At 51.9% G+C, this 70,020-nt stretch overlaps 2 protein-coding genes across 3 annotated transcripts; both read left to right on the top strand.

Moving 5' to 3' along the window:
* Positions 1-9,551: 9,551 nt before the first annotated feature.
* On the top strand, positions 9,552-18,875 carry CBX6 (chromobox 6). 2 transcript variants are annotated; one of them, XM_081590158.1, is made up of 5 exons: positions 9,552-9,664; positions 9,844-9,887; positions 10,051-10,116; positions 10,260-10,326; positions 14,772-18,875. In XM_081590158.1, exons 1-5 carry the CDS (start codon positions 9,596-9,598, stop codon positions 15,768-15,770), a joined length of 1,245 nt encoding a protein of 414 aa, XP_081446284.1. In that variant the 5' UTR covers positions 9,552-9,595; the 3' UTR covers positions 15,771-18,875. The 2 variants fall into 2 exon arrangements, with proteins under 2 accessions (XP_081446284.1, XP_081446285.1); XM_081590159.1 differs by having other exon boundaries at positions 14,826-17,775.
* A 19,309-nt stretch (positions 18,876-38,184) lies between these two features.
* Positions 38,185-59,983, top strand: NPTXR (neuronal pentraxin receptor). Its single transcript, XM_081590157.1, has 5 exons — positions 38,185-38,947; positions 51,408-51,633; positions 52,560-52,807; positions 55,205-55,384; positions 55,736-59,983. The coding sequence occupies exons 1-5, from the start codon at positions 38,375-38,377 to the stop codon at positions 55,958-55,960; spliced, it is 1,452 nt and encodes a 483-aa protein (XP_081446283.1). The 5' UTR covers positions 38,185-38,374; the 3' UTR covers positions 55,961-59,983.
* The last annotated feature ends 10,037 nt before the right edge of the window (positions 59,984-70,020 follow it).

Below are 70,020 nucleotides of genomic sequence, written 5' to 3'. Positions count from 1 at the left end.
ACTAAGGTTGTGGTTCACAGTGTCCCCCAGAGGGATGTCGCACCTCTGAGAGATGGTGGCATGCAGACCTAACCCAAGGTGCCCCAGGCCTCCTGCTCCCTCCAGGGCTCAGAACAGGAAGATCAGGTACAAATTCTCTTTGGCAAAGTCCGCATGGGCAACCTCCCCCACCCAGATGAAAGCCCACGCCCGACAGCAGGATTGCCCAGGTGGAAGAGCTGACCTTACAAATTGGGGTATGCACACAATACTAGAACGGTCTCTCAGCCCTGGAGGAACGATGAGGAAATTGGCTGGTGACAAACGTCAGGGACAGCCTCCCCCAGCTGGGGATCTCCAACAGCATGACTGCTTCTAAAGGGTATAATCACTTGGACACATTCTTTTGTCTTCTGGCTGTGGTTTACCTGCTCACGTGAGAAATTACGCCCCTGGGAAATCCCTCCCAGGGATGGCTGGGAGGCCCAGGTGTGTCCCCAAGCTCTGGAAATCCCCTTTCCCTCCCACCTTATCTCAGCTGCAGAGCTGGGTACAGTAGCTTTCTCTGCCAGGCATGCAAGTTAGAGGCAGAGCTCAATGAATCCATCAGAGGAATTCTTTCTAATTTAACCCCAAGAAGTTTATCTTTTAAAATAGGCCCCAGAACTGCTGTGTCACAGTAAGGTTTTGGTCTTTTTTCTTTAAAGATTGGTGTGTGTGTGTGTGTGGACAGTTTTTAAAGTCTTTATTGAATTTGTTACAATATTGCATATTTTAAGTTTTGCTTTTTTGGCCATGAGACATGTGGGATCTTAGTACCCCAACCAGGGATCGAACCCACATCCCCTGCATTGGAAGGCAAAGTCTTAAGCACTGGACTGCCAGAGAAGTCCCCGATTTTAGTTTTTATTAGCACCCACCCTGGAGACCCCAGGGCTTCCCTGGTGGCTCAGAATTAAGAATCTGCCTGCAATGCAGGATTCGATCTCTGGGTTGGGAAGATGTTCCCTGGAAAAGGACATGTCAACCCACTCCAGTATTCTTGCCTGGAGAATCCCATGGACAGAGGAGCCTAGTGAACTACAGTCCATTGGGTCGCAAAGAGTCGGACATGACTGAGCGACTAACACATTCTTTTACTTTCGAGATCCCCAGGGAAGAAAGGAGGAGGAAAGGCAAAGGTGATGGAACACAGTGAGTTCTTCTCCGACCAGGTTAGCCAGCTCTAGGGTGACACTGGCTCCCACTGGGAGCAGAAATGGGGATGAAGCCAGGATGGTAGGGATTGTAGGCGGCCAGCAGCCAGCCTCTTCTGGGTCTCGCGCTGGCCCACTGCTGGGGGGCGGGGCGGGGGCAGGGTGTGGGAAGGGCAAGCGACTTGGCAGAGCTCTCAGGATGAAACCCAAAGAAGCTCTCGCCTCTTGCTTCTCTTTCTCCCAGGTGCATCTTCCCAGCACCACCTGTCAGGTTGCCCTCACCCTTCCTTGTAGTGAAAAAGGACTTGGAGAAATGAACATCCCCTCCCAAACAACTGAACAGTATTTGAAAAAAGAAAAAAGTTTCCCAGCAAAACAGGAAGAGCAGGAAGAGGGCAAGTTTGCACAGAGCTGGCTCCATTCTGCTGGGAGAGGAAAGGGAACTGCTGGGAACTTTGCATTTCTTCCCATCTGTTTTGCATTCGCTAGAAGAAGGAGGGTTCACCAGGGCCAGGGGGCCCACAGGAGCGGGAATCGTCCATGGATTCTATCTGTCATGGCTCAGGAGTCAGCATCACCCTATCGTAGCATGGACCACCTCTCCCCCATTCAGTCCTGCTGATCTTGCTGGGGACCACCAGCAATCAACAAGCCAGACAGCTGTTGAAGAGAGAAACAAATCCTTCTACTTTGGGGTGTCTTTGCAGAGAAGCTTAAGGAACCAGCAGACCAGGGGAATAGCCTTCTCACCCTTGCTCATCTCTCTGTTAGAGGGTGCCCAAGCTTGGAGAATCTTGGCACAGCTCTCCCTTTTTAACCACAGCCTACTGCCTCCCTGGGCTTCCCTGGTGGCTCAGATGGTAAACAATCTGCCTGCAATACAGGAGACCCCGGTTTGATCCCTGGGTCGGGAAGATCCCCTGGAGAAGGCAATGACACCCCACTCCAGTATTCATGCCTGGAGAATCCCATGGACAGAGGAGCCTAGCAGGCTCCTTGCAGTCCATGGGATTGCAAAGAGCTGGACATGACCGAGCGACTAACACACACTCTGCCTCCCTGGACTTACATCCAGGAGGCTGGACTGGGGTTGATTGGAGAAGCAGTCACTGCTCAGTGCTCAGAACCTCTCCAACCACCCAAGGCTTTGCCTCTACATCAGCCTCAACCTCGCTGTGCCATGACCCATCTCCTCTCGCCATGAGCTCTCTCCTGGAGTTTCCTTACAGATATGAGAACAATGCCCAAGCTCTCCTTGGTGGCCTGTAAGACTCTGCACATGGGGCCTCTGCCTTCCTGGAAGACCTCAGTCTCCACTTCAGGCTCACAGACTTCCTTCAGTCCCTCAGATACACCAAGCATGTCCTTGCCTCAAGCCCTTTGCACTTGCTCTTCCTTCTGCTTGGAAAACTCTTCTCCCAGGTCTATGTAGCTGCCTCCTTTTCCTTGTGCAGGGCTCATCTCAGATTCAGCCCCTCAAAAGGTGTGCCCTAACCACCCCAGCTGAGCACCCCATCCACCTAGCCTGTTCTTCCCTACCACATGGTCTTAGTCTTACATTGTTGTTGTTGTTGTTCAGTCACTCAGTTGTATACGACTCTTTGCAACCCCATGGACTACAGCACACCAGGCTTCCTTGTCCTTCACTATCTCCTGGAGTTTGCTCAAACTCATGTCCATCGAGTTGGTGATGCCATCCAACCAGCTCATCCTCTGTCATCCCCTTCTCCTCCTACTTTCAATCTTTCCCAGCATCAGAGTCTTTTCCAATGAGTTGGCTCTCCACATCAGGTGGCCAAAGTATTAGAGCTGCAGCTTCAGCATCAGTCCTTCCGATGAATATTTAGGGTTGATTTCCTATAGGATTGACTGATTTGATATCCTTGCTGTCCAAGGGACTCTCAAAAATCTCCAGCACCACAGTTTGAAAGCATCAATTCTTTGATGCTCACCCTTCTTTATGGTCCAGCTCTCACATCTGTACATGAGTACTAGAAAAACCATAGCTTTGACTATACAGACCTTTGTCAGCAAAGTGATCTCTGCTTTTTAATATGCTGTCTAGATTTGTCATAGCTTTTCTCCCAAGGAGCAAATGTCTATTAATTTCATGGCAGCAGTCACCATCTGCAGTGATTTTGGAGCCCAAGAAAATAAAGTCTGTCACTGTATCCATTGTTTCCCCATCTATTTGCCATGAAGTGATGGGACTAGATGCCATGATCTTAGTTTTTTGAATGTTGAATTTTAAAACAACTTTTTCACTCTCCTCTTTAACCTTCATCAAGAGGCTCTTTAATTCCTCTTCTGCTTTCTGCCATTAGGGTGGTGTTATCTGCATTTATTAATATTTCTCCCTGCAATCTGGATTCCAGCTTGTGCTTCAGTCAGCCTGGCACTTCGCATGCCTGAAAATCATGCCCTTGTCTGGTGTGTTCCATGTCTGCAGCTGCCTTCATAACAATCTTCTGGAGGGTGGGGATCTATCTGTCTTTTCTCTGTCGAACCTCCAGCACCTAGAATAGTGCTGGGTACATGGGTGGCGCTCAGGAATGTTAGTTGGTTGGCTGCCCAGTGTCAGGGAAGTGAGGGGTATATGCAATTTGGCCCTCGGGGAGGTCATGCTTTATAGGAAGTGATAGCAACTGACCAAACACAACTCTTCTGTGCTCTGAGAACTCTGCAGACACTCAAATGGGGCCAAGGACATCTAGCCAGTTCTACCTGGGGGAACAGAGACAGTTTCATACAGGAGGATAAATCAGGACTGTGTTTTGAAAGATATGTAGGTGCTTCCCAGATGAACTGAAGATAAGAAAGCGTGAAAAAGCAGGGACCATTCAGAAGACAGCAGGTGGTTTGATGAGACTGAAGGAGGGGGTTGTACAGGGTGAGGGCTGGGAGTGAAAACCCTCGGGAGGGGCCCCTTTGCCACGAGAAAGAGCTCTCGTCTCGTTGCCTTCTAGAGACAGCGATGAGCCACTGACAGGGGTTTCTCCCTGTTGATACTTTGGCTTCTTCCAGTTTGAAAAGTCTTAAAGGGAGGGATGACTGGGTCAGAGCTGCTTTTCCAAAAGATCCCTCTGCCAAAATTGGCGTTCCCTGTATCCCTTGCCCAATTATGACTGTATTCAGGCATATTTCCAAAAGTCTCTACCGCTCTCTTTCTAAAAATAGTTAGCCTTTCTCTGGGGGCACATAATTTCACAGCACAATATTTCAGAAGGCAATATACATGCTTCCATTCTTTGAGACTCGTATTGACACCTGACTGCAGATCTTCAGCTTCTTTGTCCATAGTTTTGTTAAGTCAAATTACATCACATGATGGATCTCATCTGGTACCGGGAGGAGACGAGGGGCATCCAATGAATGCAGAGCTTAACGTGTTATTCATCTCAGCTTCAGCATCTTCCATGTTCAGGTTAGTTCAGTTCAGTTCAGTCACTCAGTCATGTCCGACTCTCTGCAACCCCATGAACCGCAGCACACCAGGCCTCCCTGTCCATCACCAACTCCCAGAGTTTACTCAAACTCATGTCCATTGAGTCGGTGATGCCATCTAACCATCTCATCCTCTGTCATCCCCTTCTCCTCCTGCCTTCAATCTTTCCCAACATCAGGGTCTTTACAAATGTTTGGATAGAGACCCAGTATTCTCAACGGTGAAATAGAATAATAGTATCCACCTCATAGGATTATTTTGAAGAGTAAATTAGTTAATATCATATGTAAAGCACTTGGAAGAGTCCTTGAAACATGATGAATGCTATACAAAGTGTTTGGTGTCCTCTTTGACCAATACAGTTTTAGTTTCTAGAACTGAGTTTCAGAGGAAGAAAGGCTTGTAAGTATACACATTGTGTGTGTGTGTGTGTGTGTGTGTGTTTCTTTCTCTAGTTATGAGCCAGACTGTAGCATATACATACATACACCTCCACTGTCACACACCTATTATGTGCCCAACAGAGTTCCAGGTGCCATATTTGTGTTATCTCATCATCCTCACAATAAAACTACAGGATGTGCTTACTTATCGCTCGGTGTGTGTTCTCAGTCGCTCAGTGGTGTCCAACTCTTTGTGATCCCATGGACTGTAGCCCACCAGGCTCCTCTGTCCATGGGATTTTCCAGGCAAGAATACTGGAGTGGGTTGCCATTTCCTCCTCCAGGAGATCTTTCTGACCCAGGGATCAAACCCATGTCTCCTGTGTCACCTGCATTGCAGGTGGCTTCTTTACCACTGAGCCACCTGGGAAGCCCTACAAGATAGGCATGAAGAAAACTGAAGCTCAGAGAAGTTGACAGCTAAAACTTGGCACAGATCACATCCCATCTGTTTACACCTTCATCCCTCCATGCACCTCAGTTCCTAGAGGGTAGAAATCCCACCTCTTCCATCTTTGCATTCCCTGAGTCCAACTGGGGAGGGAAGGGGACACCCAGAGAGTGTTTGCTGGGTCTGAATTCACACATATGTTATAGGGTCAAACTTACTCTTGAAAATCCCTTCAATGGCCCTCTCATGTGCCCAAGAAATATTTATTGAACACCTGGAGGTGTCAGACTAGTGGAAGAGGTGGGAGGGACTTTCTCTCACAGAAGCTCCTTCTCCACTGACCTGAGATGACTTTCTCATTCTTCACGAGCAGGCAACGCCTCTTCATCTTTCAGGTCCCACATTAAATGTTCCCACCTCTGAGAAGACTTCCCAGCCTCCATTCCTCCAGGCAGTGGGATACTCCCTTATCTAGCAGGATGTTTCATTTTATAGGTCATCCTGCCTGGGCTACGGGATGCCCAAATAGCTGGTAAACGTTATCACTCACTTGTCTGCACTAGATTCAGTACACCAAGTAAAGAAGTCCACTCTTACCGATGTAGAAGGGCACCATGGTATCCACTGTTGTTGTTGTTCAGTAACTCAGTCATGTCTGACTCTGTGCAACCCCCTGCATGAACTGCAGCACGCCAGGCTCCCCTGTCCTTCACTATCTCCCGGAGTTTGCTCAAACTCACGTCCATTGAGTCCATGATGCCATCCAACCATCTCATCCTCTGTCGTCCCCTTCTCCTCCTGCCCTCAATCTTTCCCAGCATCAGGGTCTTTTCCAATGAATTGGCTCTTCACATCAAGTGGCCAAAATATTGGAGCTTCAGTTCCCACTTCAAATAAATATTCAGGGTTGATTACCTTTAGGATTGACTGATTTGATCTCCTTGCAATCCAAGGGACTCTCAAGAGTCTTCTCCAACACAACAGTTCAAAAGCATCAATTCTTCAGCGCTCAGCCTTTTTTATGTTCCAACTCTCACATCTGTACATGACTACTGGAAAAAGCACAGCTTTGATTATATGAACCTTTGTTGGCAAAGTGATAACATTATCAATGGAGGACCCAAATAGAACAAAAAGATGGAGGAATGGCAAATTCCCTTTCTTTTTGAGCCAGGACATCGATCTTCTCCTGCCCTCAGACATTAGAGTTCCTAATTCTCAGGCCCTTAGACTCGGGGACTTATCCCAGCAGCCCCCTGGTTCTCAGGCCTCTCACTACTGGCTTTTCTGGTTCTCCTGTTTGCAGACAGCAGACTTCTTGCGTTTCCATAATCATAAAGCCAATTCCTATAAGAAATTTCCTCTTATGTATCTCTGAGTGAGTGTGAAGTCGCTCAGTCGTGTCCGACTCTTTGCAACCCCATGGACTGTAGCCTACCATGCTCCTCCATCCATGGGATTTTCCAGGCAAGAGTACTGGAGTGGGTTGCCATTTCCTTCTCCAGAGGATCTCCCCAACCCAGGGATTGAACCCGGATCTCCCACATTGTAGGCAGACGCTTTACCTTCTGAGCCACCGGGGAGGTCCTCTTATGTATCTCTATATACATGCTATTGGTTCTGTTTCTCTGGTGAGCCTTGACTAATATATCTAGACTCCCAGGGCATCTTAAACATACCTTTTGTAGTAAGTTGAATAAGGCCCCACCCACCAAATATGTCCACATTCTAATCTCCAGAACCTATAAACATGATACATTATATACTTTACATAATATGTAACTCTTTGGTGAAAAGACTCAGCAGATACAATTAAGGTAAGATATGTCAAGATGGGAAGATTGTCCTCCATTATTTGGGTGGGCCCAATGTCATCACAAAGGTCCTTCTTAGAAGGAGGTGGTCAGTCAGTCAAGGTAAGGCAAAAGTAAATATTAGAGTGAGCCAAGGAATGCCAGCAGCTTCTAGAAGCTGGAAGAAGCAAGGAATGGATTCTCTCCCTAGAGCCCAAAGACACCGATCTGGGCCTTCTGACCTCCAGAACTATAAGATAAAATATTTGTGTTATTTCAAACCACTGGCCTGTGGTAATGTTACAGCAGCCATAAGAAATGAATACATCTTTATTCTAGCACTGGTCACATTGCGTAGCAGATGCCTTTCTCACCTCAGAGCTCCTCAAGCCTGGGCACCTTTGTTTTTGACAGTTGAACACAAAGCCTTAAAAAGAACTCACAAGAGCTGCTGAAAGAACCAACAAATGGGTTAATGCTTACCGGCTTCACCCAGCTGTCTGTGTTCTGCAGCCTGAGAACACACACATTCATATCCACACAGCTCACCTGTCCAACCACCTCCACCACCCCCAGGAGGGCAATTCTGTACTTGCACAGAAGCCCACTTTGGGCTGGACAGCAAATAGCTATTTCTCAAGAGTATGTGGACTTTAAGAGGGGAGGGATTTCCCCCAAGGTAATAACTGGACAAATTAGCAGGCTGGTAAGGATGAGAAACAGAAATTTTGATGTGGTTGACTTGAAACCACAAGAATTGGGGTTGCACCACAGGACATGTAAAAATCTTCTTTTCCAACAAATACATAATGAGAGCAAGAGACAGCCTTGATCAGAACCACATCCCCAGCCCTCTCCACCTCGGTCTCGGTGCCACCACAAACGATTGGGAAATTTGTATTCAATGACACCAAAAAGGGTCCACTTTGTATCATTAAGGGAGAAAAGTGGATTCCAGTTAGTGTGAACAATCTGGTCCCATTCTGCTGAAAAGAAAGTATTTAAATACACATCTATACTACATATATATAATGTACAAAGGAGCATAGGTTCGTGTGTTTATTAGGCATAGGACAGAGGCTGGAAGAAGATCCGTGAAGAGGTTAACGGTTTGATGGAGATTATATACAGTTGCTTTTTTTTTCTTTCTTACTTTCAAAAAAAATTGCAAAGAACAGGGCTGTTTGTGTTCTTTTTTAAAAATAAAGTTTAAATAATTCAAAATAAAAGAAATGGCGCGGTATGTGTGGCAGGGCTACTTTGTGCCCCTTCCAGGACAGCCGAAGTCTCCCATTCCCTCCCCAGATAGGAAGCTGGGCTGTGGTCTCCCCGTTAGCAATGGCGGAACCATTAGAGGAACTGTAGGCGGCAGGAGGGTGACGCGGCCAGGGGGCCTGGGAATCAGAAAACAGACAGACCTGACCGCGAGGGCGGCTTTTGCCGAATGACCCAAGGATGACCCGCTTCGGGCCCAATCTGGTATGTGGGAAGCTTGGAGTCACCCCGCGGCCTCTCCTCCCTGGACCGCCCCCTCACCCAACCACCGCCACATCTTGCTCGCTGCGTCTTCACCCGACCTCCCTGCCGGTGAAGGCAGGTGCCCGCCCAAGACCCCGGCCGAAAACAAACAGTTGATCACTCCGACCTTCCTCGGCCCCATTCACCGCCTCCCCCCACCCTTTCCTGCGGTGGCGTTTTTGTTTTAATTCATCTGAACTGGTTACAAAACCACACTCCCACGAATATATAAATAATGGATAAGGGGTGGTGGGGGAGCAGTGTTTTAAAGAAATTCCCGCAGGGCCTGGCAAGGCAACAGCAAATGCATTTCTGCTGTATCATATTTAACTGTTTGCAAACTTCTGCTGGGAGGTTGAGCAGCGGCTGTAGAAATTCCACCGCCCTTCCCCGCCCAGGGCCCAGGCGTGACTTGTAAGGGAGGGTTAAGAGGGAGAGGTAGTCAGCGGGTCGGGGACCAGGAAGATGGAAGGGAGAATGAGAAAGTGTAAGATTGCACTGTCCGCAACCCGGCTTCCCGCAGGCCAAGCATCTCCTTCCCGGGCTGCGGGGCCGCGGCTCCCAGAGACAGGATAGGCCCCTTTAAGAGCCAGCGCGCGCCCCGGCCCCGCGTGCGCTCACTTTCCCTAGCAACCGCCCCAGGGGAGGAGGAGGTCCTGGCAACGGCGCACCAGCCCGGAGGGTCACGTGACGGCCCGCAGCTGGAACGCGAGCGCGCGCCCTGCCGCGCGCCCGCCCGCCGAGCCTGAGCGCTGCGGCGCGTGCGCGAGCGGTGCAGCACCGGCCGCGGGAGCAGGGAGTATTATGGGCTGTGGGTGCCGCTGAGCAAGATGGAGCTGTCTGCAGTGGGCGAGCGGGTCTTCGCGGCCGAATCTATCATCAAACGGCGGATCCGAAAGGTGAGCCGCCTCCCAGGGCGGGACGCGTCGCCCCGCAGCCGAGGCCCGAGTCCGTGGGCCAGCCAGGAGAAGCAGTCCCGCTAACCCGGGCTCTCTCGCCCACCCCCGCGCCGTCGCCTCCTCGCGTCCCCGCATCTTCCCCACCCCCACTCTCCCCTTTTTTTCCTTCTCTTTTTCAGGGACGCATCGAGTACCTGGTGAAATGGAAGGGGTGGGCCATCAAGTGAGTGTCACGGGATCCAGGAGCGAGGGGGGAAGGGAGGCAGCGGACATCGGGGCCTTTTTTTCTTTTTTTTTACCTTGGGGGGGTGCGCACATTTGCTCCCTCGCATGTACCTCTGCCTCTCTGGTTTTGTTTTTTATTTTATGCATGTGTAACTCGGCAGGTACAGCACTTGGGAGCCCGAAGAGAACATCCTGGACTCGCGGCTCATTGCAGCCTTCGAACAGAAGTGAGTTTGGGAAGCTGGCAGGGGCGGCGGGGCCGAGGCTCGGCTGGGGCGCCGCGCGGGGAAGCGGGAGGGCCGGGGAGGGCAGCGCGGAGTGGGGCCCAGGAAGGGGCTCGTTTTTAACCTCGGGTGTTTTTCGACCGCAGGGAGCGGGAGCGTGAGCTGTATGGGCCCAAGAAGAGGGGACCCAAACCCAAAACTTTCCTCCTGAAGGTAATCTGGCCCAGCCCCAACAGCCCCCTCTCGGGCCCCTAGCCCGGGCGCAACACGGGGCCTGCAGGGGAGGGACAGATCCGCGGCCGCCCAAGCGGGCGGGCCTTTCGAGAGGAGGCCCCAGCTGGGCAGGGGGTGGTTTGTGAGCCCCCGACGAGCCCCTGGCAGGCGGCCCTGGCCAGCTCGAGCTTCTCTGCAAGAGGGGCCTGGGAATGGGGACGAGGAGGGAGGATGATCCTTGCTCACAAAACCGGGGTCTGGGGAGGCCAGCAGGAAGAGGGTGGATGAGGCAGGTGGGGGCGGTCCACCTGCGGGGGTGGCAGGGAGGTGGCCTCTGCACGTGAGAGCCCTGCTCTCCCCCAGCCTTGAGCTGGTGGGGCGCTACCTGGAATTCACGTCCAGGGCAGGAGTGAATGTGATCTCCCTCATGGTGTGGAACAGGGAGAGGCTTTTGGGGTGGGCGGCTGCCTCCCTGTCTCCAGCTTGCCTTTCTCAAGATTTGTTCTGCATGCCTTCCCTTCCGACTGGAGGATCGAACTTAAATTTGACCTTAAGTCACTTCACTTTGGGTTTTATCACTCAGGCTGGGCCACTGGTTCTCAGTTATCCCCACTTCTGGCTGTGTCTGGAGGTTCTAATGAGGATGGAGGGGGAGAGAGTAAAAGCATGGCACATTGGACTTGGCAAGGCAGGGAGACCTAGCTCCAGAGGAAGCCATCTTAGAGGCTTTTGGTGTTTATTTTTTTTTAATGAGAAAGAACAGAATCTGGGAAAGGGAAGTCGAGATGACCCAAGGCGGCAGGCAAGGCTGCAGGCCGTCTCCGTGGGCAAGCACAGTCTCCTCACCAGTGCTAAGGTTTTCTCAAGGCTCCGTCTCACCCCGACAACCTGTGACTTTGTGGCACTTGGCATGGGCCGGGCAGACGGGACTCTGCAGAAAAAAAGGCTGTGCAGAATGGCAGGGACTCAGAATCTCCAATCTGTCCGAAAGGCTCAAAGCCCAGTTGGTGGACTCTCCAGCCCCCACCTCCGTCAAAAGGACTGTACGTGTGTATAAAGTTTGCCTCAGACTTAAAGCAGAAGTGAAAGAAATAATGGTTTCCAGAATTACATCCTTCTGTGACCCTTGTCTCCAAATTACACACATCTTAGGAGATCCCTGGAGCAATCTTAACCCTTGATGTGTCTCGGAAGGGATGGAGCAGAGCAGCTGGAGGCCCGTGGGCTGTGTGACAGCCTCTCACAGTGCAGCTGGAGTGCCCTCTAGCGGGGAAGCGAGCAATGGCCATGAGCATTGATTCAGAATGCTTTTCTTTTTTTAATAGCTGTAGCTCTGGCTGCGGGCCTCATAGTGATGAGTCCCCCCACATGGATTATCTCCTTTCAATTGCTCAAAACCCCCCTACGAAGTAGGGAATGGTATCCCTCTTTTGAAGATGAGAAAATCAAGGCCCAAGGAAGGGAGGTGATTTTACCTGAGCTCCCATCACCCAGATTCCTGGCTTCATCATATCTCCTTCTCTTAACCCTGTCCCTCAGGGAGAACACATCAGGTTAGGGAAAAGGATGGACACACACGGGAAACTCTGAAGGCTGCAGAGTTGGTGGGGCAGGGGATGGAGAGGCAGATGAGAGGATCTTGATTTGGAGATGAGATGAAATAGATACTCAGGGAGCATGAGAGAGAGATTTGCAAGGGGTGATGGAGATCAGCTTGGTCTGAACCCAAGAGGCAGTGTGTATAGTAAACAAAGCACACTCAGGTAGCACTCACTTTCTGCAGGGAACTACTCTGAAGAGAACAGGAGCCCATGAGGTAGGTTGCATTATCCCCATTTTATACATAGAAAAACTTGAGACCAGAGAGGTTAAATAACTTGCTTGTGATCACAGAGAGGGAGTGGTAGAGTCCAGGGCTTTATCTTCCATGTTATCTAGATGTAGTACATGCCAAGCCCTCGGAGCTGTGCCTGTCACCCAGTCAGAGTGCAATAAATGCACTGGCTGTGGTTACCATTTTTAATTCACAAGCAGACCCAGGTCTCACCTTCAAAGAATTCTCAACCTGGGGAGGGGAGAGGAGGAGGACGGTAAACTAACCCCCTTTGAAAAAACATTTAGAAATTACAAAGGAGGAAGTTTTTTTGTAGAAAGGTTGGAAGCCATACATTAGAAAAGGGTTACTCTCAAAAGCACTACCCCTTGGATAAATAAGTCTAGCATTTCTTGAGTGCTTGATGTGTACCAGGAGTTGTGCTAAGCAGATAACATATACTATCTCATGGCCACAGGAGTCCCACCAAGCCAGGGTTTCATCCTAGATCTGATGTTTGCCTTGCCTACACTCTTTTCCAGTCCCCAGGGACCATGAGTCACTGCTGGACTCCGGCAGAACTCTAAATACAGAGGTCCCGGAGCCCTGGCAGTGTGCAGAGGGAATAAACGCTAACCCTCGGGGTATTGGAAAGAGTGGGGAATCCCCTAAGCTCCCTCGGGGGTGAAGCTGCAAAAAGCCCTTTTTGTCATGCCAAGGAAGGCTGGCTTTCCCCTGCCTTTGTCTGGGAAGGGGTATGAGGGAACCAGCCCCTGGCTCCACTGGTTCTGAGCTAGAGGAGCTGGCAGCCCTGGCACAGGGAGGTCGGGGGCCACATCTGCTGCCACCTAGTGGCTGGAGGGATTGTTAACTAAGCCACCTCCGGAGGAGACTTGAGACAGAACTTGGAGGACATGTGCCTCTCCCACGTTCTAAATGACATCCTTACTTATTCAGCATCAAAGTCCACAGATAACCTCTTCTGGGGCTTGTGGTCAAATACACTCTAGTCTTGTCTACCAGGCTACCTCGGGGGTACTGGTTAAGCATCCAGCACCGTGGGGATGGGAGGTGGAGAGACCTCCAACCCCAGATCGCACTCTTAGGGAGCCCAGAGACTGACCCGTGGGAATATGCCCTTCCTCAGCCACCCCAGCTCCCCTGGCTGGAGACAGTCACTGCCTAACGATCTCCCCCACCAGGAGCCAGGGTATCTACGGAACCCAGACTGGTCATCCATCTTTACCCACTATCCAGCCATTGCTTTCGGTTCCCTGGCCACTCGACACTCTCATCCCTGGACTCCCTCTGTCTCCACCATTGGTCTTAGCAGTACCCCTTGAGCAGGCCACCTGGGCCTCCACAGCCGCTTGAGGCATAGCTCAGGAAAGTCAAGGGTGTTTTTTGGGTTTTTTTCCTACTGACGCATCATCCTCCAAGATGGGGACCTAATCTGTACTTCTCTGGAGCCTGTACTTCCTTGCATTGAATCACCCTGTACCCTAATTATCTGTTACCTATCTTTTCCTTGAAGTGCTACCCCCTGGACATAGAAGCTGTGTATGGTCGCAGCTGTAGCCCCAGGCAGCTGGCAGGTGACTCATTAGCACTTGCTTAGTGAGGGAAGGACTGGCCCGGGAGGATGGCTTACCTAACCTTGTGAGTCTTGCCCTGGACCTGGGGTCTCTGAGGGCCCTGCCACACACATCCCGCACCTTCCCTGAGGTAGCAGGTGAGCTGCTGCAGAGTCCTGGGGCTTTACACATTTCACACCGGGGACTGTGTGCAGCTGGGCTCAGGAGCCTGGGACAGTAAGTATCGCTTGCTCCCCACAGACTTCTGTCCAGCCATCCTGCCCCCGGGCCATTTTGGCACAGAGACTATGGCGAGGTCCATCCCACCTCTTAGCCCATCCCCACCAAACCAATGCCAAGGAGGTTTTAGGTGCTTGCTTTAAAATCTGTTGGCACCAGTTTGCTCAGAACCAGGCCCTGAGCCAGACCCTGGGCAGACAGATGAATCAGACCCAGGAGGGGAAGTGCCAGGGGCTGGGAGCGAAGAGGAGGGGCCAAAGGTCTGCCCTCAGAGTTGAGGAGGCAAGACTGAGCTGGAGGTGCAGCTTGTTCAGAGGCAGAGAAAGAGCTCAGGGCATCTATAGATGGGTCCATTAGGCTGGGGTATGGAGTGGAGCAGGGAGGGATCATCTTCTGCCTTAGGTCACCAAGAATTAGTCCATGGAGGAGTGCCAGGCTGGGCTGGGATCTTCCCAGGGCAGAAGTGGTCCAGGGCTTCTTTCCATGCAACATCCTGGCAGTTCCACTTCTGTGTATCAGCAAGGACAGCCAGTAACTAGTCTGTCCCCCGGGCCCACAGCCGAGCTGGGAAAGTCAAGCCTTGCAAATTGGGCCTGGATGAGAGTGTGCCTTACCCCCTCAGCCTTCTGCACTTTGCGTCACCTTTCTGAACCTGTTTCTTTTTATCGCTCAGGCAGGGGTAGGAGCACTGACTGATTTTCTTAAGTGCCCTCAGAATGGTTTCTTGAGCCAGTACTCGTGGGTGGCCGAGGCAGGGGGTGTCCAGAGGTCAGCGGGCAGCCTGAGCCCTCAGCCACTTGCCTCCCTCTGTCCCGCAGGCACGGGCCCAGGCCGAGGCCCTCCGCATCAGCGACGTGCATTTCTCCGTCAAGCCGAGCGCCAGCGCCTCCTCGCCCAAGCTGCATTCCAGCGCTGCGGTGCACCGGCTCAAGAAGGACATCCGCCGTTGCCACCGCATGTCCCGCCGCCCTCTGCCCCGCCCAGACCCCCAGGGGGGCAGCCCCGGCCTGCGCCCGCCCATCTCCCCCTTCTCCGAGACCGTGCGAATCATCAATCGCAAGGTCAAGCCGCGGGAGCCCAAGCGGAACCGCATTATCCTGAACCTGAAGGTGATCGACAAGGGCCCGGGCGCAGGCGGCGCCGGGCAGGGGGCCGGGGCCCTGGCCCGCCCCAAAGTCCCGTCCCGGAATCGCGTCATCGGCAAGAGCAAGAAGTTCAGCGAGAGCATCCTGCGCACGCAGGTCCGCCACATGAAGTTTGGCACGTTCGCGCTATACAACAAGCCCCCGCCCGGCCCTCTGCAGCCCCCGCCTGCCGGCAAGACCGACATCACCGCCTCCCCCGGCCAGGGGCTGCTCCTGGCGCCCCCCAGTGCCCCCTACGACGCCCGCAGCTCCAGCTCCTCCGGCTGCCCCTCGCCCGGCCCGCACTCCTCCGAGCCGGAGGACGCGCCCCCCAAGCTGCTCCCGGAGACCACGAGCCCATCGGCCCCCGACTGGCGGGAGCCCGAGGTGCTTGACCTGTCCCTCCCGCCCGAGGCAGCGGCCACCAGCAAGCGGGCGCCTCCCGAGGTCCCTGCAGCTGCCAGCCAGGCCCTTCCCGCCGCCCTTGAGCCGGCCGGCGCCGCCTCCGAGCCCGAGGCGGGGGACTGGCGCCCTGAGATGTCACCCTGCTCCAACGTGGTCGTCACCGACGTCACCAGCAACCTCCTCACGGTCACTATCAAGGAATTCTGCAACCCAGAGGATTTCGAGAAGGTGGCTGCTGGGGTAGCAGGCGCCGCAGCGGGGGGTGGCAGCAGCGGGGCGAGCAAGTAAGGGGGGCTCCACCAAGGAGGGAGGGGCTGGGGGGCGCCCTCCTGCCCAAAGTCATACTCTTGCTCCCGCACCCCGCACCCCCCGCCCTCAGACAACCCCGCCTGTGCTTCGCTTGTTTCAAAAGGCTCGGTGTTGACCCTGGGATGGGGCTGGGTAGTTGGAGACCCCCTGAAGCCCAGTGGGAGGGGCAGGCCTGGAACGGGGTGGCGATGGGGCTGGGGTGGGGGCGAGAGCACCGGGAAGTCCTCCCTCTTGTCTCTTGGCTCCCTCCTTGCCCACGCACAGTGGGGCCTGCTGGGTGGCTCTTGGGGAGCCCCAGAACCTGAGGTTCAGCTGCCCTCCCCACATCCCGCCCTGTCTCTCCCCAGCTTGCTTCCAGCTCTCGCGCACAGCATCTGATTTCTCGGTGCTAACCCCGGCAGCTGCGGGGCCCCTTAGGGGACCCCCCATCCCAGCATGGGCACCGTCCCTTTCCTTCCTCCAGATAACCCGGGAAGGAGGGGCAGGGATGAGGAAGCCAGGACAGAGGTGGAGATGAAGGCGGCCGTGGCCCCTCTCCCCTTCCCTCCTCCTCTGCGAGGGCGGCAGGAGTTGGGCCCACGTTTGGACCACCCAAGCGGGCCCCCGTGGGCCCCACCCACCCATCTCTTTCCTAATTTCTCTCTTGAAGGTGGGCGGGGCTGGCATGAACCTCGCCTGCCATAGCCTCCTGGCATCTAAAGGTCCCTCAGTTTTCAACCAAAGGTGCTACAAGAACCTGCGGCGCGGACTTCCGGCTGCGCATGCGCCTGCCGCCCCAGGCGTGTATCCGTATCTGCGTGGGGCCCCGGACCCTCCCTGGCCATCAGCCGGGCCTGGGACCTGATACAGGTCTGAGGTGTTTGCTGCGGAGGCCGAGCTTCCCGGCACGCGTGTGCAGGGGCGGGGCGCGCGACCCCCGCCCTTCTCCTTTGGGGTGGTCGGACCTGGCATGATGGGGACTGAGGCCGAGGGGAGACAGACCCCTATCCCAAGCTGCTGCTTCCTCCTGGCTGTTTGCGGGGAGAATGAAGCCTGGACATGGTTCTTAGGGTCTCCGGCTTCTCCCCCCTCTCTCCCCGCCCCCTCTCTCTTGCTTGTGACGCCCAGGCTTTGTCACAGTCCAGCCTTCTCCAAGCAGGAGGAGGCCCCCACTGCTGTAGGCAGCTTCGTTTTCTGCTGCGGCCTGGAAACATGAGTTGTCCCTGCCAGTGGCAGAGACCAAAACCCGGGTTTTAGGCCGGGCGCTGGGAGGGCAGGCTGGCCAAAGCGGGGGATGGAAGAGGGGGCCCGGTGTCCTTCAGGAGAGCGGGCATGTGCAGGACCCGGGGTCTGGGGCACAGGGAACGCAACCCCGCTGCCCAGCCCTGGGGCACTGTCTGGGCTGTTTGGCACGAGTGGGAGTCCTTACTGGTGGCTCGAGGTGACTTCCTGGTGTGTCACCTTGGAACCCGTGATGTCAGGAGGACACAGAAAGGGAATTCCGGGTGGGTAACAAACGCCTTGGTCCTAAGCATGGGGAGGACTCTGTCTTCCGACTCTCCCTGCCAGAGACTGTGGCAGGGTCCTCTGACCCTCCCCGAAACATATTGATAGAATGGGGGCGGTCACAGGGTTTGGGGGTCTGGAGCTCCTTACCCCTCCCCATCCCGCCTTTTTGTTGGCTCCGTGGCCGTCCAAGTGCCAATTGGCTTCGCCCCAAATAAGGGCTGGTATTTCTCCTCTGTCCTTAGAGGGGATTCCCCCCCCCCCGCGCGCACCGACCCCCCCACTCCAGGTGCGTGTCCACCTGGGTGCCAGTTACAGGTGTTTCCAGAGACCATAGAAATGTGTTTTCCTGAGAGTCCGTGTCATTCGTGACCTTTTTTGTAAAGAAGTTGTGTTTTCAGAGGTGATTTTATGACAGGAAAGTGAAAGAATTAGTTTTGCAAAAAACAGAAAAAAAAACAAAAAAAAAAATAAAAGGGGGGGAGAAAAAAGAACTAGAAAAAAATATTGTGGGATTCCTATGGGGTTGGGGAGGGTGGGGAGAAAGATATTTAAAGAAAAACTAGTAACGCAGCGATTGCACAGCTGAGGCGGCAATGTTAGGAACGTGGACAGAGGCCCAGGCTCAGCAGGGAGGGGGCCCCCACCCCGGGCACGGGCACGGCGACAGCCCCGCTTCCTTGGCCCGAGGCACGGTAAGCCCTCCCTCCTGTGCTCGACCCAGGCTCCACTCTTGTCCCCTGTTCAGAGGAAAGGATGACCCCTGTTCCCAAAGGAACTTGCCAGAAACTACAGGGGCCAAGCAGGTAGAGCTGAGATTGGGGGAGGTAGGGGTCAGCAGGGGTCCCACTGTCGCTGGGACCCAGCTTTGGTGACTCTCCAGAAAGGCTGGTGAGTGGTTACAGTTGGGTTCCTTGCCCTCCCTCCATTCCTTTACCAGCCTGTTGGTCCATCTGATCCCTCCACCGCCACCCCATGGGGGCATCTCCCTCCCCATCGCCCCAATGACCATGACACCCCCAAGCTTCCCTGGCCAGGTAGAGGTTGCTGCAGGCGTCAGGAAGACAGGAGCTGTGGACTCTGGGAGAGCCTTCAGTGGTGATCATGGTGGGTTGGGGGTAACCCTAGGGAGAGGGTGTGCCCGCCCTGACTCCACAGGCGAGTCACTGTCCTTGACCCCCAGCTATGCAGCCCTGCCCCAGCAGAGGCACGCATGCACACAGCTGGCTCCCAGGCGGTCAACTCCCCTGGGGGCCCAAGTGGGCACCAGGTCAAGAGCAAGCAGAGCCCTCCTTACCTCTCTCCCAGGGTGGCTCTGAGCCGGGCCCCGCAGCCCCCCACCACACTTGCACAGATCAGCCTCCCATGGGTCCTTCCTCCCCTGCTGCTGCTTTTCCGTTTGCCTAATTACCAAGCAGAAGTTGCAGTTGGTTGGCTTTATTTTTTGTATGTGAAAGACCCCTCAAGACCCGATCTTCTTCCTTGTTCAATATTGGTTGGGGTCATCTCCCCTTAATGCCACCCTTTCTTCACCCCCATGTCATAGGAAACAGATGAGGTCTGGTGTCTGGTTTGAGGTGGGAACTTGGAACCCATCCCTGTCTCATTCCCCTCCCAGATACTCTGTCCGTCTGTGAAATGGGTGTATTGGGCAGCATGGCCTTTTCACCTGCTGGTGTCCAGGCAGCTGCTGAGGATTAGGTGGTGGTGGAGGTTGCTGGCACTGGGGCCTCTACTCTGCCACAGCTGCTTTTCATTCTCACCCTGCAAAGGGGTCAGAATCAAAATGGGCTCCAGCAGAGCCCAGTGAGGCAGGCAGAGTGGGAGGGGTCACCCCACTTCCAAGGCCAGGAAACTGGGCCTCTGAGAGGCAAAGCTGCTTCATTGGAGTGAAGAACCCAGCTGCTCTGGCCTTTCGGGGACAACCTTTGAAAGGGGGGGACCTGGGCCCTGGAGCTACCACAAAGCCAGGGGCTTCCCCTGAGCCAGGCAGTCCTGAGTGAGAGGTCAGCCCAAAGGAGGAAGCTGTTGGCTCGGGGAGCTGGGCCACCATCAGTCTTTCTAGCCTCTGGGTGGACTCAAGTGGACACACTGCCTTTTGTGTCTTTGGGGGTTTTGTTGGTGGTTGTTGGTTTTGTGTTTTGGGAGGTTTTTTTCTTTTCTTTTTTTTTTTTTTGCACTTGGCCCATGCCGGACAGTGGGACCCGCTTGGTCAGTTCCACTTTCAGGCTCCCATGCACTAGCCCAAGGCAGCCTCTTGGGGGCTTGTATGGTTTAAGGAATCACTTTTGAAAAAAAAAAAAAGGAAAGTGTTTAAAGGTTTTTGTTTTTTTTTTCTGTCTGCATCTCCTCTCAGATTGAGAAAGCCCAGAATTAGGGGCTACCACTCCAGGAGAGAGGGAGGGTGTCCCCAGCCTGGCCCTGTCTTATTGATAATTGCCAAGACACCAAGATAGGGGGGACAGGCTGGGTGGAGACTGAGGTACCCACCTCCCAGGCCTGTGGGGTCACCCCATCCTGCCTTGAAGGAGTCAGCACCCCACTCCATCAGTGGGTGAGTGTCTATTTTATGCAGAGCTTCAGCTAGGCAAAGGGGGACTGGTGGTCTAATGAGGGACCCCTTGCAACAGGCCACAGTAGAAGGAACCAAGTGTTCTGGGGCCTCCCCCCTAATATTGGGCAGAGTAGAGATGGAGACTTTATGTTGGTTTTAATTTAAAAACACAAAAGCCTAAAGAAATGTATCTTATAATTTTTTTTAATTTTTGAAAAGCTCATTTAATGAATTGTGCACGAATGAATTCTATATATATAAAATATACATATATAGCTCTATATTTGGGGAGGGGCGCTGTCTCTTTTTTCTCTCATTTTAAAAATGAAGTGTTGTTGCCTTTGTCTGTGGTTCAACCATCCAGCTCCCAGCTGGCTAAACTTTGCCTCCAGTGGTTCAAGACAGGAAACTAGTAGGGTGAGCGGGAGAGCGGAGACGTGGGGAGTGGGGTGCCACCCCAGCGTGGGGCTGGGCCCCCAGGCCACCTGCTCCTCTGCCAGAGGTCGCGGGTGGAGAAACGCCTTGTGTTGGGTGTGGGTTTCGGTTCTGTTCTGGAATCGGTTGTTTCTGGGCCGGGGAGGGGGGTCTGTGCTGGTTACTCTCGTCTTGTATGTTTTGTTCTGCTGCTCTTCAATATCGTATCAATGCCAGGAAGGGGGCGCAAAAAGCCTCTTTGGCCCCCCCAAATAAATTGTCACATTCCGAAGCTAAGGTCTAGCCCCTGGTCTGTCTCATTTTTTCTGGCTGGGACTGTGATCTGGAAAGCTCAGGCCATGCTTCCCCCATTGCAGCGAGGAGAGGGGGGCCCTGGCCCTCAGCAGTGGTGGGCCAGTGCTCCAGCCCATTTCCAAGCTCCCCCTCTCCTACCTCGCCTCCACCGCGTAAGTAAGCTAAACTTGAAAGGAGTCCCCCCTACACAGGTAAACCGGCGTGTGTGCCACTTCTTGGAACTTGGAGACTGCCTGGTCGGTGGGCATGTGGGAGGGGTGAGGGTCCCACCACTGCCCAATCCCCAGTTGGAGTCACAGCACCTGCAGAGAGGGGGTCCCCTGGGGGCTGGATCCCTAGCCAGCAGGTCACCAGAGCCTGGGAGGGAGCAGGCTATACCCTTGCCAGCGGTGGTGGTTGTTCAGTCACTAAGTTGTACCCGAGTCTGTGACTCCATGGACTGCAGCACGCCAGGCTTCCCTGTCCTTCACCATCTCCCAGAGCTTGCCCAGACTCGTGTATTTCCCTTGCCAGTAATAGCCCGTGTTAACAAGAAGCTACTTCAGTTCAGAGAAACCTGTTTCCTGGGTGCTTGTGCTCCTCCTCTAATGAGAAGACTGAGGAGCGTGTCGGACGCCCACAGGGGTCCAAAAGCATCAACCCCCTGCAGACGCCAGAGCCCTCCTCACGGGTCTGCTGTGAGCGGCACCTCCGTCCATCCATAGCCACTCATTTGTCAGGCCTGAAACAGGTGTCACCTTCCAGCCCCCCCCTTCCCCACCGCCCCCACCCTCTTGTTGTGTAAGCCCCCAAGGCAGGCCTCTCCAAAGTGTCCCCACCCTGCGCCCCGACCCCACCTGTCCTGACCCCAGCTCCTCTGACAAAACCTCCATGATGTGCTGTGCACCTCACCTCAGGGGGCTGGCAGCCCTGCTGAGAGTCTTCGGGAAGCCCACTGCCCTCAGGATCATGTCCCAAGTGCCCCCACCTCCGCCATACACACACACACACGAGTGTCCCCCCCGACACACTCTCTCTCCCCCCAGGGAGAGCGCCCTGCCTGAGCCCCCATCCCTGCTCTGGCCTGAGGTCTTGGCCCTCCCCGTCCCTCAAGGCGTCCCTCAAGGCGGGCTGGGTCTTCATCCCCAGCCTCACCTCCCAAGAGTCACTGCTGACACCTGGAGACCCTTGTCCGCCTTTTCCTCTAACTGTCACCAAGCTCGGTCCTCCTCCCTGTTAACGCTGTCAGCGAGGCTTGAGAGTGGCTGAACGGTTGGCGTGGGCCCCCAGTGCCACTTGTCCAGCTGGCCGAGGTCCAACAGGAGCGTGTTTCTGTCCGAGAATGGTCTAGAAACGGAAGTCGGGCAGGGGGGTGGGAAGGTGGGGGTGGGGGAGTGGGACCCCGTGTCGAGTCAGGGCTGGCCTCCGGGACCCACTCCCACTTCGTCATCTCGCCCAGTTCAGGGTTCCGTTCTCCAAAAACCCCCATTCGGTACTTAAACAGCAATAACCTGAGTAGTCAGCACACTGGCGGCCTGTCAGGCCTCTGTGAGCTCTCTCCCCTCCCCCCTCGCGCCCTGCCCACCCTCCCCAGTGGTGATGAGCCAGTGTCACAGAGGAGGGCCAAGGGGTGGAAGAAATTCCTTGGCCCCCTGGTGGCACAGCTTCCCTCACCCCCACCCGTTTCTCTCTGGGATTGACGCCATGGGGGCTGCCCTTGTGAGGGGCGAGCATCTCATCACGAGCATCGTGTTCAGGGCTTAGCATCTCGACTGCCCCTTGTCACGAGTCCTGGGTGCCCTCTCCCAGCAGCTACCTCCGCCTATTAGCTGTGGATAAATGAGTGTGACCTCGGCAGCTTCTTAAGGAGGATGGGAGGGTTTGGGCAAGACCACACAGCTGGGCTCAGGGAGCCCAGCGTACCCCACCTGAGGTGAGTCGGCACCCTGGCGTCCCGCCGAGCTGGCGCTGGTTCACCAGGCGGTGCCTAACCAGCCCCCTCCCCTCACCTCACCCTATTCCTGGACGTCACCGGGAGTGAAGGTCAGCCGCGCGGTGAAGCTTAGGAGCCAGGTAAGGCGGAAGGGTTGAGATGCAGTGAGAATGACAATTTTGCAAATTTATTGGCGTTTCATAGAAGCTGAAAGTGTGCTGCTTTTTCTGTCCTTGTTACCCTGTACCTGAGGTGAAGTGGGGTCAGAGTGGCAGCCTCTAAATGCCAAGCCCTGCCTCAAGCCGGAGCCCAAGCCTGTGTGCCCGTCTGCACCCTCTCTGTTCAGGCCGCTGCCCTCTGAGGGCTCACACTTAAAAAGGCCTCCACTGGGAGAGGCCGAGCAGGGACAGCTCACTCATCGGGCGGGGCCCGGAAGGGAGCAGAAGTGAGCGGGGGTCCTGGCCTCTGGGCATCCATGCGCTCTGAGCCTCTGAGAGTCAGAGGAGGGACAGAGGCCAGGACTTGAAATCACTTCATGAGCTCTAATGACGCCTGGACGTGGCCCAGGCAGTGGGGTAGGGGGTGACAGGAAGTGGGCACAGAGATTTAGAATATTGAGGATTTGGTGATAGGCTTTGAGTGTGGGCTTCCCTGGTGGCTCAGATGGTAAAACGTCTGCCTACAATTTGGGAGACCCGGGTTTGATCCCTGGGTTGGGAAGATCCCCTGGAGAAGGAAATGGCAACCCACTCCAGTACTCTTGTGTGGAAAATCCTATGGAGGAGCCTGGTAGGCAACAGTCCATGGGGTTGCAAACAGTCAGACACGACTTCACTTTCACTTTCACTTTGCTGTGAGAGGGACCTTCTGAAAACTTCCTGGATAGCAGGTAAAGGAGTGGGTGTTGTCATCCTAGGCTGGGGGGCCAGCAGAGGAGTCAGCCTGGGAGGGAGGTGGGTGTAGTTCGAGACTCCTTGGATGTGAATCAGGCAGAGGAGCCAGGAGGAATTTTCACCCAGAGATTTGAGACGTGGAGTGAGTTCCTTCTCAGGCTTCCCCAGTGGCTCCAGCAGGATAAAAATCTGCCTGCAATGCAGGAAATGCAGGTTCAATTCCTGACTCAGGTTCGGGAAGATCCCCTGAAGGAGGAAGTGGCAAATCACTCCAGTACTCTTGCCTGGGAATTCTCATGGACAGAAGAGCAGTGGACTACAGTCCATGGTGCCACAAAGAGTTGGACACAACTTAGGAACTGAGCATGTACACCTGCCTCCCAGGTGCTGCTGGAGAAATTGGTCCCTTTGCTGAAGAGCTTTAGCCCCCAGGTGCTGCTCAGCTCTGAGATGACTGATCACCAGACATCCTGGAAGGACCACTGGGGACTTAGGTGCTTAACTGCTGAAGCCGTTGGGATATACAGCCCCTGCCTTCCACCCCTACCCTCCCAATTTTACGCCTTTCATCTGAGTGAGGTTGTGAAGTCGGTGGCTGGGGGGTGATGAACCCCATCAGGTGAGGAGGTGGAGCAAGGGACTTCCCAGGGTCACTCAGGAGCAGAAGAATGGAAGCCGGGTCTGATGGATGGAAGCTTTTGAAGAGCCGGCTGCTGCACAGTACTAGAGACACTAAAGAAAATAGAACATTCTTTTAAATACCCAACTGAGCTTCCAAGAGAGTAAAGAAATCCCCAGGGGCTAAAAACAAACAAAGAGGAAGCCAAAATCGGGGTGACAAGCAGTTGCCAATCCTTCAGGGGGGTCTGTGGGTGGCTTGGGGACAAGGGTGGGCAGGTTGTTGACCTTTGCTGATCTTGGTAACTGAGGAGCTTGGATTTTACATCTATGTTGGGATGGGAGACAAGGCCTTGGGCCCCTGCCGAGAGAGTTTGGGAACTAAGACACCTGAGTAAAGCTGGACCCATATCCTCAGTGAAAGAGCAAACGGAAAAGAAATAATCCTTTTGCAAAACAGCAGAAGAAGTTGTCAAAGAAGTTGGCTCATTCTTGGCTCTGTTGGAAAAATAAAAATTGAGTCTCTCTCGAGAAATTCTAACTCTAGGAGTTCCCTCACACAAAATTTGAGGTTTGAATTTGCATTGCCCACACGGTCCCAGAACTCCTAAGTCTGGAAATTAATATAAAAAGCAAACACGGGGTGGTTTACACCCACAGAGCAGGTGGCAATAGCAAAGGCAAGCCTCTCTGGAGAGACATTCCCACAGTGAAGGCCACGTGGGCTACTCACAGATAAAACCCTTGCTAACACGAGCTCTCAATCCCAAATTACAAAACATACAAAGAAGCAAGCCACAAACCGCAGAACAACAAACAGCCTATTTAGAATCCTGCATCTGATGTGTTATTTTCAAGCACACACCAAAGGTTTCCAAAAATGATCGTGAATATCCTGTAGTAGGACATGAAGCCAGTCCCAATAAATTTCAAGAAATTGGTATTACAGATCATGTTTAATTTAAAAATCAATAGCAAAAACTTAACTATTAATTAAAGACAAAGCCTCATGTATTTAGACAGTAGCCCAGATCTCTCATTCCTGTGCATTTTTCTCCCCAAACTTCTGAAGTCTCTTTAGAACAATGAGATTCCAGGATGGATGTGAAAGTGTTGGTCAGATGGCAGGTACACAGGAGGGTCACAGCCAGTCTGAGTTGAAGCTGGATGTGGGAACAGGTCCCCCTCTGATCTCTAGATGGGATGTGATCATTAGAGCCAAAGACCAAAGTCCTCTCTGTCTTTTCCAAAAAATGGGCTCAGCAGGTGACAAAGACATGAGCCTGCATTTAAAAGACAGCCATCAGCCATCAGCCTTTATGAGCCAGAGGGTCTGGGAAACATTCTTGCAGAGCCAGGGTGGGCTGCTAGGACTGGTACAGAGCAGGTGGCAGGGGTTCTCAGAGCTGTGTCATGAAGACGAGCCCCCCTGCCGATGAGCCCCATGCTCTTTTGGGGTGGATTTGGAGGTCCCTAGGGGTTCTCTGTTAAGGCTTGGATACTCCCATCTGCGAGCAAGGAAATAGGACACACTTTGGAAGAGGCGCATGTGGCCTCTGTCCCCCACGGGGACTCATTATAGTGATCGTCATCTCACTGGCTCCCTGGGCCATCCGTGCGGGTGCTCACAGCTCAGTTTCCACCCAGTGGCATCCTAATGGAGGCTTGCTGTTCTCACTATCCCTGGCTCCCTGCCATGCTCATCTGCCTGCCTGCCTTTGACAACTCAGGCACTGTAAAGAGACCCTTGTCCAGGTTCAGGTGGCCAGGTCACTCCCCTCTCAAGGCCTTGATGTTCCTCAGCAGTGAAAGAGGCCAGGACTCCTTGCTTGGCATGGTTCCTTGGGAGGACTGAATGGGATGAGTGTGAAAATCTTTTGTTCATGCACCACATGGGTAAGAAGGGACACAGATCTTCCTGACCTGTGTGGCCAGGGTTGACCACTCCTCTGACTTCCCATCCCGGCGTTCCAGCCTCCCGTTCACCAATTCTTGATGCCTTCCTCCCATGGAACAGCTTGTCAGTGGTGGAAGGACAGGGGAGGAGTCTGAACTCTGCCAGCTGTGTGATCTCAGGCTGGCCAGTCACCCTCTCTGAGCCCCTGTAACCTCTTCTGTAAAGTGGAGGGGAGAGCTTCCTCTCATTATCTTTTCCAACTGAGAATGACTCTAAGGGTAGCTAACAAGTACAGAGTGGACTTTTCAAGTACTGACTCATTAAATCCTCAGCTTCCAGAGAGCACAATGCGTACAACACCCAGATGAGGGAGGAACTGAGGGCTCAGAAAGGCAAAGTAACTTGCTCAAAAATTCCTACGTGGTAGAGCTGGGGTGTGAACCCATGCAGTCATATTACCCACCAGGCCAGCATCCTCCCTGCATAGCCCAGTGGGTGAGGGCTCAGTCACTGGGGCTGGACTGCTTGTCTGAGTGGGACCCTGGGCACATTGCTTTTCTCTTCCGTGCCTCTGTCTCCCCATCTATAAAATGGGGGGGTGGTGGTGAGAGTAATCCTCCCTTCTGCCTGGGACTGCAGGGAACTCTGCTGAGGGCTCCAGGGGCCAGGCTCTGAGCTGCACACTTGGGTTTCAGTCCAGCTTTAACCCTCCCACGGTGCAGCCAAGGCAGCTGGAGAGAGAGGTTGAGTCACTCGCTCCAAATGGTACAAACTTGTGAAGCTGGACTTCAAATCCCGAAGCCCCAGCTTCAAAGTCCGTGCTATTAACTACCCTGCTCCACCTCCTATGAGGCCCTCAGACTCCACATTCAAAACCAAATTCCAGACTGCAAATTGGCAGCCCCCCACAGTCTGCCTGACTCACCACCCTCCTTGATGGGGGCCTGAACCCTGCACCTCCTCTTTGACTCATCCCTTCCCAGCTAGTCCTCAACATCGTGACTAATTGACCCCTGAATGGAAAAAACCATTCCAATCCCTCCCTTCCTCCTCAGTTCTGCTGCCCAGCTCAGTCCAAACCCCAAAGGTGAGGATGATGGATACCAAGGATGCCCATTCTAGTGTGTAGACTTGCAATGGAGCTGGACAAAAATGTTCTTGGTCCCTCAGCTCGCCCAGGCTGCAGGGCTATGAAGCCACATGGAGGTGGGGTTTAGAGACACTTGGGAAAAAGAGTTGTCTTTAGAGACAGTTGACATCACTCACCAACTTCAAGCCAGGTGAGGGGGCTTCAGAGAGTGGGAGAGCACAGTGGCAGGTGTCCACTGGGTTTTAGGAGGTGCGTGACTGGGGACAAAGGTGAGAGGCTGGCTAGTCCCCTGTTTCCGCGAGGCAGGCAGAGACTGAACTGCTTTGGGGATGGTCTGCACCCCCAGCACTTGGGGGCCAGGATGCAAGCATGTTTCCTGGGGTCCATGCTTGGAACTTTGCAGGAAGGTGGCTGGTTTTAGAATCTAATCCCAGGAGGATTGGGGGTGGGGAGAAACAAGGAAGTGATACATGATCTTATCAGAAGACTTCATGTTGGGTGGGTGGACCTCAATGACAGGTGCTGAAGAGGGGTTTTTCGAGCCAGGGAATGCTGTGCCCAGGTAGAAACTGTAGGTGGGACATTCCTAGTGATGGGGGGGGGTGAATCTCTGAAGAACCCGCAAAAGTGCCCCTAATGAGAAAGCACCAGCTCCCAGGCACTCATCTGACCCACCTGAAAACACTGATCTCCTGAGAACATCTGAACCAGACAAACCAGACTTACCTAGTTACCTCTCTCTCCTCCCTGCCCCAATCTCTCACCCTGGAGAAACCAGAAGCAACTAGTGGAGGAAAGGGCAAGGGGAGAGGAGACCAAATTGGGGTCTTAGAGGAGAATCCCACGGTGTCTGCCATTATATAGGCCTTTGAGTTTAAGGCAGACTTGAGCTGGGAGAGAGGAGAAGTTTTGATTAGAGTTTAGAGCTTTGCCATTAGACTCAACTATTTCAATATCTAAAAGTAGGATAAAGCCCCAAAGTGACCGAACAAGCTATGAGATATGCCTGAGACCTCATCCAGAAGTAGGGAAGTTTGGGTCAACAGAACAGGTTAACAGGGCAGCCAGTGAGAGTAAAATTCTTTCTGCTTGCTTCCCTCCAAGCACAGCTCATTCTGTGTGTCCCTCACTGCCTCAGCCTCCTAACAGGCCCTTTTACTTTCTTCTCCTGTTCCTACCCTGGGCTTCCCAGATGGCTCAGTGGTAAAGGATCTGCCTGCCAATGTAGGAGATGTGGGTTCAATCCCCGGATTGGGAAGATCCCCTGGAGAAGGAAATGGCCACCCACTCCAGTATTCTTGCCTGGGAAATTCCATGGACAGAGGTGCCCAGCAGACTACAGTCCATGGGGTAGCAAAAAAGTCAGACATAACTCCACGGCTAAACAATACAATACAATACAATCCTACCATACCCTGACCCCATCCCAGTCTACCAGGCCTTCCCTGCTCATCCAGGGAGACCGTCTATCCTTAGTGATCATGAGCTTGGATGTCTGAGTTAGGATCCTAGCTCCTTGACTTGAGAGCTGTGTGACCTGAAATAAGTTGTTTAACCTCTCTGTGTTTAGTATCTCTGTCTGCAACAGGGGGATCATGATAGTTGCACGCCTGTTCCACCGAGGCTTTGTGAGGTTTTTAGTGATTACTTACTAAGCCCTTAGGAACATTGTAAGAAGGATCTCAGTGTTACAGATCAACATTGTTCTCAAATGCTTCCTCCTTGCTGTGCAATCTTGGCAAAGTCCCTTTTCTCCCTATTTCTCAGTTTCTGAAAAATAAACCGTGTGTGGGTACAACTTGTGTGTGGCTGCGGCTAGTGCTGATGGCAGACAAACTTCAGTGAGGAGAGAGATCCAAGCCTGGACCCACCCCACGGTGGGCCGAGAAGAGAGCTAGCAGGCTCTGCAGGCAGGATCAGGGAGGGGTCCAGCCTGTAGGACTGCCCATCTACCCTGGTCTCATGCCTTCTGCCTTCTTCTAGCCTCTGGGAGAGTCTCCCCAACCTGCCCAGCTCTTCCCCTAGGGATCACCTTGGGACCCTGGGCTAGATCAGGAAACAGATGGTATTTGAGGAGTAGCAGCCAGGCACCCTTGGCTCCTCGCTGGATACAAGTGAACAGCCATCCAAGTGAGATCCCACGTACACATCACCTTGGTCTTGTGCCCCATCACACACCTCTGTCTGGCCCTGCAGTGTCCACCTGCCCCTGCCCCTCCTTCATCAGCAGGCCTTTTGTCTTTCACCATCTCTGTAGGCAGCACAGGACTGCTCCTACCCATTTTACAGACTAAAGAAAGAATGCTCCCTAAAACTCAGCTTTCCTGCCTCCATGTGCTATATCTACAGAGTTGGGGATCATCAGAAAAGTGCCCTTTTGGGACTGCGCTGGCAGTCCAGTGATTAAGATCTCACAGTTCAATGCAGGGGCAAGGGTTTGATCCCTGGTCAGGGAAGCTAAGATCCCACCCATAGGCCATGTGGTGCCACCAAAAAAAAGGAAAACAGCCTTTTCTAGAGGAGCTAGAGTAACAGCCACCAGCCCTGAGGTTCCATTGTGCTTGGACAGAAATACACCCTGAACACAGGCAGGGAGCCAGTGACCCAGATACGAAGCAGACATGGTACCAGACCTCAAGAAGTTCTTGAACTTGGGAATGCAAGTTACAGGTGAATGCAATGAAAACTGACGCTGGGACTGCTGGTGAGGGCAGGAGGGGTGCTGCAGTGGCTGATGGATTTAGGTGGGCTCCTGGGCTCTGCCTGGGAACTGACTGGAGAAGAGGGTAGAAGGGGGTGGGACTAAGCCAAGGGCGGAAGGAAGCTCCCAGGACATACTGCTTCCTCACTGGGTGGGGCTGATCAACCCAGTGAGAACATGCGACATGGTTAAACTCCCAGATGGACACCCACTGACCAGGGGACCCTGGGGAAATGAATGAATGAATCCCTCTGATTTCAACTTTCTTATTGTTAAATGGGGATGGTTACAGTATGGAGCTCCAAAGTTGCCACCAGTGAGGATCAGGCAGAGTAAAAAGTGCAGGGGTGGAGGAACTGGGGGCATTTGGGATGCTGATGAAACAGTGAGAGCCCCGGCCCTTACGGCCTCAGAGGACGCAGCCTTATTAGGCAGCCACTCCTTCTGGTCCTTCTTGGCTGGACCTGGACTCAAGCTCACATGCTCCAGCCAACTCCTAGGCCCCCCACAAGGAGGACACCCGTTTCCTCCTTGATTCTCAGCTCCTCCCAAGCTGAGAACAGATGTCCTCACTTCATGCTTGAGCCTGAGAGGTAGGTTGGCTCCTTTTCCCGCTTCCAAGGAAGTAAACACCCTGGGTGGAAATCTCTGGGCTTCCCCAGAGAGGAAAGCTCCCTCTTCCCTGGCTGCTGCCCCTCCTCTCTGGTCTGGCTCCTCATCCCGGCATATGATGCTCAGACCTAAGCTTTTTGGGCCCTACCTGAGCCCTCCTTCCCTCTGGAAGGCCCCAGGCTGGGGTGTGTTGATGGAACACATACATGAACCTCAGTCTGAAGGATTCCCCAATGCTGCTCAGAAAGAGAGTGAGAGGGGAAAGAAGAAAGGACAGAGCAACTATGGAGGAAGGCATGGTAGGCTCCTGGGGAGTCAAGGAAAAGAAGTAAAATGGGAAATTAACATTTACTGAGCATCTGATGGCATCACTGACTCAATGCACATGGGTTTGGGTGGACTCCGGGAGCTGGTGATGTACAGGGAGGCTTGGCGTGCTGCGGTTCATGGGGTTGCAAAGAGTTGGACACGACTGAGCGACTGAACTGAACTGAACTGAACTGAATATATGCTAGGAGTAAATAAGGAAGAGGGTAGCATGTGTTGGAGGGGCTTCCCAGGTGGCTCAGTGGTAAAGAATCCACCTGCCAAGGCAGGAGATATGGGTTTGATCTTTGATCTGGGGAGATCCTCTGGAGAAGGAAATGGCAATCCACTCCAGTATTCTTGCCTGGGAAATCCCATGGCAGAGGAGCCTGGCGGACTACAGTCCATGGGGTTCCAAAGAGTCAGATGCAACTGAGTAGGCATGCAGCAGGTATCAGGCATGTACTGAGTGCCAGGCATACTGAGTGCCCTGGCAACACAAAGCAGCATGGTAAGAACCGATCCCTGCCTCTGAGTCTGTGGGAGGTTTCACATGCAACATTTCATCTGGTCTTCTAATTCTCATTATAATCCTATGAGGTAAGTACCACAGCCGCATTTTATAGATAAGGAGGCTGAGGCAGCTCTGGTCCAGGGACAGCCTATCCATGGATGGAGACTAGACCTTTGGGATGGGGATGTCCAGAATGGGCGCAGGCAGCTCTCTTTGACCCCAGTCCCCGCCTCCCCACCCTCTGGGGAAGGAAGTTCTTTGGTTCACGAGCACAGCCCAGGTGATGTTGTCTCCAGCCCCCGTGAATCTGAGTATCCACAGGGGCTGGCCCTGGAGACCCAGAGATGAGGATGACACAGCTGGTTCCCGCCTTCGAGGAGTTCACACTCTTTCCATAGACAGGTAAATGGGGAGAGGCTGTAGTGGAGGGAAGCCCGGGGGCTGAGGAAGGCAGGAAGAGAGAGAGAGTCGCGTGTTATCCAGTGTCCATTAGGTACCAGCACTGAGGGAGTGTAGTTTAGGGACAGTTCGGTTGACCAGCCGGCCGGATCTGCCCAGGCCTGAGACATCTCCTGGGACATAGGACCTGCTGTGCTGCAACTGGGTGAAGCAGGTCACCTTAAGCCCCAGTTTCAAAGTCTGGTTTTGCCACAGGCCTGTAACAGAAACTAGTTGCCTGACTAGCGCCCACTCCCCCGTTCTTTTAGAAATGACTTTCTTATAGTCTGAAGTTCTCCCTCCACAATCCTACCTCCTCCCTCCCCGCCTGCAGATATGTGTGCACAGACTTTACTAGGCTGGGGGAGGAAAGAATATTCTCCAGCCCCTCCTCACCGCCGTTTACTCAGCAAGAGGTACTAACAGAAGGCAGAGGGAATTTAGACTGGGTGGCAGAGGTAGGAGGCAGTGAATTCTTCTTGGGGCCCTGAGACCAACTGTGATGGGGGCTGTGGTTCATCCTACTAATCCCTACTTCTAAATGTACCCTCAGGAAGAGGGGCCCAGGGGACCTCAGAGGGCCTGCTCCCGGGCTGTGTATGGAGAAGTGAATGTTCATGGAGCAAGGGGTGGGACGTGGCAACCTTGGAGGGCACCTTTAGGTGCAGCTTTTGTTGGTTGGTTGTTTAGAGCAGTTTTCAGTTCACAGTATATTGAACAGAAGGTATAGAAGTTTCCCATACCTGCCCCCCGCCCCTATGTATGCATAGCCTCCCCCACTATCCACATCCTACACCAGAGTGGGACACTTTTTATGACTGATGAACCTACACTGCTATGTCCTAACACCCAGTGGCCATAGTTTACATTAGGGTTCCCTCTTGGTGGTGTACATTCTGTGGGTTTCGATAAATGATACCATTACAGTATCATAGAGAGTAGTTTCACTGCCCTAAAAATCCTCTGTGCTCCTCCTAGTCATCCTCCCCTCCCCCATAACCCCTGGCAACCCCTGATCTTTTCACCATCTCCATAGTTTTGCCTCTTCCAAAACGTCATACGGTGGAGTCATACAGTATGCCACCTTGTCAGGCTGACTTCTTTCACTTAGTAATATGCATTTTGGATACCTCCTTGTTTTCTCATGGTTTGACAGCTCCTGTCTTTTTATTGCTGAATAATATTCCATTGTCTGGATATATCTGTTCAGTTATTCATTCACTTACTGAAGGGCATCTTGGGTGCTTCCAAGTCTTGGCAATCATGAACGGAGCTGATGTAAACATCCCCATGCAGGTTTCTGTGTGGACATCACCGTAGCTTTTGAGCCGAAGCCACCCTCTTGTGGGGAAGTACTCAGTTAATGACTGGGCATGAAAAGGGTACTGGGGAATGGGCATTTCTGCCCAATGCCAGACTTCCCTGATGGGCACTGTTGGCCCCAGAGTGTATGCGTGCTCAGTCATGTCCGACTCTTGTGACCCCATGGACTGTAGCCTGCCAGGCTCCTCTGTCCATGGGATTCTCCAGGCAAGAATGCTGGAGTGGGTTGCCATTTCCTCCTCCAGGGGATCATCCCCACCCAGGGATCAAACCATTGTCTCCTGCACTGGCAGGTGGATTCCTTTACTGTTGAGCCACCGGGGAAGCCCACTGGCTCCAGAACACCCTGTTAAGATGGCCAAGGCTTTGTCAGATCTGCATGGGGGTCTGAGGTTCAACCTGCCCAATTCTTCTTTCTTCTCTTTATCTTTCACAGGACTTAGTCACCTATCAACCACTTGCATATCTAATGCTATCTCTGTGTCTGCTTCCTGAAGGACCCAACTAAGAGACTCTACCTCTAAAATCAATCCAGGATCCATCCAATTTTCTCCATCATCATGACCTCCAAACCACTCAGTCCTCTCACCTGGATGGTTGCATGGCCCCTACCTGGTCTCCGTGTTTCCTCTCCCGTCCCTTAATGAACCAGCCCCCACACAACTACCACTGATCTTTTACAAACACAAACCGCATGGTGTTACTTCCTTGCTTAAAGCCCACCAATGGAGCTTAAAATCAAACCCATTCCCTCCCCTTGGCCTGTAAAGGCCCACATGACCTTGACCTGCCTTCCCCTCCAGTTTCCTGTCTCCCCAAGTGTTCACTCTGCTCCAGCCCCATTGGCCTTCTTTCTGTTCCTGGAATCTATCAAACTCATTTCTGCCTCAGGGCCTTTGCACTAGCTGTTCCCTCTGCCTAGAACACTCAGTCCTTCCCCAAGTTTCTCCATGGCTGGTTTCTCAGGTCATTCAAGTCTCAGCTAAATGCAGGCCTTTTCTGACAACCTTATAAGTAATGCCCATCTCCAACACCCCTCCCACACTCCTCACACACCTCCTATAACTTTCTATCATGTTACTTTAAAAATTTCCTTAGAGTTCTCATTACTATTATAAATTAACTTGCTTATTTAATTATTCATTTATTTACTGCTTGCCTCCCCACTAGAATATAAAACTGTAATTTTGTCCTGTTTCCAGCTCTCCCTGGTGCCTGGCACTATGCCTGATCCAAGTTCAGTTCAGTTCAGTCTCTCAGTAATGTTCAGCTCTTTGCGACCCCATGGACTGAAGCACACCAGGCTTCCCTATCCATCACCAACTCCCAGAACTTGCTCAAATTCATGCCCATTGAGTTGGTGATGCCATCCAACCATCTCATCCTCTGTCATCCCCTTCTCTTCCTGTCTTCAATCTTTCCCAGCATCAAAGTCTTTTCAAATGAGTCAGTTCTTCGTATCAGGTGGCCAAAGTACTGGAGTTTCAACTTCAGCATCAGTCCTTCCAATAAATATTCAGGACTGATTTCCTTTAGGATGGACTGATTGGATCTCCTTGCAGACCAAGGGACTCTCAAGAGTCTTCTCTAACACCACAGTTGAAGAGCATCATAAGGGTAGTGTCATCTGCATATCAGAGGTTATTGATATTTCTCCCAGCAATCTTGATTCCAGCTTGAGCTTCATCCAGCTTGGCATTTAGCATGATGTACTCTGCATATAAATTAAATAAGCAAGGTGACAATACACAGCCTTGACATACTCCTTTCCTAGTATGGAACCAGTCCTTTGTTCCATGTCCAGTTCTAACTGTTGCTTCTTGACCTGAATACAGATTTCTCACGAGGCAGGTAAGGTGGCCTCTTATTTCCATTTTTTGAAGAATTTTCCAGTTTGTTGTGATCCACACAGTCAAAGGCTTTGGTGTAGTCAATAAAGCAGAAGTAGATGTTTTCCTGGAACTCTCTTGCTTTTTTGATGATCCAACAGATGTTGGCAATTTGATCTCTTGTTCCTCTGCCTTTTCTAAATCCAGCTTGAACATCTGGAAGTTCTCAGTTCACGAACTGTTAGAGCCTCGCTTGGAGAATTCCGAGCATTACTTTGCTAGAGTGTGGGATGAGTGCAATTGTGCGATAGTTTGAACATTCTTTGGCACTACCTTTCTTTGGGATTGGAATGAAAACTGACCTTTTCCAGTCCTGTGGCCACTGCTGAGTTTTCCAAATTTGCTGGCGTACTGAGTGCAGCACTTTAACAGCATTCCAAAGTCAGTCTCAAAACATATATTTTGCATGAATGACTATATTTGTCCATTTAGGGCAGAATTCCCTTTCCATAAGGATGGAATGAAAGTGAAGGAATTTTAAAAAAAAGAAAGTGAAGGAATAAAGAACCTCATAGATGTGAGCTTTAGAGGGAAAATGTGAGGACTGTTGCAGTCTTATGAAAGTTCCCCTGAGAATCCTATTCTGGCCATCTCTTGAGGAATTCTGTGTTGGGATCAGGGGGGCCTCTCCCCAGAGCTCCGGAGAGATGGGTTTCAAGTCCTCTCTGTCCTAACTTCTCCTCTCTGCCTCCAGCAGCAGCCAGTGCTATCTGTGGGGGGAACTAGTACTGCAAACATTCATCAAGAGACTGCCCTGGGTGTGGCCTCACGCTGGGTGCTGCGGATAGAGGTGAATCAAGGAAGAAGGAGGGGTGTCATTCCAGGCAGGGGACAGCATGAGCAAAGAGAGAGACAGGAGACAGTCTGGTGTGTGGGGAAAGTTAGGCACAGTTTAATGCTGCTCCAAGCAGTGAAGATGGGAAATGAGGCTGGGAGGGTGAGCCCTGCCAAGTCTTGTAAACCAAGAAAAGCTAACATAATAAGGCCCAACATTTATTAAGGCTTTCCATGTACTACTACTATTCTCCCATGTTACAGATTGTAGACCTAAGGCACAGAGAGGGTGGTGTCAGGTGCTGTCAAAGACCTGGTACTTTACGCTCTTTGCAAACTAGGTCACACAACTGGTAACAGGTAGAGGCAGGTTTGAACTAGGCCTTCTGGCTTCAGAATCCCTGCCCTTAACCACTAGGTACTAGTGCCTCTTAAGGAATTTGTACTTTATTCCATAAAGGGATGGGATGCATGCATGCTCAGTCACTTGAGTTGTGTCCGACTCTACAACCCCATAGACTATAGCCCTCCAGGCTCCCCTGCCCTAGGGATTCTCCAGGTAAAAATACTAGAGTGAGTTGCCATTGCCTTCCTTCTCCAGGGGATCTTCTTGACCCAGGGATCGAGCCTGCATCTCCTGCATTGCAGGCAGATTCTTTTACCGCTGAGCCACCAGGGAAGCCCCAAAGGGATGGCAACGGGGAGCCACTAATAGATTTGTAAGCAGGAGAGTGACATGTTCATATCATAGGTTTAAAAAGCCATTCTAGGGGATAAACATCACTTTGAGCAAAATTCAACTCCAGCCTCTGGACCCACGTATCCAATTATCTCACCACTCACAGAACAGCTCACATAAAGGGGGCACCATTTGGTGCCCAAGCCACAGAGGCCTGCTGCTCTGGGCAGTAGGCCCCTCTCTTGGCCTTCTCTGCCCTTCCAAGATAGAATGTGAGTGCTTCTGTCTTCACAGAACACATGTAGGTGTACCAGGAGTCCCAACGCCTCACGTGCCTGCAGGGCTTCGTGGCCCCCTACTGCCTGCCTGCCTTCACCTTCAGAGAGCCTGGCCCACCTCTCTGTTGGGAAGATGCTTCCTCCAAGCTGTGCTGCTTGGCAGGTTTCCAGGTCACTGCTCCAATGAGTATTAACTCACATCCATGCACATACAGCTCTGGGGGTTCCTTGTGTACAGAGCTGGCATTTGATTTGCACCTACTTTACAAGTCAGGTAACCCTCGACTCCCAGAGATCAGGTAAGCAGGGCAGGCATGGGCATGATCCTGAGGCTGGGGGTGGGGTGGAGTGTGTGGAACATGTGCCCAGGGACCACTGGGCAGGATCTCAGCAGCCACAGAGGGTCTCCCAGGGCTGTTGATCCTGAGAAATGTTCTGGTCTCTCCCCACCACTTTGCCAAGACCACACTGCATCCCTGGTGGTCCAGAGCCCCACTGTGAGCCTTCTCTTCAAGTCAAGAATGCAGGCTTGGCAGGGAGACAGGCCTGGGTGCAGCCTTGGCTCAAGACTGAACTGGGTGTGGCCTTGGCCAGTCCTCCCATGAACCACAGCCCCTCTCCTCTAACCCAGCCTTCTGAACACTCTCCCAGTCCTGGAAACCCATGCTGGCCAGGAAATGCCTCATGGAAAATTGGAGATGGAGCTGGATTCTGAAGGATGGTAGAAATTTTAAAAACATTTTTCATTGTGAATTAATATGCAACAAAATGTATATAGACATTTTCAACAGGAGAAAGTAAAAGTTTCCTGCATCACCCCGGCACCACAGCCTGCTCCCATGCCCCCTTGTTTTTTCCAGTGCCCAGTCTACCCGCCCACTGGGCTTTTGCCATGCTAGTGTAGACTGCAGTGGGAGAGGGGTCTTCTCAGCGACCCTTGATGTTCTGTGCTCCTGAAGATTCAGAGGGGGGAACTTTTGCTACCTTCTGAGATCACAGGAAAAAAAAAATTTTTTTTTTTGTATGGGGCGAAGGAGAGTCACTTCTGCTCTTTCAAGGGGTTGGGGTGGGAAAGGACGGTTGGGTGGCCATAGTATAACTAGAAGTTGGGTCAAAACCTCCAGTCCCCTCCCCCCAACACTGGCCTCTTTCCTTGCTCTCCCCAGGCCCACCCCAGCTCCATTGCATGGTCTGGGTCCACTTAGATGTACCTGTGCTCAAATACTGCTCCAGCGCATACGAGCCGCGTGACCTTGGACAGCGACCTGACCCCTGTGGGTCTCATTCTCATTTGTACTGGGAACGTGTCCATGGTGTGATTGTAATTGTGATCAAGCCCCTGGCTCCCTCAGCACCGAGCCCGACGTGGAGAAAAGCTCCCTGCAAGCTAGCAGACAGCCTGGTGGGTTCGGGGAGGGGTCCAGAGAGCCGTGGTGGGGTGGGGCGGGGGTCGCCCAGGAGTCCCGCCGCCCGGCCACCGGGTCGCCGCTCTCTGCGAGGCGACGGCGGCGGGCTGAGGCTCCCGGCGCCGCCCCCGCCCCTCGTCGCATCCCGGGCGGCGCCCCCACTCTGCGCCCGGCACGGAACGGGTGCGGGGCTGGGCCAGGGCCGGCCCGGGGGAGCCGGCGGGGCGGGGCCGCCGCGCCCCGCTCCCCCTCCCCGCCTCCCGCCGCCTTCTCCTTCTCGCGCCGCCGGGGCTCAGAACGGCGGCAGCAGCGGCCGCGGCCACAGCTCCAGCTCCGGCTCCAGCTCCTCCCGCTCCCGGGCCCCGCTCGGCCCCGCGCGCCCGGGCCCCGCGCCCCGACCCCGCCGCCGCGCCTGCTAGGGGGCCTCGGGCGCCCCCGCCGCCCGCCTCACGCTGAAGTTCCTGGCTGTGCTGCTGGCCGCGGGCATGCTGGCGTTCCTCGGTGCCGTCATCTGCATCATCGCCAGCGTGCCCCTGGCGGCCAGCCCCGCGCGGGCGCTGCCCGGCGGCGCCGACAACGCCTCGGCCGCCGCCGCGTCCCCGGGCCCGCAGCGCAGCCTGAGTGCGCTGCACGGCGCGGGCGGCTCGGCTGGGCCCCCCGCGCTGCCCGGGGCGCCGGCGGCCAGCGCGCACCCGCTGCCGCCCGTGCCCCTCTTCAGCCGCTTCCTGTGCACGCCGCTGGCGGCCGCCTGCCCGTCGGGGGCCGAGCCGGGGGACGCGGCGCCCGGCGAGCGTGAGGAGCTGCTGCTGCTGCAGAGCACGGCGGAGCAGCTGCGCCAGACGGCGCTGCAGCAGGAGGCGCGCATCCGCGCCGACCAGGACACCATCCGCGAGCTCACCGGCAAGCTGGGCCGCTGCGAGAGCGGCCTGCCGCGCGGCCTCCAGGAAGCCGGGCCCCGCCGCGACACCATGGCCGACGGGCCCTGGGACTCGCCTGCGCTCATCCTCGAGCTGGAGGATGCGGTGCGCGCCCTCCGGGACCGCATTGACCGCATCGAGGTGAGCGCCGCGCCGCGCGCCGTCGGGGACCCGGCCTGGGGTGGGAGGGCCGCTCGCGGGAGTCGAGGGCATCCCCGGGTCCCGAGGCCACCGTCGGCTCAGGGACCCTGGGGTCGGGGGGCGCCCTCGAGTCTCTGAGTCTTGGGTTTCCGTCTGTGCAAAGGGAATGGTTGGTTCTTCCTCCCAGGGGAGAAGGGAGGAGTCAGGGAGGGCACACAGGCCGGAAACTCACACTGACTGCGGCTCCTGGAGCACGCGGGAAAAGCTCGCTCCCGATCCTTCATCCTCCAGGCACCTCTGTAAGCCTCAGTTTCTGAGTCTGTAAAATGGGTATAACGGTGCCCACTTGTAGTGTGGAATGATTAAAATGTAGATACGTGAAAATGCTTGGCACGTACCAGGACCTCTTTAAATGTCCGTTTCATTTTCTTCAGACATCCCCAAAGCAGCACCAGCCACACACTCAGTCCCCTGTGGTCAGGAGATAGGAGCAGGGAACAGTGTCTCATAAGCCAAACCCGGGTGCTCCTCACCTTCTGCATTCCTACCTCCCCCAGCTGGGATTGGACCATGAACATGGACAGCAGGAGCCCGGATGGCGATAGCCCAGCCAAGATGCCTGGAAGCCGGCAGCTCTGGGGTGGGGGCTGAGTGGAGAATAGGTCCCACCTGGGTTCTCCCCCTCCAGTCACCTTTTTCAGGTGTTCCAGTCTCAGGCTCGGAGTCAGACACGAGGGGTCCAACAGGGGCAGTCCGCTCTTGACTATCCTGTGATCCTGGACCAGCCATTTCTCCTTTGAAGCTGCCAGACCCCTGCCTCCCTGTGAGAACCTGTTTGGAGCCACCTGGAGGGGGAGCTGGACAAATTAGTCAGGACAGACATCCAGGAGACCCTGACCACTCCCAACATCCATGACTTCCAGGCTGCAGGGAAGGGGGCTCACAGCAGAACGGAATCCATGGAAGGAGGGGGCAGAATGAGGCCCAAGCACCGGCTGCCCCCTTTATTACCTCCCCCTAAACCGAATGCAGCTGGGGAAGCGGGGAGAGTGGCTGGAAGAAAGGAAAGGCAGGGACTCTTCCCTCTCCATGGCTCTCTCAGTTAAATCCCAGGCGGAGCAGCATAGGAGATGCTGGTGTGGAAGCCTGGCCTTACCCATGGCCCAGTGGCCCTTCAGAAAGTCTGTGTTGGTGTCTGCACCCATCCCACAGGCTGTCAGAGCACAGCCAGGTAGCTATCACAGCCAACCCCAAATCTGGGGTTCAGAGACCTCCTCACAGAGGAGACCTCCTTTAACAGACCCCTAACAGAGGTCTCAATTTGAGTGATTGCTGTTTTTATCATTAAGTTCTAATATTACTAATTTTTTTTAAGTAGCCAAAATTTAAAATGAGAACAAATCCTCCATTTAAGAAATAGAGTTTATTAATGTAAAAAAAAATCTGGTCTTCAATCAATTTCCTTTGCCTGCCCTAGCCCCTGCCCCCACACCCAGATGGCTCCCGTGGTTCCTCCCACGTCTGGGGCTGGCAGGGCTGGTCTTGCCCTGGACCTGTTCCCCCAGCATCTGTGCATTTGGCAGGGTGGGCTCCTCTCCAGTTAGCCCACTGAGGTTGGGGGGATCCTAGTGGCTGGGATTCAGCACCAGGTCAGTCTCCTGGTTGGAAGAAGTCCTGCTTCCCTGTACACACTCCTGCTTTCTGAGTGCAGGGGATGTGGAGGGGCTGTCTGCCCACCAGGACTGCCTTCTGAGCCTGGCAGCAGCCAGAGCCAGTCTCTCTGGGGTGTTTGACAGTGGCTGGGACTTGGAGCCCAACAGACTCGGGATCAGACTACTGGGCTCAGCTCATTTACCTTTCAGCCACTGACTAGCTTCCCTCTTCCCTTCTCATCCAAAAACCTCAAAAGGATGCCCTTTGGGGTCTACTTTCTCACCACTAGTCTCTCTCCCACCTTGATGCGCTGGAAGTACTCATGGTGTTGAGTTGATAAATTGAACAGGAACATTTCAGTGTTTCTCTTGCTGACATCTGATATCTGACCCCATAGGTCATTCCCTCCTACAAATCTCCATGCCCCGGGCTTCTAGGCACCTCTCACCTGCCCCTCCTCCCTCCCTACTTCTCTGTCCCCTCTTGGATCCTCCTTCTTTAACATGTGCACCCCTCCTGGCCCTCCTCTCGCTCTCCCTGGCAGAACTCAACCACACCCTGAAGCTTCCAACACCATTCCACCATAGGGCCCCCAAACCAACTTCGTCCCCAGCTCAGGTTTCTCTCCAAGCTTCAGACCAATAGATCCAACTGCTTCTTGAACACACCACCCCGCCCCGGGCATCCCACCAGCCCCCTACCTTCATCATGTCCCAACCTGAACTGAGGTCCTCTGCCAGCCTGCTTCTCAGATGTGCCCTGAGAAGCCATGCTTGGCTCCTTTCTCTCCCTCCCGCTCCCCGTCAGCCTCATTTCTCTGTGGATGCTTGCAGCAGCCCCCTTGCTGGTCTCCCACCTGATCAGGCACATTCCTCCATCCATCCTCCTCCAAGCCACCCCAGGGATCTTCCTTAAGCCCACCATTGGGCTCCCCTGTGATAGCTGACTCCAGTCTGCTCCCAGGCTGCCATTTCATTTCCAACGTGTTTCCCAGTTCCTCCTTCTGCCTAGATTACCCCCAGCTTATCTATACTCATCATTTAAGTCTGCTCTGAGGACACCTCCTCCCAGAGGTCCTCCCTGATTACACTCTGTCCCTTTGCTGTCCCCACCCCTGCACATCTCAGCACACTCCTGCTCCTCCCCACCTCTCTGGATCACTCCCTTCCCCACCCCACTGGACTGACTACTGAAAGGGAGGAAAGCTCTCTCTGGCCCACCCTCTCCCTGCAGACCTCAAGTTGGAGTCACATTTGAGGGCTTAGGAGAAATCGTTCGTCTTATGTTTTTTCTTTGTTGTTGTTAACTGAAAAAATGTCAAAAGATTTGAGGGGGGGATTATATTTAGTTCCACCATTTTATTTGTTTTTGAAGCCCTCCCCGTTTTGGTCCTTTATCAGAATGTGGACATTGTTCCCGAGTTGCTGGGGTTGCTGGTAATTACCATTTTAATGATGGCTATAAGATCCTGGATCCTTCTCAGCCTCCTCCATCCATCAATCCTTTGGCTGTCTCCTGTTGCTGGAGATGTAGGTTGTTTCTAATTATTTTTTCTTCTGGATGCTCATTGCAGGATTGATTTCATGCAGATAGTTGTTTTTGTTTTTTTCTTTTTAAGTCTATTGAGTTATTTCTTTAGGCTGGATTCCCAAGAGTGTTATTACTCGGTCAGATGATACTGACTTTTATAGCTGTGGCCAAAAACCACTTTCCAAAAGGACCATTTATGTGGCAACCAGCCATGTATGCATGTTGCAGTGTTCTGTTTTTGCACTAATTTATGTGTAAAACGAAATTTCTAAATTGAATAAGTAGCAATTGACATACTGCTGCTGCTACTAAGTCGCTTCAGTCGTATCCGACTCTGTGTGACCCCATAGACGGCAGCCCACCAGGCTCCCCCATCCCTGGGATTCTGCAGGCAAGAACACTGGAGTGGGTTGCCATTTCCTTCTCCAATGCATGAAAGTGAAAAGGGAAAGTGAAGTCGCTCAGTCATGTTTGACTCTTCGCGACCCCATGGACCGAAGCCTGCCAGGCTCCTCCGTCCATGGGATTTTCCAGGCAAGAGTACTGGAGTGGGGTGCCATTGCCTTCTCCATCTTTGACATAAACCACATTCTTAATCCTATGTGGCAAGCTAGTGGCCTCTCCTCATCTTGGGGTGGAAGTGATGAAAAGGAACACCTTGATGATAGTCACAGCGGTTCCTGGACTATTATAACAGTTACAGCTCACATTTACTGAGAGCTCACCATGTGCCAGGTGCTGTGCATTATCTCATTTAATCCTGATAAAATTTCCATGAGGGAGGTACGATTCTATCCCCCTTTAACAAATGAAAAAACCAAGGTTCAGAGAGAACCTGGCCCAAGGGGACACAGCATTGGAGCCTGGATATGACTCTGTCAGTGTCTGGCTCCAGAGTCCTTGTTCTTCATCATTAACTCTAGGTCCATCTGAGGGGTCAGGCCTCAACTTCCTTCAAGAGAGTGAGGAAGACAGGTGAGGGAAGTGCCTCTTGTGTAGTAGCCTGGACCATTTCTGAATCAGAGCATCTGGAGCAAGAGTGATGAGGACCAGTCCTCAAAAGTTTGTCTGCTGGCTGGCAAGATAATCAGGAGGCTGAAAGCAATAAATAATAACAAGTAACATGTATTAGGCACTTAGTGCATATAAGCTTATTCAGTCTTCAGCCCTATGAAGCAGCCTGTACACATTCCCATCTTACAGATGAAGAGATGGAGGCTCATAGACTCTGGAGAAACCAGGGCCAGCTAAATCACCACCTGCCCTCCCTACCCCCAGCTTCTGTTTCCCCTCCATTAAAAAGATACAGTGGGTAGATGCTCCCTAACCACCTTGCAGCTCTAAATATTCTCTGAAATGGGAAGACTGTATGTCTTAAAGTTGAGTTCTTCTTGCTTGTGACTTTAATTATTTTTTCTCTCTGGGCCTCAGTCTTCTCATCTGTAAAATGGGTAGAAGGAGGGGCTGGGTGTGGTTCAGGCCCTTTGGGCTCCAGATTCTGAATTCTTGGGCAGATGTTTCCTGATTAGGAATTGTCATCTGTGCCCTGGAGGCCTCTCCTCCCTGGCAGCACTCCCCCTGGGAAAGGAGACCCCTCCTGCCTATTCCAAGCCTGGCAGGAGCCACTTGGGCAGAAGACAGGGAGGGGCTTACGTGTGACCCTTTTTTTTTTTAATGTGTATCTTACATTCAAGATATTTAAGAGCTCACCTATCATACTTTAAAAAGACACAAATCTTTTTAATGTATTTATTTTTAATCGGGGGATAATTGCTTTACAATATTGTGTTGGTCTCTGCTATACATCAACATGAATCAGCCGTGGGTATACATATGTCCTCTCCCTCTTGAACCTCCCTCCCACCTTCCACCCCATCCCACCCCTCTAGGTTGCCACAGAGCACCAGTTTGAGCCCCCTGAGTCATACAGTAAATCCCCACTGGCTATCCATTTTACATATGGTAATGTATATATTTCCATGCTACTCGCTCAGTTCATCCCACCTTCTCCTTCCCCCACAGTGTCCACAAGTCAATTTTCTATGTCTGTGAAAAAGACGCAGATCTTAAATGTACGGCTGCATGAAAATATATATGTGGACGCACCCATGAAAGCACCATCCAAATAAGAATCAGGACATTTCCAGCACCCTAGATGGCTCCTTTGTGATCCCAAAGTCCATGCTTCCCCAGAGGTACCACTATTCCAGTTGTCATTGCTGTAGATCAGTTTTCTCTGTGCTTGAACTTCCCTCAGATTGACTCAGACAAGCTGCACCCCTTCACGTCTGGTGTCCTCATTGCATGTTGACCTTCAGTCATGATGTATGTGTGTTAATGGTTTACTTTTCACTGTTGTGTAGTGTTTCAGTGTGTGGAAACATCTTATTTACCCATTCTCCAATGGAAGGACATTTGGGTTGTTTCTGGCTTGAGATTATTACAAATCAAGCTGCCGTGAACATCCTTGTAATATCCCTGGTTGGCTAAAAGTCCTCATTTCTCCTGGATGTATCCCCAGGAGTGGGATGCTTGGGTTCCAGGAGAGGCATATATTTAGCACTAGGAGGCTCTGCCAAACGCTTTTCCAAAGTGGCAGTAAGCATTCGCACGCCCACCTGATGTGAAACTTGCCAACCTTGCTATGGTCATTTTAAAGACACTCCCCATTCTGGTGGGTGTGTAGTGGACTCATCGTGGTTTCCATTTGTATTTCTCTGATGACTCATGATGTCGAGCACCTTTTCTTATGTTTATTGGCCATTTTGTGAAGTCCTTGCCTGTGGGAGGTGGACCCCACCACCCCCTCGCTGAGGGACAAGGCCATTGGGTTTCTCCAGGACAGTCAGACACTTGATCCCCACAGAACTTGAGACAGGGATCGAGGCAGCCAACCCAAAGTGGAAGCTCTTTGGTGCCCCCGCCCACCCCACATTTGACTCCAGGGGAAGCTGAGGCTCAGGGAGGCTGAATGACTTGCCCAAGGCCACACAGCATGTTGAATGTTGAGCCAAGATGACAGCCAGGATTTTCTATGAAAATGGGCTGAGGGTGGGGTCCTCAGTCTCTGCTGCAGATTTTGGGCCAGGGCCCAGAAGGTATGTGGGCAGGCAGGGCCAGGAAGGGATTTTGTGGCAGCTTGATGGGGAGTATGTGAAGGGAGAGGAAAGGAGGCCTGGGGTTGGTGTGTCTAGTCGCTTGCTCTGGGGCCTCAGAGCCCAGGATGGTGTAGGGACAGACCCTTACCGAGCCTCTCCCCCTTCTCCCGACCTCCCCTCCTGCATGCCGACTGCCATGACTTGGCACTCTCAGTGTACAGAGGTCCATTTGTCTGTTTTCCATTCCAACTGCAAAGTGGCAGTGGGGACCAGGACAAAGATCAGTCTGGCCTCTGCCACCTGCTCTCCTGCCCCTCCCCTGCCAGAGTGAGATGGAGACAGAGAAGCCTGCCAGGCAAGCTCCTCGAGAGAAAGGGAGAGCAGGACAGCCCCTCTGAAAGACCTTCCCCGACTCACCCCACCCTCTCTGCCAGCCTGTTCTGAGAGCCTTACAATTTAGTCCCATAAGAACCAGGGGACTGTTACTCTCCCCATTTCACAGATGAGAAAACTGAGGCTCAGAGAGGTTAAGAACCTTGGCCAGGTCACTCAGCTGGGATTTCAGTCCTAAGCAGTCTGGCTCCCTGGCCCACATCCACCCAGTTACTACTCACTGTGCTCTGCTTGGTGGCTCTCCTTGGTAAAGAATCTGCCTGCAATGTGGGAGACTCGGATTCGATCCCTGGGTTGGGAAGATCCCTTGGAGGGGTAAGTGGCAACCCACTCCAGTATTCTTGCCTGGAGAATTCCATGGACAGAGGGGCCCAGCCAGCCTCAGTCTATGGGATCGCATAGAGTCAGACATGACTGAGCAACTAACACTTTTACTTTCATGCTCTCCTGCCTCTCAATAATAGCAAATAATAATAATGCTTATGACTCTCAGCCATTTTTATATGCCAGGCTTTACATATTTTGTCATTTTTGTCATTACATATATCCTAAGATGTAGATATTAGTATTCCCATTTTACAGTTGAGGAAACTGAGGGTCAGAGGAGTTGGATAGCTTGCCCAGGGCCACACGTCTAGTAAGTGGGGAGCCTGGGAATGACTCAAGCCGTGTCTGACCTGAGAGTCATGCTGGTACCTGTGCATCGTGTTGCCACAGCACATGGTGACGGATGAATGAATGAATGGAGTGAGTACTTGCAGTCCCTCCAGAGATACCTTTGTTCCCTCTCCCTTTGGAGCATCTTGGCTGAGGCGTCAGGGAAGCTGCCATCTGGTGAGGGTGAGGAGGCACTGGCCAGAGGAGGTGGAATGGGGGCGGAAAGAGTGTTCTTGGCAGAAGGAACAGCATGTGCAGAGGCCCAGGGGTGAGAGGGAGTTGGGGACAGCTGGGCCTTTCAGTTGGAATGAAGGGTAGCCTCTAGGGGTGTGTATTAAGGGCTGAGAGTAGAGGGACAGGGTATTGATGGTGGGAGAAGAGGGCTACTGAAGGATGTAAGCAACGTGGTTGGACTTGCATTGAGCTGCCTGCCTCTCTGGCTGCTGTGTGGAGAAAGGCCAGAGTCGGAGCCTGGGGACGGTGGCCTGGGCTGGGGTTGGGGGGAGGACAAAGGAGCTGAGTGAGGCTGTGGTTAAGATTCAGAGCTAGATTCTACCCTCAAGACTCTGCTTTTAGATCTTTCCCCCCATTTTTTAAAAGAAAATTACTGGGGACTTCTCTGGCCAGTCCAGTGGTTGAGAATCTGCCTTCCAAGGAAGAGGGTGTGGGTTCAATCTGTGGTTGAGGAATTAAGATACCACCATATACCAGACAGCACAGCCAAAAAAACTTTTTGAAAAAAGAAAAAAAGACATACACAAAAGTGTAAAGACTACCATCCAAGTCCCCACCCAGGCTCAAGACCCAGAACAGTTGCAACCAGCTGATGCCCCTGAGGGCCTCCCCGTCCCAGCCTCAAGACAGGGTCACCGCTGTCCTGAATTTGTGTTTATCACTCCATGCATTTCTTTATGCTTTTATAAGTACATGATCTAGCTTTGAATCTTTGCACCTTTGTATAAATGATAACCAACTGTTCTGTAGCTTGCTTTTTTTCTCAATATAATGGTTAAACAAAAACATTTATGGTTGGAGATGGAGGAGGATAGGCTCCTTTAAGAGATGTTTAAGGAGTGTTAGTAATAATCATAATAATAGCTGACACATAGCCCGTCATTTGCTAACTCTAAGGGCATTATATCTGTTAACATTTCTCACTGCAGTTCTATGAGCTATTATTTTTGTACCTTTTTTGCTGATGAAGAAACTGAGGCAGGGAGGCTTTCCATAACAAGGTCACTGGGCTGATGGAGCCTGGGTGTGAGCTGGGGCAGACTCACACAGGACTTAGGGGATAAGCCCATATGGGAGATAGGTGGCCTGACCCATACCACAGCCACCAAGCCGGCTCTCTGCCCAACTGCCCCTGGAGCTGGGCCCTGTGCTGTCTGGGCGGAGGGGAACTGTGCAGAGGGTGGGGCCTTGACCGTGAAAACCAGCACCTTCCCTTTGCCCCTCATAGGAAAGGAGCAGACCCCACCTGGTGGCAGGGTCTTCCCCACGCCCTCCCAGCCCCAGAGCTCCCCCACTTAGGCAGATCCCTCCATCTAAGCCCCTATTCGAAGCTGCCCCACACCAGGGTCTGACACCACCTGCCAGATCATCCCAGCCTTCTCACGGCCACTGAAACCTCTTCTGCTGGCCCTCGAGGCAGGCAGGACAGCCAGCACTGTACCTATTTGGCAGATTGACAAACTGAGACCCAGAATGTCAGGGTAGGACCGAAGAATAAGAAGACATTCTGGAGTCAGAAGGGACTGAACTGGGGTCCTGGCTCTGCGACTTAGCAGTGTGTGACCTCAGGCAGACGACTTCACCTCTCTGAGCCTCTGCTCTCTCATCTGAAAAGCAGACCTCCTTAATTCTCCAGATAGTTGAGAGGGCTTGTGGAATGTTTGCATGGTACTTCCGGAGTGCAGGACTTGGCACGCAGTGCGCGGCGGTGAGGACAGCTGCCTCTGTTAGCATCTTGTTACCGAGTGCTAATGAGCCCAGCACGTTAGCTGAGTTGGACCGGAACCCTGGGCTCTGGCTCTGGGCCCCACGTACTTCTACCAAACCCCACCCCAGACTCCCAGCACGACAAGTGTGGGTTCTGAGCCCCCATCAGGACCCGTGTGGGGTGATGGCGTCGTCTCCCCACCATCTTGGGCTGGGGGCCCACTTGGCATCAGGCCCAGAGCCCACGCATAACAGCCTGTGCCCGCAACAGATGGGTAAGTGGGGGGAGTCATGTTCTTCTGATGCAGACATCGGGGTGGGGAGGGGGCCACATGGGATCCAGGGAGCCCACCTCCTCCCTGGCCTTCCTGCTGGTGGCAGAGCTGGCGGCTCTGACAAAAAAACAGCTTGTGTGCCCACCTCCCTCGGCCTGTGCCGTGTCTCTTCGCAACGGCGTCTGTGTAAATAGCACTTGACGTCCTATTCCTTCCTGGCAGGTCTTTCTCCCTCTGAAGGAGTAGGATGCTTTGCGGGAGAGAGAAGGCTTTGGCTCCAGAGGGTCAGCTTTGCTCAGCCCCTCAAAAGGACTTCTGCCTCGGTTTCCCCATCTGTGAAATGGGGACACTAAGAGTGCCAACCAAAATGAGTGGCTGTGAGGATTCATGAATAAATACCTGGAAAGTGCCGGCGGGGGGTGTGCCTGGCACACTCTCCTTCAGAAGCATGCCCCTCATGCCCAGGTAGGCCCAGTGGATGGAGGGACAGTGAGGCTAGAAGGGTGCCCATTCTAGGAGACCTGACCCCGGCCCTTCCAGCGCTGATGTAGTCAGCACTTCGTGAGCTAATTGCCTCAGCCTAAGGTTTCCTGGAAGTCCCACTGCCTCAGATGCAGTGGGTGGCTGGCCCTGTCCCTCCATGAGCTGTCTGTGGTCAAGGAAAGATTCTGGAGGTAGCAAGCTCCCCTTCAGCTGATGTATTCAAGCCTCACAGTTTGCATTGTTTTCTCTTCTTTGGCCATGCCGCACAGTGTGCAGGCTCTTCATTCCCTGACCAGGGATCGAACCCAGGGCCCCTGAAGTGGAAGCATGGGGTCTTAAACCACTGGACCGCCAGGGAAGTCTCATGCATTCTACTTTTATGGTCCACAAGGATCTGTTACTTCCACTGTTTCATCCTTACATCTGTCTTGTGGATGGGCAGAGTGGGGCTGGTTGTCCCTGTTTTACAGAAGGGGAAGCTGAAGCTTTGCATTTAGTCAACACCAGAGTCAGGATTCGTGGGCACCTGGGGAGTTCCAAGGAGCCCTCCAGATAGTGGACAGTGAAGATTAGTGTAACAGGGTGGGGCCGTGTGTACTGAGCAGTTCATCCATCCATGCCCCACCCCCCCCTCACCTGGGCTCCCCACCTGGGGGACCAAGCAGACGTCTGCATAGGTGGATGGCTATGCCCTCCCACGTGGGACACTGTGGGGGATAGAGGTGGCCACACTGGGCCAAGCTGGAGCTCCCGCCATGTGCTATCTTTTAATCCTGACCACAGGCCTGCAAGTCCAACATTCCAAGGGCCCACTTTATAGAGAAGGAAAAATGACCCCAGAGAGATTAACCCACCTTCCCCCCCTCTCGGGGTGGAGTGGCAGAACCAAGTGCGTGGTCCCATCACTGTCTGTGGTGGCAGCTCCCTTCTCTCTGGTGCTGAGTGTGGCAGTGACACTTTGCCTGCACTGCCCTCCCCAACCCCAGCACTTTGAAGCAGGGGACACATTTATCCTCTCATCACAGAGCTAGGAAAAAAAAAAAAAGAGCTCAGAGAGGTTAAGAGACTTGTCCAGTGTCACACAGCAAATGACTGACAAGGTCAGGGCTGGGCCAGGGAAGCTGAGAGGCGTCTCTTGTGCTTGCCTGTGAGCTGTGGGGCCATCCCTGTAGGCACAGGGTGCTCAGGGAATGCTTGGTTGTGCTCTTGGTTTTCTGTTTGGACCACATTAGGTGCTCAGTGAATATCTGCTTGGTGAAGGAATCGAGAATTCAATGAGCTCAGGTCTGGGGCTAAGCCTGTGGTCAGGGCCCAGGGCAGGTGAAGTGGGAACCAGCAGGGCCCCTGGACAGTGAGGAAGCATCAGGCTGTCAGTAGGAAACATGAAGGAGGGGAGAACAGACAGAGCTGGTCTAATTTGGCTCCTAACAAGCTCAATGAATTATTCATTTCCTACTCATCTTCCCATGACGTGTCTACCAGAGACTATCCCCTCCCAGAGTCAGGACTTGTAGCCTCAGCTGCCTTCCTCCACCCCAAAAAGGGTTTCCTCCAGCAGGGGAGGGGAAAGGAAAGACTCCCTGGCTTCTGTCCCAATTCTCCTTCCCACTGGGGTCTTAAGACGGGCCAAAGGAGGACTCTAAGATACTTTGTCCTTATCCTGGGTGGGGTGGGGTGTCTGAGACCACCCTCAAACACCCTACTCTAGACAGCAGAGTAAACGGGCTCTGTTCACAGGCATTTACCACCTAATCATCCCCACAACCCTTCTAAATAGTTACAGTTGTGCCATATTGCCTGAGAGAAAGCAAGGGTTCAGAGAGATAGAGGCATTTGCCTCAAGCCACACAGCAGGTTGGTTCTCGAGCTGGATTTGAGCCCCGGGCTGTCTGCCTCTGGAGTCTGTGATCTTAACCACCCATCACAGCAGCACTGGAGCCCAATTCCAGAAGCCCCCTGGTTTGTGCCCATGGGTCTGCCCAGCTCCCACACAGAATCTTGCACCATCTTAGAAAAGTTTGGCATGTGAGTAAGTGATGATCAGGACAGCCCATCTCTTCAAGGACCCATCAGGGTGCGGCCTTCCAGTGATGAAGGGCTCAGCAGTGGCTTTCAGCCCCAAGTGCACATCGGACCCTCTGGGGGACTTTTGCAGCTCTCCACTGCTGACCCCCATAGGCTGAGACGTCCTGAGGACAGGAGCCAGCCCGCTGTCCGCTCCCATCACAACGGCACTGCAGACAGCCTGCTGCTGGACACCCAGTGCACGCTCACTGCCTGAAGCAGGCATTGCCATCCCATTATACGTGTGGGGAAGCTGAGGCTCAACAGGGGTCACTCAAGCAGGGTTAGTGGGCATCTCTGGGACTTTGTCTCTTTCCATCCTCCCTCTGACGGACTTCAAATGTCCCTTTCTCTGTCCGTGAGCAGCAGGAGCTTCCAGTCCGGGTGAACAACTCAGCCGCCCCAGCCCCTGCACCTGTGGTGCCCACCGCCCTGCACTCCAAGATGGACGAGCTGGAGGGGCAGTTGCTGGCCAAGGTGCTGGCGCTGGAGAAGGAACGCGTGGCCCTTGGTCACAGCAGCCAGCAGCAGCGGCAGGAGGTTGAGAAGGAGCTGGACGCCCTGCAGGACCGTGTAGCCGAACTGGAGCATGGTGGGTCCGGGCCCCTCAGAGGGCATGGTGGGCGAGGGCATCCTTGATCCTTGGATGGTCCTCAGGGTGGCAGATTCACTCAGAAAACGTTTCCCAGAGGTTAAAGCTAGATAGGTTGGTGGGGAAGAGGCTGTGAAATAGAGAGAATGATTGGGGTGTTTTGTTACCATTACCAGTTAGCCTTTTCTGGCACATTTTCACCCACTATATTCTGGGAGTGGGCTAAGTACTTGATATGTCAGCTGGTTTAATCTTCACAGACCATACAGGAGTGGTTGTGTTTATTATCCCCTAATAATAAATAAGGCTATAAATAAATAATATTTATACATTAATATATTTATAATATTTATCATTTTATTATAATTATTATATTTATAAATAAGACTATAAACAAATATTTATAAATAAATAATAAATAAGGAAAATAAGGCTCAGAGAGGTCAAGTGACTTGCCCAAGGCCACACAGCCAGTAAGTGGTGAATCTAGACCTTAAATCAGGTCTGACTCTAAAGTCCATGCACTTAACCACCCCCTACAAGAATAACTTTGCCATCAGAATCTTGTCATTTATTTAACACCTGGACCTGGCATCACAAGGGTCATAAAATCATGACATGTTGGACATTGTACAGGTGTGAGCCTGAGGAAACCTGGCTCCTCAGTCCACAGCCATCACCAGCTTGCTCCGTGACCTTGAAAGTTCACTTCCTCTCCCCAGGCCTCATTTTCCTCATCTGAAAAATAGGAATTTAGGACTCATGAAGCTTTCATTTTTCAAACTTGGTGAGGACCGCCCTTGAGGCTTACAGACAAGTTGAGGTTACCAGGGGACTAGTAGCCCTCATTCTGGAATGTGCCCTGCCTACCACCCCCATCCGTGTCTGCTGACCCCCACTGTGTTTGCCTTGCTCACCCCACTCAGGGTCCTCAGCCTACAGTCCCCCAGATGCCTTCAAGATCAGCATTCCCATCCGCAACAACTACATGTACGCCCGTGTGCGGAAGGCGCTGCCTGAGCTCTACGCCTTCACCGTCTGCATGTGGCTGCGCTCCAGGTCTGGTGGCACTGGCCAGGGCACCCCCTTCTCCTACTCGGTGCCCGGGCAGGCCAACGAGATTGTGCTGCTGGAGGCGGGCCACGACCCCATGGAGCTGCTGATCAATGACAAGGTGAGCGGGGGGGGGGGGGGGGGGGGGGCTGGGCAGAGCCAGAGGGATGGGGGTGAGGCAAGGGGGACCCTTCCAGGAGCATTTGCACTGCTCTGGTCCCAGACGAGCGGCCCCTTTCCATTCTCCTGCTCAGCAGAATCAGCATGCATGAAATGCCTCCAAGGTGGACAAACCCATGCCAGGCTGGGTTCGGAGAATTCAAGACAAGCCAGACCTGGGGCTGATGGGCGAAAACCTCATGTGCAAGAGAGGCTGTCAGTGGTGGTGTGCCATTTACAGAGGAGCATGTGAGGATCGCAGAGATTAAGAGACTTCCCCAGCAACCTGGCTGTGGGTGCAGGATGGGAAGTGCTTCCTACAGCAGGGCTTGTACCAGGCCCCTAGGGCCCTGTTCATTCTCCTGAACAAAGAGAGATGCAAATGAAGTCCCAGGACCTCTCTGGGGAGGGAGGAGGGGAGGGAGGGGGAAGTGCTGGTGGATTCCTTGTCCCCTTCCCCCCTGCAGTCAGCCCCATGCCCCTCCCCTCACATGGTGAGTAGGTTGGTGCCATGGTCAAGCTTTGGCCTGAATGCTGGATTTGAATCCTAGTTCTGCCACTTACCCACTGTGTGACCTTCGACTAGTCACTTACCTTTCCTGTGCCTCAGTTTCCTCATCTGTAAAGCAGGAATAATAATAACCTCAACTTTACATGGTTGTGGTGAGAATTAAATGGCTTAAATACATGTAAAGGGTTTTGAGCAGAACCTGGCATTTAACAAACTTTGATAAATGTGCCCCATTTTTATTATTCCAAGTCCCTTGCTAGTACTTTACCCATATTATCATCCTTGACCCAACAGCCCCAGGAAGTAGACACCTTATTATCCCCATTTCCTGCTAATATCTTCCCCAGCCTGACATATTGCTTTGGGTCTTGATGGCATGGTGGTCTTTTGAGATGCCCTGGGAAATGCAGAGAACGTATACTGCACCCACTTGTGACCAGCCCACAGCCACACAGAGCTGCTGGGAGTGGCTGACACCCAGCAGAACCCTGCTCAGCAGGAGGTGCCTTTCATGGGTGTCCTGGAGGAGGAGGAAAGAAATAGGCTCAGGGGACAGTGAATTTCCCTTGTGGCCCAGTACACACTTACCCTCTAAATCCATCAGAGGGTAGCTTGATGACATCTAGATCGTGCTACCCGGTTCCCCTTCATAAGCCCCCTGGCTGCCATCCTTGGCTCTGCCTGTGGTAGCAGTCAGTTCTAGTATAATAGAAGGAATTCAGCACCCTGGACAGGGCACAAGGCAGCCCAATTTCCTGAAATTCTGGTGCCTTTTGAGTACCAGCCTCACAAGCTACTCACAGTTCTCATTTTATTCCAGCCTCTAATCCTTTGCCCCTGCTGTGCAAACCGACCCTGCCCCCACCTTCGTTTGCCTTACAGTGGAATTTCCAGAGTTCATTATACTTCCAGATGTGTTTAGATTTCACATCTTCTGTTCCCACACTCCTCTCTGCCTCTGGGCCTTCACGGCCTCTGTGTCTCCCACATGGCCCCTATGTTACTCTATCTTGTGATATTGTCCCTGAAGTCCTCCCCTCCTGTGCAGACTCAGCTCATTTTAGGACCGGATCCATATCCCCCGGTGCCCAGAACAAGGCCTGGCATCAAGTAGGCCTCAGAGAATATTGTAATAAATTGTGATCTCAGAGAACCTAGGAGATGAAAGAGCCCTTCGGGAGCCCCAAATCCACAAGCAGCAAGTACCTTTCATCTCACAGGCCAACTCCAATCAATCAGCAGTGCCTTCCAAGAGCACTGTGATGAGAAAGATTCCGAGGGTGAATCTAGGCTCATGATTGATTAGCCATGTCTGCCTTGGGTGGAGTAGGAGGCAGAGGTGGCTGTATATGTGCCATCCTTTGCCCAATCCCCTGACTTTATGGATGAGGAGACTGAGGCCCAGGGAGGAAAGAGAAACCTCCCCAGGGTCCCACAGGGTGTTGGTTGGCAGCGCTCAGCCTCCGAGTCCAAGGCTTGTTCCATCATTCCTAGCACTTCTTGAGCCCAGCTGTGTGCCAAGCACTATGTGAGATATTCAGGGAAGGGAGGCTTGTGAGATACAACTCCTGCCCTGCGTGACCTTACAGGCCTGTCAGAGAGTGAATAAACTACCTAGAAACAACCGAAAACCAACACTGAGTAGTCCCTTGTGATCTGAGTGAAGCGCCTGATGATATTGCTACATTGTGGGGAAAGAGGAAAGAATGGTTGGAAAGACACTGGGCTGGGAGGACAGGGAGGGTCAGACCTGGGGTCAGCCCCTGGAAGGAGGGACACTGGTCTTCCCATTCCCCAGCCATGGGGCTTGTGGCACCTCTGACCCGGGGCTGGGGGACCTGTTTCCAGGTGGCCCAGCTGCCCCTGAGCCTGAAGGACAATGGCTGGCACCACATCTGCATCGCCTGGACCACCAGGGATGGCCTGTGGTCCGCCTACCAGGATGGGGAACTGCGGGGCTCTGGTGAGAACCTGGCCGCCTGGCACCCCATCAAGCCTCATGGGATCCTTATCCTGGGCCAGGAGCAGGTAAGGGTCAGGGTGGGATGCAGCTAGATATCCCACCCTAGGGTGCCTCAGGAGGAGGGATAGGCAGAGGGTCCCTGAGAGCACAGAAATGAGCACTCAGTCTGACCCAGCCATTCTGCAGATGGGCAGACTGAGTGAGACCTGCCCAAGGGGCTAGAACCTTGGGGCGGGACTAGGACCTTGGGGCGGGGCTAGAACCTTGGGGGCGGGTCTAGGACCTTGGGGTGGGGCTAGAACCTAGAGGGGGCGGGGCTTCAGCAGAGACAGAATTTTTACTTTCTGAGCACCTGCTTATCTTTTCTGCTCCCTCACTCCATGTCTTTCTTGTTTCTTTCTGCTCTTTTGGTCCAGGATACCCTAGGCGGCCGGTTTGATGCCACCCAGGCCTTCGTGGGTGACATTGCCCAGTTTAACCTCTGGGACCATGCCCTGACACCAGCCCAGGTCTTGGGCATTGCCAACTGTACGGGGCCACTGCTGGGCAACATCCTCCCCTGGGAGGACAAGCTAGTGGAGGCCTTTGGGGGTGCAACGAAGGCCGCCTTTGATGTCTGCAAGGGCAGGGCCAAGGCATGAGGGGCCACCTTGCCCAGGGGCCCCTCCCTTGCCTGCCAATTCGGGGACCTTCCGGGGCGGGAGCACATTCTCTCCTTAGCCTACCCACACACACTGGTCTCCTTTCTTGCCCCACTCCTGGCCATGCCTCCCGTTTCCCCCACCTGTACCCACACCTCCAAAATGCCCTGCCCTTGATGGCTGTCCCCTGATACCACTTGAATGGGGATAAGCAGCTCGAGTCAAGAGGTCAAGCCTGGGGTGAGTAAAGGGCCTGTCAGGAGGTGCATCGCAGCACCCACAGCTCTTCCCCCACAGCTGGCATTAGAGTGGAGCCATCTCTCACCCTGTGTCCCCTTACCCATCAACCACAGCTGATTCCACTGATCTCACAGCACCATCCATGGGGCTGTGTATGGGCGAAGGGCTCACTGTCTCAGTGGCAGGGATGGTTATCTGTCCCCTTTCTTCCATGAGGTAGGCATGCCCCTTTCCTCTTCAAGGCCATCGCAGGCTGTGGAGCTGTCCCCGAGCTGAGAGGGAATGACAGAACCACATAGGAGACTCAGACTCACCCCATTCCATCTTTCCACCAGCTGCCAGTCATGGGCAGGGAATCTTGATGAAGCTTCTCCTCCCCCAACCCCCGCCCCCACTTGCACCCTTTCTTCCTCGTCTTGTTTCTTTGTGTGCTGAATGGTTGCTTTGAATGTTGGTTCCATGCCTGGCCCAGCCCCACCTCAATTTCCAGGACATTCCCTTCCCAGCTCCAGCCTGGAGGGTTGGGGACCAAGATCTCAAGAGGCCCACCCATGGCTGCGTTCACTGGCATGGTCACCTTGCCCCTTCTGTGACCAGAACAGGGCCTGGACCACTTCAGCCTGGGCTGGGGACAGCATGGGACAGAGGGGATAGTGTGGGACAGAGGCATGTGCCCCAGGAGACCCAGGCTCTGGCAGAGCCACAATATTGACCCGCTCTGCATAGCCCTGCAGCCTTTGGGGAAGGAAAGAAGCGGAGAGGGCAGGGAGCAGCATGGAGCAGTGTGCAGAGCTCTGGATGAGGAGAAGGAGCCCCTGGTTCCTGGTCTTCTCTGCTGCTAGCCTGCTGTGTAGTCTGCTGTCAGTCCCTGTCTTCTCCCGGCTGGCCATCCTCATTTGCGAGCTTTGGTCATTTCTGAGAGCTTTCCAGATCAAAAGTGGGATGGTCTATGATTCCAGGTGGATAGGGTGGGACAAGCCTGAGAACCTACCTAGGGGTCAAGGGGCATAGCAGGGGCAGGCCCTGGGACTGGGCAGCAAATGGGATCTGGCTAGGCATGAGTCAGGGTCAGCAGCTGGCTCCAGAGAGTCAAGGGCAAGGGGAAAGAGTCAAAGCAGACCAACCTCATACACAGATTGTTAAGGTCAGCTCTTCTAGATCACCCCCAACCTGGCATCCTTGCCCATCTGAGTGTCTCAAAGGGCTGGTGGCTTACCTGGACCCTACCCTTGAGTCCCCACTGGCTTCCAATGGAAGAATATCAGAGCTGAGAAAAGCCACCCTTTAAAAGAAAAAAAAAAAAAAAAGAAAAGCCACCCAGTCTGACCTCTTGTTGCTCATATGAGGAGGAGCTCAGAGAGGGCAAGTGACTTGCACAGGATCACACAGCTCAATGGAGCCAAGCCAGGACTAGAACACAGTGCTCTTTCCCCCACACCATACTTCTTGCCTGTGAGAGTCTTTTGAGTCCAGCCTAAACCTAAGAGGATGGACATTTGAGGGGTCAGAATGCTTTCCAACATTCCAACAATGCTTTTCAACACTGGACCACTTTCCTGTATGAAACATACAGACATCTTGACATTCCCACCCCCGACCCCTGGAAGGTAGGGGTGGGAGAGGTGTGATCTCTGGGCACTCTGGCAAGAAAGAAGAGCTGAGAACACTGGCGTCCCTCCCCAATCACCTACCAGGTGTCTGGACAGCTGTTGACTACTTAAGTCAGATGGGCACTGGTGGCTTTTTGTTCCTTTGGTTCCCTGTCTCTGCTCCCCACATCCACTTAGCCTGAGGCACAATGCCTGAGCTACAGACTGTGGGGCGCACGGCCATGGAGGCTTTTGCAAGACTTGTTGCTTCCAGCCCCCAGATCCTCGTTTCCATTTCAAGAGCGTAAATAGACCATTTAGCACTTCCAGCCCGACTCCCCCTAGAAGGAGGGATGGCACGCTTTAGCCAAAACCTACCGAGATCTAGTTGCCCTGGTAACAGCCAATGACATCAGCCCCAGTGCTGGGTCAAGCATCTCATAATGACATACGCTGTTGCTCGAGTGATGGCGAAATTTGGAACTTAGATTTCAGGAACACTGGGCTTTATTGGGTTTCTGTTATTGTCTTTAAGGGAGGAGCTTTTGTGGAGGCCTTGGGGGGGAAAGTAAGAGTCTTAGGAAGGAGGTGATAGAACTTGTTTGTTCACTTGAGCCCACCCAGAGACATCATCCCAAGTCCTTTATGCTTTGTCATGGTGATCGTGAGACTTCTGACCTGTGCTGAATCACCCTGGTCAGCCCTCCAGAGGGAACAGGAACAAAACCAGAGACGTTGCCGTGTAGGCTCTGAGTCTGGGCCATCGGTGAGTGGCCTGGGTCCCTATTTCCATTCCAGAATGATGAACGTCCCAAGTCCCCACTCCTCCCTCTACTGATTGTACTTCTTTGCTGAATGCCTGTTGTTTGGACTCCAGCTTTGACCTTCAGCTCCTCCCAGGCACAGCCAAAAAGATGAGGAGGAGCAGAAGTGCTCAGCTGCATCCTTGAGCTACTCCCAGCTGAAAATGAGGCTGGAACCATGTCTGTTACACCCTTGTAACCTTGCCATGCTGGGCACCTCACAGGGATCAACTCATTCACCCTCACAGCTGTTCTAATTAGGACTGTTCTTAGCCCCATTGTACAAGTAGAGAAATGGAGGCCCAGAGAGGTTAAGTAACTTGCCCATGTCAATCAGCCCACAAGTGATGGAACCCAGAGTTCAAAGTCGGTGACATCCAAGGCCCACCCTTCAGCCTGAAGGGACAGGCACTACCATTGCCTGTGGAGTGGGATTTGGCTACCAGAGGAACACAGAGGTATGGGATGGACTGGGCCCTGGGCCAGGGTCCCCTTGGATGAGTCCAAGGGAGGGTTCTCTTCAGGGAGCACGTCCCTGTGGGGGGTGCTCAGAGCCCAGCCCTTCTCTCACTGGCTGGAGTCTCCAGGAGAGCTGAAAAGGGAGAGGAAGCTGGGTGTCTCCCAAGAGTCCCAGGCTACAAAGGGGAGAGAGATAACCCTTCCCAAACCCTTCCCTGCTTTGGGCCCAGCCCTGCGCCAGGTGCTTCACAGCTCTTATCTGCCAGATTTTCCCACCTTGTGGCACATGGCGCCCCTAACCAACATCCCAAGAGGCCGATCACCTTGCCACATCTGTGCAAGACCTGGGACCACAGGCGTGGACAGGAAGGGCTCCGAAGCCCTCTTTTTACAGACGAAGATGCCCAGGAGGATGAGCAGTCTTCGTGGCCACCCAGCTGGGACACTGGGAGACCTGAACTCAGGTTTCTGACTCTGCATTCAGTGCTTGCTCCATGACGCAGTGGTCCTGGCCCCCCTGAAATGGGTCCCCTCTTTACTATGTTTCCCAGCATCCTTGCTCTGAGCAAACTGGGGAAGGGACACCGCCCCCCCCCAAAAAGATGGAATCATTCTCTTCACCTTCTTTGTCCCAACTGCCTGCCACTCCAAACCCCTCCCCCTGGCCCCTGACCCTGCTGGGTGGGGAAGGGGCTCATGTGGGCCCAGGCTGAGCAGTGAATGAGCATGTCGAGCTGTCAGACACTGTGAAATTAGTGCATCCTACTGGCAACCTGCCTCCCCCGCCCCGCCTGATTTTGTACATAAAGTGACATGAGATGCAATGTGTGTGTATGTGTGTGCGCGCGCATGTGTGTGTATGCTGTGTCATGGGTTTTGTTACTTTTTGTTTTTGTAAATTTGAATGTCCAAAATAAACATGATGTTTACTCTGAGGCTCTTCTTGCAAAGGTGGGGCTGTCCTGGGTGTGCTGGGCAGGAATGAGGTGGCTACTACTTGGAGCAGGGCAGTAGGCAAAGACAGAGGGGGTGACACCTCACTATGCCAAAGCCTCACCCAACCCCACCTGTGCCCCTCTAATCTGACAGGCTTTGCCAGGTCCCAGGGGCAGACACACCCCTGTTTCCAGGATTTCTGCAGGAAGGATGTAAAGAACACAGGTCCCACATGGAAAGTGTCCCAGTTCTGATAACTGGGCTTTGGCCTCATTCCTAACACCTCATCCCCACCTCATGCCCCAGTTATGGGATCCCAGGTTCCTGACTTGTTCCCTGAGACCCAATCTGCCTGAATTACTTGCCTAGGTTCCCAGAGCATCCCTTGGGGTCCTGGGGAGATGGGGTGGTAGAGTGGAAGGAGCCCTGTTGTATTTCAACCTGTCCCCTCCCCACGGTCTACCAGGACTCCTGTGACTCATGTCAGAGACTCTAGATTGACTCTCAGCGTCAGGGTCTGCCACCCCCACCCACCCCTCCAGGGCTCAACCCATCCCTGAGAGGTCTTGACCTGGTCCCCAGCCCTCCCCATGCAGAGACCACCTCAGGGGCACAGCCTCCACCCTCCTGCCCCATCAATGTTGTCACTGCTCCTGGTTAGACCTTGTTCTCAGATGGTCCCTAGGAAATGTCAGGGGGCCAGTCTGGGGTTACAGGAAGTCACACCAGCAGAACAGCCTTCTCAGACTTTTCCAAAGTTTCCCAAACTTCCAACAAGAGGAATTCACCCCCATAAAGCAAGGGGTATAGCTGGAAGCAGCACTTCAAACAGTAAAACCATATTTGAAGTCCACTGAGTAATCTGAAAAACTCCTGTGCTTTCTGCATTCTACTCCAGAACGAATCCAGATTTGTTTTAAAACATTGCTTTTCATTACTTACCACTGAGCAAAATGAAGCTTCAGGCAGATTTGCTTTGTTTATCCTCTCTTCCACTGGTTTACTTACAACACCCTCTTTCCCTCTGTCCTGCTCAGCTGGCACCGTCCAACCGTGGTTAAATCCCGCTGTCCACCTGCTTCCTGCCAGCACCTGCACGTCCGAACACTGATGTGGAAAAGCACAGGGCTCTGATATGTGCTGACTCTCATTTTACATTCATGGTCAGAGGTCTCCAAGGGCCGTTTCTTCCTTTCCAGCTAGTAAATTCTCTCTGGAGGAAGATAGCATCATCCAAACTCACAGATTTTTGCCAAACGAGGTTTGGCAGTCCATAAGAAATGACCAGACATATCTGGAGACAAAACTGAATGACTGAAAATCAAGAGTGAAAAAAAAAATTTTTAAGGGCTAATAGCCCTACACATGTGATAAAATTGCATAGAAGTAAATAAATACATTATACTCAAGACAGGCACATATGCACACATCCACATACATCCATATGAGTACAAGGAAAGCTGTGGGAACTGGAATAATATTGTATCAATGTATCTGGGTAATAAAACTGTATTATAGTTTTGCAAGATATTACCAGTGATGGTAACTATAAAGAGAACATAGGCTCTCTCTATTATTTCTTACAAATTAATGTGAATCTATAATTGTCTCAAAATTAAAAGTCTAATTTTAAAAAACCTCTATGGAGATTCATATAGTGGAGTTATGAAACCCAGACTCTGAAAATAATCATGGTTAATATATCTAAGAATTCAGATGACAAATAGAATTTCAAAAGAGAATTGTAAACTAAAAAATAATCAGATGAAAATTCCAGAACTGAAAGATACATTAACTGAACTTATGAGCTTAATAAATAGGTCTAACAGCAGATCAAACACAGCTGAAGAAGGAATTGTGCGTTTCATCAGAGATCTCAAACGAAATGATCCTTAATGAAGGCTGAGGGGAAAGAATAGAAATACAGGGGGGGGAAAGCATAAGATTCATATGGAACATAATGAAAAGCTCTAATATGAGGAGCTCCAGAAAGGGAGGGAGCCAATAGGGCAGAAATCAAATTTGAATAGGCAATGTCTGAGAATTTTCCAAGGGTACACAGTTTCCATCCCTAGTTCAGGAAGATTCCACACGCCATGGGGCAGCTAAGCCTTTGCACCACAATTACTCAAGGCCACGTGCCCCGGAGCCCGTGCTCGGCAACAAGAGAAGCCACTGCAGTGACAAACCTGCACAGCAACTAGAGAGGTCCTCCCACTCACCGTAACTAGAGAAAGCCCGCACACGGCAATGAAGACCCAGCACAGCCGAAATAAATAAATAGAATCTCAGGGGACTTCAAGGATGAGAAACACAGAGAAAACCGTAACTGGGACTTTGAGGGTGAAACAGCTGCGAAGATAAATTCTTAAAAGGTCCCAGAGAAAAAAGATACATGACCTTCCAAGGAGCAATGACCAGAGCAACAGCTAACTTCTCAAGAGAAGGGATGGAAAAAGGAAGACAATAAAATGCTGAAAGGAAGTAATTGCTACCCTAGAATTCTACGTTCATTGAAGACTCTTCAAAAATGAAGATGACATTGGGAGTTCCCTGGCAGGCCAGTGGTTAGGACTCCACACTGTCACTGCTGGGGTTTGGGTTCAATCCCTGGTCGAGGAAGTAAGATCCCACAAGAAAGATGACAAAAAGATGTTTTCAGACAAAAAAAAAAAAAAAAGAATATTTATCACCAAGGCTTTTTGTTATCAACAGAGTTTCTCTTAAAGGATAGACTGCTTTAGGGAGGACGGGAAAAATGGAAGGGAAAAGGAAATATGGAAATTCCAATGAAGAACAAAGGAGAGGGGGAATATGTGGATAAATCTAAGTTAATATTGATTGGGAAAAAATTATGTCTTGTGAGCTTTAAAATTCATGGCAGCAGCAGTTAAAAAGTGGGTAAATGCAACTAAAATATCCTAATGTCCTTGCACAGTCATGGAAATAGTAAAAGTATTATGTTTGACTTTAACAAGCATAGTATCAATATTGAATTCTCCTAGGGTAATCAATAAAAAGATTGTAAAAAAAAATATGTAACTAACAAGTTAAGTATAGGAGAAAAAAATAGAATAATAAAAATCTAAAGAAGGCCAGAAAAGGAAAAAAAGAAAAAGGAACACAGAAAGGGAGGGATAAGTAGAAAATAGTGAAGTTATTGATTTAAACCTAAATTTAACATCAGTGGTTAATTATATTAAATGTGAAAAGATAAATATTCCAATGAAAATATTAATATTGTCAAATTGGACTTAAATTAAGTCTATAGAAAGGTTGAAATTAAAAGGATAGAAAATATGTACCATGCAAACACTAATTCAAAGAAATTTGGTGTAGGGACTTCCCTGGCAGGCCATTGGTTAAGAATTTGGGCTTCAATGCAGGCTGTTTGGGTTCCAGCCCTTGTCAGGGAACTTCAATCCCACATGCCATAGAACTCAGCCAAAAACAAACAGATGAACAAAGAACGTTGATGTGGCTATACTTAGTTCAAAGTAGACTTAAAGCCAAGAAGCACTGCTAGAGATAGAAGGCCCATTTCATGATGATAAAGAGTCAGTCTCTTAGGAAGAGATCATTATAAATTTGCATGTGTGTGTCAACACAGCTTTATAGTTATATAAAGCAAATATTGATAGAAACAAAAGGAAAAGTTGACAAATCCATAATTGTAGTGAGATATTTTAACACACCCATCTAAATGACTTATAGGGCTAGCAGAAGAAAGAAATTTCAGTATAAGTATGAAGCCCAAGCTGGAACCAAGATTGCCGGGAAAAATATCAATAACCTCAGATACGCAGATGACACCACCCTTATGACAGAAAGCGAAGAAGAGCTAAAGAGCCTCTTGATGAAAGTGAAAGAGGAGAGTGAAAGAGTTGGCTTAAAACTCAACATTAAAAAAACTAAGATCATGGCATCCAGTCCCATCAGTTCATTTCAGTTCTGTCGCTCAGTCGTGTCCGACTCTTTGCAACCCCATGAACCACAGCACGCCAGGCCTCCCTGTCCATCACCAACTCCCGGAGTCCACCCAAACCCATGTCCATCGAGTCGGTGATGCCATCCAGCCGTCTCATCCTCTGTCGTCCCCTTCTCCTCTTGCCCTCAATCTTTCCCAGCATCAGAGTCTTTTCCAATGAGTCAGCTCTTTGCATCAGGTGGCCAAAGTATTGTAGTTTCAGCTTCAACATCAGTCCTTCCAATGTACACCCAGGACTGATCTCCTTTAGGATGGACTGGTTGGATCTCCTTGCAGTCCAAGGGACTCTCAAGAGTCTTCTCCAACACCACAGTTCAAAAGCATCAATTCTTTGGTGCTCAGCTTTCTTTATAGTCCAACTTTCACATCCATACATGACCACTGGAAAAACCATAGCCTTGACTAGACAGACCTTTGTTGGCAAAGTAATGTCTCTGCTTTTAAATATGCTATCTAGGTTGGTCATAACTTTCCTTCCAAGGAGTAAGTGTCTTTTAATTTCATGGCTGCAGTTACCATCTGCAGTGATTTTTGAGCCCAGAAAAATAAAGTCAGCCACTGTTTCCACTGTTTCCCCATCTATCTGCCATGAAGTGATGGGACCGGATGCCATGATCTTAGTTTCCTGAATGTTGAGCTTTAAGCCAACTTTTTCACTCTCCTCTTTCACTTTCATCAAGAGGCTCTTTAGTTCTTCTTCACTTTCTGCCATAAGGGTGGTGTCATCTGGTCCCATCACTTCATGGCAAATAGATGGGGAAACAATGGAAACAGTGACAGACTTTATTTTCCTGGCTCTAAAATCACTGCAGATGGTGACTGCAGTCATGAAATTAAAAGACACTTGCTCCTTGGAAGAAAAGCTATGACCAACCTAGATAGCATATTAAAAAGTAGAGACATTACTTTGCCAACAAAGGTCTGTCTAGTTAAAGCTATGGTTTTTCCAATAGTCATATATGGATGTGAGAGATGGACTATAAAGAAAGCTGAGTGCTGAAAAACTGATGTTTTTGAATTATGGTGTTGGAGAAGACTCCTGAGAGTCCCTTGGACAGCAAAGAGATCAAACCAGTCAATCCTAAAGAAAATCAGTCCTGATGCTGAAGCTGATACTGAAGCTGAAACTCCAATACTTTGGCCACCTGATGTGAAGAATTGACTCATTTGAAAAGACCCTGATTCTGGGAAATGAGGAGAAGAGGATGACAGAAGATGAGATGGTTGGATGGCATCACTGACTCGATGGACATGAGTTTGAACAAGCTCCGGGAGTTGGTGATGGACAGAGAGGCCTGGCATGCTGCAGTCCATGGGGTTGCAAAGAATTGGACACAACTGAGAGACTGAACTGAACTGAGAGAACATCTGAACAAAATGGTAAACAGACTTGACCTAACAGAGCAACTACAGAATAGACATTCTTTTCAACTACGTGTGAAAATTTTACCCATACTGACTATAGGAAGTAAAATAATGCCCCTCCCCCAAAGATGTCCACATCCTGATCCCCCAGGACCTGTGACTATGTTCTCATGTGGCAGAGGGAAATAAGTTTGTGGATAGAATTAATGTTGCTAATCAGATGACCATGAGATAAAGAGGTTAATGAGGATTATCTGGTTGGATGCAAGGTAATCATAGGGTTCCTCAGAAATGAAAGAGGCTGAAGAGTCAGTATCAGAAGAGGGCAGGAAGTTTCTAGAAACTAGAAAAGGGAAAGAAATAGCCTTCTGCAGAGACTCAGGAAGGAACACAACCCTGGGGACACCTGGATTTTAGCCTACTGAGACCCATTTCAGACTTCTGACTCCAGAACTGTAAAAATAACAAGTGTATGTCATCTTAAATCATGAGTTTTCCATTACCCATGACTTGCAGCCAATGCAATTGCTAACTGATTCCAGGGTGTCCATCATTAACCATTCTAAACAGCAGGGGCAGTGCATGAAAGGGTACAGCTAGAACATAGGCTGGGTCTCGGGGATCGATGTGAGCTGAGTCTGAAGAAGTAGGGTAGGATCCTATCCACCTCATTTATTTATGAAACATTTACTAAGCACTTACTCTCTGCTAGGTCCTGTATGAAACACAGTAATGCGGAGATGAACAAGACAAAGTCCTTGCTCTCAGGAAGCTCACAGGGAAGGATGGAGAATTAAAGTCAAGTAGAAAACAGTGGAGAAGAGCAGTGACAGGCACATGCCCTGGGTGAGATGGGAATACAGAGGACTTTTCTGGCTGCTAGTGACAGGATCCCAATGTGTGCAAGAGAAGACCAAAAATGTATGGGCTACTAGAGTCAAAAGGAGGGATGGGTAGAGGCAGAATGTGGGCAGAGAGGATGCAGGGAGGTGAGGAACGGCATGGAGTGCGTGGAGAGCCATGAGAGCTGGGGTGGCTTGGGCATAAAGCACAGAAGGAGATGGAGGCGCCCACAGGCTACACCATGGTAGGGGCCAGCCTCAAATGCCAGGCCATGCATCTGGATATCAATTGGTAGGCAGTGGGCAACTGTGGAGGGAGGGAAGCAGTTGTTAAAGAGAGGAAGGGACGGACTTCCCTGGTGGTCCAGTGGCTAAGACTGAGCTCCCAATGCAGGGGACCTGGGTTTGAGCCCTGGTTGGGGAACCTGATTCCGCATGCTGCAACTAAGACCTGGTGCAGCCAAAATAAAAAAATACACGATTTTTTTAAAAAAAGGAGAGAAATGCAGTGGTGAAATTTAGGTGTTAGAAGTATCACGTTGACTGTGTTATGGAGGGTGGATCAGAGAAGGGCAAGACTGCAGTCAAGCATTCCTATTAGGAGGTTGTTGCAATAATACAGGTGGGATGGTGGTGTTGTGTCTATGAGGAGTGCCATCCAGAAGGGGCTGTGAGCAGAACACAGAATCAGAAGGCTCGTGATTGATTTCAGGTGCGTGATGGTCATGGGAAGGGAGCAGGACAAGATTCCCTGATTTCTTTTTTATTCTATTATTTTTAAACATTTATTTATTTTTGGCCCTGTCAGGTCTTAATTGCAGCACAGGGGCTCCAGACCAAGTGAGTTCAGTAACTGTGGCTGACAGGCTTGGTTGTCTCACAAGGCATGTGCGATCTTAGTTCCCCCATCAGAGATTGAACTCATGTCCCCTGCACTGGAAGGTGGACAATTCTTGACAACTGGACCACCAGGGAAGTCCCAGATTCCCTGATTTCTGATGGAGGCAACTGGGAGTGGGGTTAATGCAATTGATCAAGATGGGGATGCAGGAGAGGAGTTTGGAGGAAGATGATGGATTCAGTTTACACTGAGTGTAGAGGATTTGTGGGACATTCTGGTGGAGACAGTCAAGGGGCAGCTGGATATTTAGGCTGATAACTCCAAGGAGAAGCCTAATCTGGAGAGAGAAACACAGGAGCCATCAGAATCTACAGGGACATTGACAACGGAATCATTGTCAGTTCAGTGGCTCTGCAGCCTTCTTTGAAGATGAGTTTATTCGACAGTTTTACCCCAGCAGAGGGGATGGGTCCTGTAAGATAAAGACTACAAGGGTCTATTGTATTCTGCTCTTCAGGAGGTCACTGGTAACCATGGAAGAAAGAATTTTGGTGGCATTGTGGGAGAGGAAGCCAGATTGCAGTGGGCTGCAGAATGAATGGGAGGTGAGAAAGAGAAGAGAGAAAACATGGACCCCTTTGGGGAGAAGTTTGGATGAGAGGCGGAAGCAAGAGCTTCATCCCCCTCAAAGGCCACCTTCCATCTCCTGGAGGAACTTGGCAAAGCGGATTGGGAGAATCTGGAGGCTGAATCAGATGTTTCGTGGACCCCAGAACACACCAGGGAGGCAAGCTGGGAGTCGCCAAAGGCCTAGGGAATCTCAAACTTGCAAGTCTCAAAACTAAACCTGCTGCATCTGCCTTCACCTACCTATTCCAAATCCAGTCTGCCATCTTCTCCATCCAAGTAATCGTCCATAACCCAAATCTGCCCATGTTTCTGCTCTACCTACAATCCTCCAGCAGCTACTCTCCCCACTCTCACCTCACCTCCCTGAACCAGCGTTCAAAACCCTACTTCCCAGAGTTCCCTGGCAGTGCAGTAGTTAGGACTCAGCACTTTTGCTGCTGTGGTCTGAGTTCAATCCCCGGTCGAGGAACAAAGATCTCACAAACCGTGCAGAGCAGCCAAAAACAAACAAACAAAAAACCCTACTTCCCTCTGCATCTTCACCTCCACAGTCTTCACCACCCCCTCATCCTCTAACCAGGCCTCCTGGAGTCACCAGAAGTTCCCAGTGAACTCTGCTCTCCCACCTTCATTAGCCTACTAGTCATCTTAGACTCAGTCAACTCAAATACCACCTCCTTTGAGTTAGTTACTCCCTCCTTGGAGAGAACCAGGACCTTGCCCACACCTCCATCAGAGCTCAGGTAGAATGAATTACTCTGTGTCTATTTGTTGACATGGATTTCCCCACACTGGACCATGCTCTCTCTGGGACCAAGGTCCCCATCTTATTCCTCTCTGAATCATTAACACCTGTCGAGGGCTGAGTTCCCAGCAAGTGCCAATGAATGTGAAGTGGAGTTCCACCCAGAGTACCCATCATGAGAGGGTAAATGTTTAAAATATGAAGTACTTCACTGACCCTTTGATCCACCAATCAAAACCTTGAATCTGCAGGGTTCTCTCCCTTCCTCCCTTTCCTTTCTCCCTAGTTGTACTAATACATTCAGATTAATTTCTCCTAAGGAAAAGAAAAGGCAGGCTCTGTACAACTCTATCTTTAAGTCAGATGCTACAGTGTCTCCTACAGACCAGGCTGAGGCAGCTCTATGAGGGTGCACCACAGTGCAAGAGCCCTGGGGTTCTTTCTCCAGGAACTTAACCTTGATTTTTTTCCTTTTACAAACTATGTAACCTCTCTGAATCTTAGTTCAGATAGATGTGGTTACGAATACTATTACCTAAAAGAACTGTGGAGAGAATCAGGTGCAATACTCATGCATAAGCCCTACATGATGCTACTTAATATTAGGCTTTTGTTCAGTTCAGTTCAGTTCAGTTGCTCAGTTGTGTCTGACTCTTTGAAATCCCATGAACTGCAGCAGGCCAGGCTTCCCTGTACATCACCAACCCCCAGAGCTTACTCAAACTCATGTCTATCCAGTCGGTGATGCCATCCAACCATCTCAACCTCTGTCGTCTCCTTCTCCTCCTGCCTTCAATCTTTCCCAGCATCAGGGTCTTTTCCAGTGAGTCAGTTCTTTGCATCAGGTGGCCAAAGTATTGGCGTTTCAGCTTCAGCATCAGTCCTTCCAATGAATATTTAGGACTGATTTCCTTTAGGATGGACTGGTTGGATCTCCTTGCAGTCCAAGGGACTCAAGAGTCTTCTCCATCACCACAGTTCAAAAGCATCAATTCTTTGGCGCTTAGTTTTCTTTATAGTCCAACTCTACATCCATACATGACTACTGGAAAAACCATAGCTTTGACTAGACGGACCTTTGCTGGCAAAGTAATGTCTCTGCTTTTTAATATGTTGTCTAGGTTGGTCATAACTTTCCTTTCAAGGAGCAAACGTCTTTTAATTTCATGGCTGCTGTCACCATCTGCAGTGATTTTGGAGCCCAAGAAAATAAAGTCAGCCACTGTTTCCACTGTTTCCCCATCTATTTGCCATGAAGTGATGGGACCAGATGCCATGATCTTAGTTTTCTGAATGTTGAGTTTTAAGCCAACTTTTTCACTCTCCTCTTTCACTTTCATCAAGAGGCTCTTTAGTTCTTCTTCGCTTTTTGCCATAAGTGTGGCCTATTAGTGTCAGGACACTAACAAGTTGCATTTGCTGTTTCAAATGACTAAAAGAAACTCTCCAGATAATACCGCTCTTCCAAGTTTCTCTAAAATGAGAACTTCTGTTTATGCCCGACTCCTCAGGCCCACTTAAGACAACTATAAGTGAAGCCCCGCCTCCCCAATCTGTCAGCCACGCCTCTTTCCGTACAATCATCGTTGTAGGGCCCTTCAGTGTTGATTGACATCTTGTTT

The sequence above is a fragment of the Giraffa tippelskirchi genome, chromosome 4 (genome assembly GCF_054371585.1).
Source record: "Giraffa tippelskirchi isolate mGirTip1 chromosome 4, T2T-mGirTip1v1.2.pri, whole genome shotgun sequence".
In the NCBI taxonomy this organism is placed as follows: domain Eukaryota; kingdom Metazoa; phylum Chordata; class Mammalia; order Artiodactyla; family Giraffidae; genus Giraffa; species Giraffa tippelskirchi.
This window is presented reverse-complemented; position numbering and strand designations above follow the sequence as displayed.

Excerpts from the sequence above, each read along its gene's own strand:
- NPTXR (XM_081590157.1), top strand. The coding sequence starts at position 38,375 with ATGCTGGCGTTCCTCGGTGCCGTCATCTGCATCATCGCCAGCGTGCCC. Across the intron at positions 51,634-52,559 it reads TGTAGCCGAACTGGAGCATG|GGTCCTCAGCCTACAGTCCC; the intron begins GTGGGTCCGGGC and ends CACCCCACTCAG. Across the intron at positions 52,808-55,204 it reads AGCTGCTGATCAATGACAAG|GTGGCCCAGCTGCCCCTGAG; the intron begins GTGAGCGGGGGG and ends ACCTGTTTCCAG.
- CBX6 (XM_081590158.1), top strand. The coding sequence starts at position 9,596 with ATGGAGCTGTCTGCAGTGGGCGAGCGGGTCTTCGCGGCCGAATCTATC. Across the intron at positions 9,665-9,843 it reads TCAAACGGCGGATCCGAAAG|GGACGCATCGAGTACCTGGT; the intron begins GTGAGCCGCCTC and ends TCTCTTTTTCAG. Across the intron at positions 10,117-10,259 it reads ATTGCAGCCTTCGAACAGAA|GGAGCGGGAGCGTGAGCTGT; the intron begins GTGAGTTTGGGA and ends TTTCGACCGCAG.